General features: G+C 40.3%; 3 protein-coding genes across 3 annotated transcripts; 2 read left to right on the forward strand and 1 right to left on the reverse strand.

The window, feature by feature from the left end:
* The first annotated feature begins 12,288 nt into the window (after positions 1–12,288).
* LOC141593184 (lysine-specific demethylase JMJ13-like) lies at positions 12,289–20,409 on the forward strand. The gene is made up of 11 exons (XM_074414136.1): positions 12,289–13,087; positions 14,676–15,057; positions 15,317–15,473; positions 15,568–15,787; positions 16,422–16,475; positions 16,563–16,642; positions 16,741–17,018; positions 17,942–18,337; positions 18,431–18,828; positions 19,052–19,318; positions 19,651–20,409. Exons 1-11 carry the CDS (start codon positions 13,085–13,087, stop codon positions 19,999–20,001), a joined length of 2,586 nt encoding a protein of 861 aa, XP_074270237.1. The 5' UTR covers positions 12,289–13,084; the 3' UTR covers positions 20,002–20,409.
* A 5,799-nt stretch (positions 20,410–26,208) lies between these two features.
* On the forward strand, positions 26,209–44,312 carry LOC141644448 (putative transcription factor KAN2). Its single transcript, XM_074453960.1, has 6 exons — positions 26,209–26,795; positions 26,982–27,058; positions 28,309–28,354; positions 28,717–28,900; positions 30,920–30,992; positions 44,227–44,312. The coding sequence occupies exons 1-6, from the start codon at positions 26,315–26,317 to the stop codon at positions 44,275–44,277; spliced, it is 912 nt and encodes a 303-aa protein (XP_074310061.1). The 5' UTR covers positions 26,209–26,314; the 3' UTR covers positions 44,278–44,312.
* A 1,689-nt stretch (positions 44,313–46,001) lies between these two features.
* LOC141593200 (nicotianamine aminotransferase 1-like) lies at positions 46,002–49,930 on the reverse strand. Its single transcript, XM_074414137.1, has 7 exons — positions 49,534–49,930; positions 48,342–48,681; positions 47,560–47,778; positions 47,392–47,451; positions 47,059–47,214; positions 46,844–46,937; positions 46,002–46,322 (listed from the first exon to the last, which is right to left on the reverse strand). The coding sequence occupies exons 1-7, from the start codon at positions 49,857–49,859 to the stop codon at positions 46,195–46,197; spliced, it is 1,323 nt and encodes a 440-aa protein (XP_074270238.1). The 5' UTR covers positions 49,860–49,930; the 3' UTR covers positions 46,002–46,194.
* Positions 49,931–72,089: the final 22,159 nt, after the last annotated feature.

The raw sequence follows: 72,089 nt of genomic DNA on the forward strand, positions 1-72,089 counted from the left end.
AAACCTAAAATCTGTTTAAGAGAGAAAGCAACTAGTCTTCTTCCTAATCGCGTTCTTGACAATTCCCGGAGTTCAGACGGTCAGTTCGTATCGTAGTGCGCGTCGTTGGATTCCCTGCGTCGAGGGTAAGCTTTTAATATAATTTATATAATGTTTTGTTAAGATTGATGAAACCCTAATTTAGGAATTGGGGGTTTTTATGAGTAGTATTTGAATGGTAGCATCTATGTGTTGTATGGTAGGAGGAGAATTCGTAGAGGAGCCGTTTTGATACAAAAATTGTAGATACCGTCTGCGTGTTGTGCTTTCCAGGTAGGATTTCCTACTCAGTATTAGTCCCATAATGGGATATTGGTGATGTGGTGTAGTTAGTTGTTTGATATGATGATTGTGATTGTGATTGTGATTGTGCTTGGTTGTCTATGGCTCTCGAGATGTGTTCTCGGCTGAGTGGGGTCACTTGCGGGAGTGACTTCACGCCCTAGTTTCGCCCTTCGTGGAACCCGCCACGGAAGGGATGTGCACATTAATGGACGAGTTATCGCTCGTACGATGAGCGGGGCTTAGGTGGAACAGGCTGCGGTCCCCATCGCGCGGTAGTCCAAAGTGGACGGTCATATTGAGATGATGGGAGTTGGTGTGTGTGTGAGTGTGATTCAAATTGTCTGTGTATCTTGTTATTCTTTGTCTATATTGTTTGTGTGATTAGTACTTGACCCGGTGTTGTTTTGTAAACTGCGGTGATCCATTCGGGGATGGTGAGCGATATTGAACAAGTATAGAGATGAGTACGGGGATAGGCCGGGATGGCCACGACATGACGATAGAGTCTTCCGTTGTAGTTTAGCATTTATTTACATTTCAGTTGAGAACAGATAGTTTGGAATAATGTATTGTACTTTCGGTTTGGTTTCGAGGATTGTATTTATTCATTAAACTACTTATATTAAATGTTGTTTCGTTTTGTCTATTTGATTATCATACCTCGGCGCGAGATGGTGATGTCCTCATACCCGAGTGGTCCTGGTAAGGCACTTGGAGTATGGGGGTGTTACAAATGGTATCAGAGCGACGATCCTGAAACCTGTAACCAATGAACTTAATGAACATAGGGAGTCAATTAAAATGAACCCGGGGTAGAAGTTGTAGGAGCTAGTGCAAAGGCTTGGGAGACGTCCTAAAGTCGCGGGGTCGCCCTACAACTTTGAACCGGTCACATGGGGGAAATGTGTGTTGAGTCATGTGTGTGCTAAGTAACTTACGTAACAATGTGATGGAATGTGTTGATGGTTGGATGTTCGAATTGGAAGTTGATGAGATAAAAGAAAAGTGATGTTATATATATATAGACATTGTTGATGAAATGATAGCATGATGGAATGTTTTACAACGTGGCAATTAATAGCATGATTGTTATGATATAATGTGATTTATACGATTAGCATGTTAGTATATGACATAATATGCGGGTAGTCATTACGTATGGGTGGTACTTGATCGAGTGAAGTCGACTCGATCGGGTAGGTTTTTGACGATTTTGAGTCCGAATCGCGTTTTGGGGCACTCGATCGAGTAACTAGGGGTACTCGATCGAGTAGAAAATCACTCGATCGAGTAGCCTAGATACTCGATCGAGTGGGTTAGAGATCAAAAGGTCTGTTTGGTTCTGGAGTTTGGGTACTCGATCGAGTACATGGGGCCACTCGATCGAGTAGCCCGTTACTCGATCGAGTGGGTTTGGATACTCGATCGAGTAGGTTCTGGGCAGCGCGTTTTCGTGTTTTGAGGTTTAGTACGTGTGTTTATGTTTACCCTTTCTTATATAGCTTCAAGATGCCGCCCAAGAGAAATGCTTTGTATGCGAGAGCTGAGCTTATGACTACGGACGACATCGTCAAGATGTTAGAGCACCAGGATGCTCTTACCGAGACCCGAAGAGAGTGAATGAGGACAAGGATAAGAGTAAGGAGAAGGAGGTTGACCATGCTAAAGTCAGCCTCTATATTGCGAGGTTTAACCCGAAGGAGTACAAGGGAGTTGAGGAGCCTAACCTTCTTGATAGTTGGTGAGGAGATGGAGAACATACTAGATTTAGTTCGCTTGTCCCGATGAGATGAGAGTGGATCAGGCCGCATTCTATCCGAGGGAGGCACTGGCAAGTGGTGGGATTCAGTGAAAGTGAGTGCCAAGGAGATATATACCAACCAAGGGTTACCTCGCTATACCTTGGGAGGAGTTTCGTAGGGGTCGTGAGGAAGGAGTTCGTACCCGAACATGTGAGGAGTAAGTTGAGAGAGGAGTTCGACAAGTTTAAGATGACTTCCGAGATGTCTGTGGCCGAGTACTACAGCGAGTTCAATGAGAAATCTAGATATCTTTGAGGATATGGGTTTGAGTGAGGAGAATCTGGCTTTGAGGTTTGAGAGAGGGCTAACCACGAAAATTATGGATAAGTTACCCGTGGGAGTCCTTACTGATGTAAAGGAAGCATATGAGAGGGCTGGGAGAGCTGAGAGACTAGTGGAGATGGCTCAGGAGAGGTCAGGTGGAGAGAAGAGGAAGTCTGAGAGCGAGGGTGGTGGCCAATCTAATTTCAAGAAAGGCAACCACAATCAATCTAAGGGGTTTTCTTCTGGGTCTGGGTTTAGTGCTGGGACTTCCTTTGGGCGTGGCCGTGGGAGTGCGAGCAATAGTTGGGGAGTGACCTGCTTTGGTTGTGGTGGCGTAGGCCACAAGAGACATGAGTGCACAAGTACACCGGGATCTTTCCGGACCCTGCGCAGCTTCATGAGCAACAGACCGGCGGGATCATGGCCAAACCGGGGAGGTCAGAGCTACCAGAGTGGAGGCAACCGCAACGGCGGTAATTCTTATCAGAAGACACCGATGAACAACAACAATAACAATCAAGGGTCGGGTGCTAAGCCGACTGCATCAGCCAGTACTGTCCAGGGAGGTGGGCAGAAGACCAGTGGCAAGTTGTTCATGATGGACAAGAAGACAGCTGAGGAAGATGCGCACGTTATCACCGGTACATTTCTTGTTAATGGTGTTCCTACGTTTGTTTTGTTTGATTCGGGGGCTTCTCAGTCGTTTGTGTCTTCGAGTCATGTAAAACAGTTGGGTTTGAGAGTATATGAGTCTGTTAGGGAGCAAGTTTTCATACCTTCGGGTGAGTCTGTATCGTGTGGGAGGTTGTTTAGAGATGTATCTTTGATAGTTGGGCAAGTCGATTTCCCTGTAGATTTGCTGGAGTTTCCTTTTAATGGTTTTGAGATGATAGTTGGGATGGATTGGTTAGGAAAGTATAAAGCTAAGATAGACTGTCATCAAAAGAAAGTGTCCCTAAGAGGTCCTAAGGGTGTTAGTGTGTCTTACCGTGGGTTCCTAGTCAAACCCAAAGTTAAGTTGATTGCAGCTGTCACCTTGAAGTCGTATCTGAGGAAGGGATGTCCTCTGATTTTGTGCCATGTGAGAGATGACCGGATAGAGAGCCCTACAGATTGACGAGATACCGGTGGTGGGAGAGTTTGCGATGTTTTTCCGAGAGAGATTCCGGGTTGCCACCGAAGAGGGAGATAGATTTCACCGTTGAGTTGAAGCCAGGGACGGGGCCAATCTCTAAGGCACCGTACCGTATGGGTCCTAAGGAGATGGAGGAACTTAGGAAGCAGTTGGATGATTTGATAGAGAAGGGATACATTAGACCAAGTGTATCGCCTTGGGTGCACCCGATTCTTTTTCGTGAAGAAGAAAGATGGGAGGTTGAGGCGTGTGCATCGATTACACGGAGTCGAACCGTGTGACGATAAAGAACAAGTATCCTTTGCCAAGGATAGATGACCTGTTTGATCAGTTGAGCGGTGCAACGGTCTTTTCTAAGATTGATTTGAGGTCGGGGTACCATCAGGTGAAGATTAGAGATGTGGACATACCGAAGACAGCTTTCACGTCGAGGTATGGCCATTATGAGTATGTGGTGATGCCATTTGGGTTGTCTAATGCGCCGCAATGTTTATGGATTTGATGAATAGGATCTTGAGACGCTTCTTGGACCGATTCGTGGTGGTGTTTATCGATGACATCTTAGTCTACTCTAAGACTAAGGAGGAGCATGAGGAGCATCCGAGGATCGTGTTGCAGACTTTGAGGATCATGAGTTGTATGCTAAGCTGTCCAAGTGTGAGTTCTAGTTAGAGAAAGTTGCCTTTCCTGGGCATGTAATCTCTAAAGATGGGGTAGCGTGGATCCGGCGAAGATTGAGGCGAGGACAAAGTGGGAAGCACCAAGAATGTTCTTGAGGTGAGAAGTTTCTTGGGTTTAGCTGGATACTACAGACGGTTCATGAAAAGATTTCTCCAAGATAGCTAGACCGATGACAAAGATTGATGAGGAAAGAGAACAGGTTTCGTTGGGATGAGAGTTGTGAGACGGCGTTCCAAACATTAAAGGAGCGTTTGACCACGGCTCCCTGTCCTCGCATTGCTGAAGGGAGCGAGAATTTTGAGGTTTATACGATGCCTCGAAGAATGGGTCAAGGGTTGTGTGTTGATGCAGAATGGCAAGGTGATTGCCTATGCTTCTAGGCAATTGAAGCCTTATGAGGAGAACTACCCTACTCATGATCTGGAGTTGGGTGCAGTGGTGTTTGCTCTCAAGATTTGGAGACATTACCTTTACGGAGCAATCTTTAAGGTATTTTCTGACCACAAGAGTCTTAAGTACATCTTCACGCAGAAGGAGTTGAACATGAGACAGAGGAGGTGGATGGAGTTGATTGGCGATTATGACATGGAAATCATCTACCATGAAGGAAGGCCAATGTTGTTCTTGACGCTTTGAGTAGAAAAAGTGTACATTCTCTCCTCCGTGTACTCTATCTTTGATGAGGTGAGGATGAGGTAGCGAGCTTTGGGATACATATGATGCGAAAAGGAGATGCCATGGGTGATATGACAAGACATATGGAGTTTTATGATGACATTCGGGATAAGCGAGGCTTTGGATCCTAAGATAGTGGAGTGGAGAGTGGAGTAGAAAAGGGACAAAGGTGTCCCGGTTTTCCATTCATACAGATGGTAGCTTGAGGTTTGATGGTAGGTGGTGTGTTCCTAACGATGAGGAGTTGAAAAAGACGATCATGACAAGCGCGCATTGCACACCATATTCAGTTCATCCCGGTGGAGACAAGCTATACAAAGATTTGAAGAAAACGTTTTGGTGGCCTGGGATGAAGAAAGAGACAGCTGAGTTCGTGTCCCGTTGTTTGACATGCCAAAGAGTTAAAGGGGAACAGAGAAGACCACAAGGTAACATTCAGTCTTTAGAGGTGCCTGAGTGGAAGTGGGAATCCATTTCCATGGATTTCATTGTGGGTTTGCCGAAGAGTCAACAAGGTAACAACATGATCTGGGTGATAGTGGATCGTCTGACCAAGTCAGCTCACTTTGTTCCAATGAAAGATACGTGGACTAAGGCACAATTGGCTATGGTCTATCGAAAAAACGTGCTTAAGTTACATGGAATCCCTAAGGACATAGTGTCTGACAGAGATGCGAGGTTTATATCGAGGTTTTGGAAGGAGTTGCAGGAATCGTTGGGAACGACTTTGAAGATGAGTACAGACATTTCATCCTGCGACGGATGGGCAGACGAGAGAGAACAATCAAGACTCTTGAGGATATGTTGCGAGCTTGTGTGATGGATTTTGGTGGTAGGGGAGCGAGAGGTTGGACTTGATAGAGTTTTCTTACAACAACAGCTATCACACCGGTATTGGTATGGCACCGTTTGAGGCTTTGTATGGGAGGAGATGTAGGAGTCCAATCTGTTGAGACGATAGTCTTGAGGCAGATGGTTTTAGGACCAGAGATGGTGCATGAGATGGTGGAAATGCATTAAGATGATCGAAAACGGATGAGAGCGACCCAGATCGAAGAAGAGTTATGCAGATCTACATCGTCGGGACATAGAGTTTCAGGTTGGGGACAAGGTTCTTCTGAAAGTGTCTCCAATGCGTGGAGTTATGAGGTTTGGGAAGAAAGGCAAGCTAAGTCAGAAGTTTATAGGGCCTTATGAGATCTTAGAGCGAGTTGGGGAAGTTGCTTATCGTCTGGCATTACCAGCTGCATTAGAAAGAGTGCATAATGTGTTTCATGTATCGCAGCTGCGGAAGTATGTGAGTGACCCGTCACATGTGTTGGAGGCAGAGAGCTTAGAGCTGGATGAGTCTTTATCATATCTGGAGGTGCCTAAGCAGATCCTAGACCGAAAGGTTAGAAAGACCAGGAGTGGTGAGACAGTTTTGCTTAAGATCCTTTGGTCTAACCACGAGACTGAGGAAGCTACATGGGAGGCAGAGGATATCATGAAAGAGCGTTACCCCTTCCTTTTTGATCAGGTATGTATGGTTACGGGGACGTAACCTTGTTTCTTTTAGGAGGGTAGGAGATGATCGCGAGCAGTTTTTAAGAGTTTTACACACCTTTTATAGGTTGTGTCGGTATGTTTGTCGGGATAGGTTGGGGTTAGTATCATGTTTTACGTTGTGTTTTGTTTGACCTTCGAGTCGGGAGGCTTATGGGAGTACCTTTGTTTAGTGGTGGTTTGAACTTCGAGGACGAAGTTCCTTTTAAGGAGGGAAGACTGTAATACTCCGTATTTATATGTCTTGGGGTACTCTATCGAGTAGCCCTTACTCTGTCGAGTAAGGGCAAGTTGTGGAATAAAATAGTTTCTGACCTGTTGGGTACTCGATCGAGTAGCTGGGGCACTCGATCGAGTAGGGGGGTACTCGATCGAGTACCTTGGGTACTCGATCGAGTGTCCGGTTTTACGTGGGAGTTTTCTCGGGTTTTGTTAATTACGCGATTAAGGTATTTAAACATATTCGCAATTGTTTTAAATCACTTTTTACAAAACCTAAAACCTGTTTAAGAGAGAAAGCAACTAGTCTTCTTCCTAATCGCGTTCTTGACAATTCCCGGAGTTCAGACGGTCAGTTCGTATCGTAGTGCGCGTCGTTGGATTCTCTGCGTCGAGGGTAAGCTTTTAATATAATTTATATAATGTTTTGTTAAGATTGATGAAACCCTAATTTAGGAATTGGGGGTTTTTATGAGTAGTATTTGAATGGTAGCATCTATGTGTTGTATGGTAGGAGGAGAATTCGTAGAGGAGCCGTTTGATACAAATTTGTAGATACCGTCTGCGTGTTGTGCTTTCCAGGTAGGATTTCCTACTCAGTATTAGTCCCATAATGGGATATTGGTGATGTGCTGTAGTTAGTTGTTTGATATGATGATTGTGATTGTGATTGTGATTGTGCTTGGTTGTCTATGGCTCTCGAGATGCGTTCTCGGCTGAGTGGGGTCACTTGCGGGAGTGACTTCACGCCCTAGTTTCGCCCTTCGTGGAACCCGCCACGGAAGGGGATGTGCACATTAATGGACAGGGTTATCGCTCGTACGATGAGCGGGGCTTAGGTGGGAACGGCTGTGGTCCCCCACTGGCGGGTACGTCCATGGACGATCGGTATTGAGATGATGGGAGTTGGTGTGTGTGTGAGTGTGACGATTCGGTATGTGTATCTTGTTATTCTTGTCTATATTGTTTGTGTGATTAGTACGACCCCTGGTGTTGTTTTGTAAACCTGCGGTGATCCATTCGGGGATGGTGAGCGGATATTGAACAGTATAGAGATGAGTACGGGGATAGGCGGGGATGGCCACGACATGACGATAGAGTCTTCCGCTGTAGTTTAGCATTTATTTACATTTCAGTTGAGAACAGATAGTTTGGAATAATGTATTGTACTTTCAGTTTGGTTTCGAGGATTGTATTTATTCATTAAACTACTTATATTAAATGTTGTTTCTGTTTTGTCTATTTGATTATCATACCTCGGGCGACCGAGATGGTGATGTCCTCATACCTGAGTGGTCCTGGTAAGGCACTTGGAGTATGGGGGTGTTACATCTACAACTCAATTTAAGCTAAACTAACAACCTCTTCAATTACTCATGTCGATATCTTTTTTCACAAAAAGCTGTAGAGGTATAGTGTCCCTCACACAAAATGAGAGTGGATAATGTCCGTCTACAATGAAACAGATTGTATCTTTTTATCTATTTTTCCTTTTTTTAACAACAGTAAAGATATTGCAGCTTACACAATACTTACCCGACTCCGATAATCGGGTAATATCATCAACTCATACTAAACAAAATTAGAATAGAATGTGTTGGAAGAACAAAGAAAGTGAAAGTCAATAGACGTTCAAAATGTTCATACTAGCTGTTACAATTCACGTTTCATTTGACATTTTCCATGTCTTTCTTAGTTTCTGGAACCGTGGAAAGAAGATTGACTGCCGCAACGTGATACAAATAATAAATACAAAAAGGTCACCTTCATATATAAAGGAGAACAACGTCAAGCTTAACATTTTGGCTAGTGTCAATATTTGGGGCTTAGACAACTTCTATGGTTGTCAACTTGTCACCCAGTATTAAGTACTTTCGTACATCAATTCTTAATTCTTATTAACCCGTTTTAAATATAAAAACGGTTGAGTATGAATGTATGATATGTAGAAATTGGACAAAGCAAAAATAATGTCTCATTTATATTAAATAAAGTGTTATTTGACTTGATTAATCTTAAAATTAAAATTTAATTTAGAATGCGCGGTATTATAAAGTTTTTATTTTTGTATTACTTAATCATGCTAAATTAACACTTCATTAATTTTTCATATTTCGCGTCATTATATTTTGATATGAGGAAAAAAATTGAACTGTAAAATAATAGTATATCTCATTAATTGTTCAATTTTCTCGTTATTTTATTTTGTTTCAAGCAAAAAATAAATTAAAACTAAAAATTAATCCAAGAGAATTGAGTAATGTGCTGAAATGTATTTTTTTTTTTTAAAAAAAAAATTATATCACAAAGCTAATGATTCCAATTTATAAATTATCGCAACTATTTTTGTTATGAAAGTAATTAAAACCATTTATAGTTTTATTTATACATAGTATGAATAGTATGAGTCACGTCATTCTCAAATAATAATATCAATAAAAGATTTAATAGTCTTTTATTATTTATATACTTTAATTAAAATATTATAATTTAGTTTTTAGTGAAAACTATGTAATTTGATGATAAGATTAATTTTAATGAAAAGAATTATATAATAAAATACATTATAATTATTATTAATTTTCTTATTTAGTGAATACAACTAAATTATCAATAACTTCCTTATTTAAAAAGATGTTTTTTGGGGGAGAAATTTCAAATTTGTAAGTTCACCTATTTTTTTTAGTAGAGGTAGATAGGGGATGGATGTAACCGACTTGAGACTTGAGAGAATCCACACGTTCAAAGCTTGTTTTAGGCGCTGTTTGGTAAACGGCATATTGGCCAATTTTTAGCATATTCAAGGGTTTTAGCATCTTTGATCAATCAATATGCTAATTTTAGTGTTTGGTAAATAACATATTAAAACAGAATATTTGGGGTCAATATACTGTTTACCCTATCATATTGGTTAACATATTGTAAAATACTATAATTTTTTTCTCAATTTTACAAAAAAAACTAATAATCTTCTAATCGTAATCTGCCAATTACCAAACACTCAAATTAATTCTGCTAATTATAATATGTTAGTCAAACCTTCTGATAAAATCTGTCATTTATAATCTGCTTTTGCTGAAATTAATCCACTGTTTACCAAACAGGTTGGTTTTAAGTACGAAGTACTATATTAAGAAGACCCCATATCATTTATGGACTAACTCTCTCGTGTTGTTGTAAGTAGGGGGTAGATTCTAGCCTATTTAAGCCTGAGCTCGGGTGAGCTTGAAATCGGCTCGAAAACTTGTGCTTGAGCTCGGAACAACGGCTTGTATTAGGCTCGAGCTTGGTTAAATCATTACTTCGTATTTTTTTTACCTTTTTTAGCTTCTAAATTAAATTAAAAATAAATATATTTTTAGAAAAATGCAAATATAAGATACTTACCAAATATAATAAAAATATAATCATTAAATGGTAAAATAATTTTTTATTCAAAATCGTCTCAAATTTGGTCTACCTCAGCTCGGATCAGTTTTGACCGATTTCGAGATGAGCTTTTACTTAGCTGGTTCAGAGGGATCTATGAGGCGGCTTAAATCATTTACAGTCCCGTTTGTAAGTATAATTTTAAATTCCAGTTTACATACTTTTGATTCCTGAACTCGCCCTAATTCCAGAACTAATTTGGACGGATGACGAATGGAGAATATTTGAACTAGACTCAACACACATTATTTTAACATAAATTCTCATTTTATACGGTTATTTTCGCTTGAGATTCAGATGAGTCATATGTGACTATGTGAGTATGTGACCATTTTATTTTGAACATAAAGTGGTCACATATAGCCCGTGTGAATGCTTTAGACGAAAATAATTGTCTGAAATGAGACCTGTTGTTATTTTAAGCTTTTGTACAATAATTTTAATAAATTGAAATCTATAAAATCTAACAATGTACTCCATATTTAGCTTAAATTTGGTTTTTCTTTATGTCAGGAATTTATTGAAACACGTCCTCCTGATGAATGTAATTAATAGGAGCAGAAGTTCGAGATAGGAGTACGAGTAGAAAGTAGATTTTTACTACTGTAATTAATATTTCAAAGTACTAGTAGTACGAAATAAGTGTGACTGTTTGAGAGTGTGTTTGCAAAATTGTACAGAAATAGTGAAAAGTAAAGATACCAAGTACTCACATTATGACACGTTCATCTTTGACAGATGACAGTCCCTCTATTTCTGGTTCGTAGGTGGTACGTATTCGGCGTTGCACTCTTCCGAAATAGTCGCATGCTAAATATTTGCTGCAATTCTTGTACTACTAAATAGTGCTCACTTGGTCAATCACCATTTTCGAATAATTACTTCACACCTGCTAAAGGAGGTTCATGGATCGGGTTATTCGGGTGGGGTCAAGTCGAGTTTAGATTTTAGATTGTTCAGATTTGTAAGAATTCGGATTATTTCGGTTTTCGGTTATTTCAGGTGAATTGATTTAATTTCAAGTTATATGAGGATAATGATTAGTATACAATAATAAACAATCGGGCTGGGTTGAATAGGATCTGTCACTTCGGATTTCGAGCTATATCTGGGTCCTCAATTCAGGTGCGGGGCGGTTCAGTTTTGCCAGGTCAATTACTCGGTGATGGATGATTGAGTTGGATTAGGTTGCGAGACGGGTTATTACAACCTCATGATCTTGCAAGATCGAGTTAGGTTTAACTGCCCTGCATCATGTTCACAGTTCACTACATCTTTAATCTATTGGAGAAGGATTTGAGATTTGACATATATTCGATTTTTGAGCTAATTATGATTTTCGCTTGATACATATTGTGTTGTCTAAATGACAAGTTGTTTTCTCAATTAATGTACATTGATCGTATATCTCATCAATTTTGGTTCTTTAATTTTGGTGTGTCGTTGAATGAAGATCAATAAACACGTCAATATATCCAGCTCTTTTGCAGAAGTTAAGTTGAGTGTCGCTTGATCGAGTACACAACATGTAAGCCCGAATCATTGCAGTTCGTCAGGTAGAGATTTGGTGTAGCACAACTAGATCTAACCCTGCTACATTGTATTAGTTATGTTATTTGTACATAAAACTAATAAGTCTAAAGACCTGAGTGATCGGATCTGAATCCGAACAAACTCAATTTGACAAAACCAAGAACGTTGCAAACTGAAGTCGATCTGACCAGATCCATTGATGACCCGTAAGGCCGTACCCCCAATACCCAATGATCAATGATCCGAACCTGAAATCAACCCACCCCACCCCAACCCAACTCGAACCCAACATTTGATATTACCCCAAACCCAATTGTCACTAGATTGACTTACATACAATTCGTCTCCTCAACTATAAATTACCTCAATCGCAGGTATTTAAAAACAAACAGAAAAATTGTTCTTCATTTATAATTAACCTACATTGTTTTTCACCCAATAACTTATTTTCCACTCTTTTAAACAACGTAATTAAAAATATGAGTCGGTTTTATTGAAGAATACCCAAAAACCATAGAAAACAATGGTAAACAAAACGCGTAGACATGTAATACCAACATTTGAGTTGTGAGATGATCCACCTAACAACAACCCACCTTTTTTCCCATTCACACAATCTGCCAAATCCCCATTTTATATTCTTCCCTTTATCTACTCTAATATCTTTCCTTCCACATACTTAGCACCCTTTAACCCCATACTTTATGTAACTAATCCCACATAAAACACCTTCTAATCTTCTATTACCCATTTTCCTCCTAATTATACCAAAATTCTTAACCAAAAATATACTTAAAATATACTCGTAAGTCGTAACCGTTGGTAAAATCGTTATTAACCGTAAATATCTTATACAGTTTTACCGTTTTACCATAATAATATTACGTAAAACCGTTTTTCTCAGGAATTTGTGCCAATATAAACCACTTCTAATACAAGTTCTACATTAACACGTATGTAAAACCGTTCTTAACCAAAACATACAAAAATACTCAATATCTCCGTATATCTTTAGACTTTAGGTAAAGAGGTTCAAGTTCGAACACCTGCCTAAAACCGTCTTACCCGATAATTTATGCCATTATAAAACCACACCCACTTCCCTCGCCTCTCTTTTTTTTCTTCTTCCTCTTTTCCTCTTTCTCCCTCACTTTCTCTCTCCTCAACAACCAAACCAACTTTTCTTCGTCGGCGTTTGCTTTTTCGCCGACGCCGGCGACTCACCGGAAAATTCCTCTCTCTTTAAAAACCGTTTCGTTTTTTTCGCAAATCTCCTCTCTCTTCAATCACGAAACGTTTCGGATTGTTGCGAATTTTCGAGTGATTTCGTCGAATTTGGTGATAATTCAGTAGAATGTGGGTGATGTTAATGTCGATCGTGATCTAGGGTTTCGTAATTTTCGCCTAATTGTTTGATTTTGTAGTTCAAATTTTTTTTTTCGTCTAACCGAATTTGGTGAAGAATCTTCGGAATGAGATGGTAATTATTTTCCCTATTTTTTTACTGCAATTGATTTTTTTAATTTCATACATTGTTACTGTTGTTTATGAGTAATCGAGGTATTTGAATGCATGTTATATTCTGTTAATTTCAGCTTAAATCAATGAAATTGACGATAATTTGTGTGATTGAATCTGTAGTTTACTTTATTTTCCATGGAGTATATAGTTAATTAAGTATGATTTCGCAAATTCTTATGTAAGACGGTTTTATCACGTATTCAGGTCTTAACGGGACGATTTTACGATTATTTTGTGTAAAACCGTCTTACACAAGACTACTTCGGGAGCATTACGCTTTTTCTATATCGTTCCGCTTTAATGTGAGAGTAGTAAAAAAGGTGGGCTTGGACTTGACTTTTTTTAGCATGGCTATGCTAGAAGTACTATTACAGTATACAAGTTGTTTTTTCTAATTTAGGGATTTTGGAGCTTTTTCTACTGTCGTCAATTTTGGTCGTTGATTGATTTTTTTGACTTATTTTGACTTTTTTCTTTTTAAGAATTTAAGAATAGGTGAATTAATATTGTTGAACAGTGTTTAATTTGGTAAATTACTGTTGTTTTATCATTTAGGCTGATGTCATTTGTAAATCAAATTGATATGACGACATATATGGACAATGATCATATTTTTGGCGATAATAAATACGGAATACGGAGAAATTAAAATTGGTTGAATTTTGAACTAGTGTAATTTTTGTTGATTATGCAATCGTTTTGTGGGTCGATTTGACAGAACATTATTTCTTGCTTGACATTGCATAGCTGAATGTGGCACATTATGAACAGTAGTATTGTGATTTGGTACCTTGGCAACATGTTAAGGAGGACTTGATGGACTCCCTTATCGATTTGTACCTATGTCTCAACTGATTCGTTATGTTTGATAAAAATACTTCTCAGAAATGAAAAAATGTGAAGAACAAGATGAGACCGAGGGAGTATTTGTGAACTATGTTCTTAGGTAAAAGGGAGGCATTAGGGGCAATATCTTTTCACTCCGAGTCATGTTATTTGTTCTTTGGAGTAAGAAACTCAGAATTGATTGATTGAAACAATATGATAGTATTATTGTCTTGGGATATGTCTTGACTTAATGTTGAGTTTTTAAACATTCTGGATCCTTAAAGAGGCTGTCAGTTGGGGTGGGACTAGTTTATGAATTTCGAGCATGTAGTGACATTATCGTTAGTTGCAGGGAGGAGATAAATTTTGATTTTTTGGGCTGCATGTGTTATGTAACATTAGTTGCACTATGTTTTAATGGTATCATTGATTTTGATTGCCGTTGAGAAAGTGTCGTTTACTTGGACAATGTTATATATGCCATCCATATAGTTGGGTTCCCTACATTTGCTTTTGTACAAAGTTTTGGGAAATATAAAATGTGAGAGAGTAATGGGAGCGACAATACGACACTCACATATGGATGTTTTTTTTGGTTATATAGCCGGTCTATAGTTCCAATGGAGCCAAAGACTCAATTACTCTTTGGTTGTGGGTTATGATGGAATAAATCATGTCTGTTTGTTGTATGCATGTTGACACCATCTCTGATCTGGCAGGTGGAAGGGAGGATTGGTGTGTCGAAAGAGGCTAAAAACAGCTGTCTAGAGTTTCTGAGGCAGAAAAGGCTTCAGAGGATGAATCCAGAAACAAGAGCACAGGGTGCCAGGGGAAGCGATATGCTTCCTAGAAGAGGTGATGATGTAAGAGGTTCTGTGTCATTTAGCTCTGAGCTATGTGGTGATGCAACGTCAGTTTCTTTCTCTGATATTGCTTCAAGTGGAAGGAATTCTCTAAAGAGCAATGCAGAGAAATTTAAATTGACTGATTTAGATTGGATAGACAAAATTCCAGAATGTCCTGTTTATTGTCCAACCAAAGAAGAGTTCGAAGATCCCTTGGTTTATTTGCAAACGATAGCCCCAGAAGCCTCAAAATATGGTGAGCATTTCCATTTTGATCAATATTTCTTTGCAAAAGATAGACCCAGAAGTGTAGGGGGAAGACTGTGTATATCTGAGTCCCCCTACCCTCCTCTAGCTGGAGTTCATCAGGCACTTGACGAAATACTTGATATTCTACGTACTCTGTATCTAGTGTAGGTTTGGTTGATTTAAAAAGATTGTCAATGCATTTATGTAGATCGATCACATATATTTGCTATTGATATGGTATCTATCATTTCTCTACAATTTTATAGGTATTTGCAAGATTATTTCCCCTATGAAGGCCTCTGTGCCTGCTGGTGTTGTATTGATGAAGGAACAAGCGGGTTTTAAGTTTACAACTAGGGTGCAGCCACTTCGGCTTGCTGAATGGGACACTGATGACAAGGTTACCTTCTTTATGAGTGGCAGGTGAAATTTTAAACTAGACCAATTGATGATGATTGTGATTATGGTAGCTTTTCATTACATTCCTAAGTTTCTGATTGGTACTTCAATTTTCCAGAAATTACACTTTCTCTGATTTTGAGAAAATGGCAAACAAGGCATTTTCGCGCAGATACTGTAGCACGGCAGGGCTCCCTGCTTCGTTTTTGGAAAGGGAATTTTGGCAAGAAATTGCTCGTGGGAAGATGGATTCTGTTGAGTATGCATGCGATGTTGATGGGAGTGCGTTTTCATCTTCTCCCAGTGATCAACTTGGTAGAAGCAAATGGAATTTGAAGGTGTTGCCTTGAGCATCTTTTATTGGAAGCTTTCTATTGTTATTAGCTTGTCACATTTTTTATTATTCTCCACAGTTCTTGCTTTACGTGGCAGTGAAATGGCAACGTTGGTGTATCGAATTCCGAAAGGCTAAACTTCTATTTTGCAATGTTTATCCTCTTTTTGTACTTTTTTTTTTATCCTACGAAGTCAAGGGCCAAATTATATTTGTATTACTATGTACTCCGTATAAACTAGTGGTCAGTCCTTCCATCTAAGTTTGCTGAAAAATATTACTCCTAAATCATTATTTTGAACTTTAAAATTTAAGCTGACCTTGCAAACGTGCCTATACGTGCTTACCTAGTCCTGTATTATTTTGAGGATCAGTCATGGCATACATGAACCAAAACACCTGCTGGTTACTTGGTTTAGTTATCATTTCTCTTTACGTAAACATCCCCTGTGTGACTGTGTCTTTTAGGCTACCTTTCACATTTAGTCGTCTTTCCCTATTGGCATAACATTTACAGAACTTGCCTTTTCAGTTATTTTGTGTGGTTATTATGTTCATATATCCGTGCATTTGCCTCTGTCTGATGATTTATTTTGCTGTTCTCGCTAATTTATGTTTTTACAAATTTGTGGTTGTAGGGTCTCTCCCGGCTCTCCAAATCTGTCTTGCGGCTATTGGAAACGGAAATCCCGGTATGGCCAGTAGTTCACTGCTGAATTTTACTATCTTTTCTATTGCTCTATATGCTGAGCTTTTTATATGCCGGTTCCTTTTTACAGGGGGTGACAGATCCTATGCTTTACATAGGCATGCTGTTTAGTATGTTTGCCTGGCATGTTGAAGATCATTATCTGTTCAGGTATAATTTAGTTGTCTATCTGAAATAACAATTCCATCTAAAGGCTTATTAGAGTTTATTTTCATTTTTTTTGTGTCTTTCCTTCTTTTTTTTTGCAGTATTAATTACCATCATTGTGGTGCTCCAAAAACATGGTATGGCATACCTGGAGGTGAAGCTTTGCAATTTGAAAAGGTTGCGCGAGAGCATGTGTATAACAAAGACATTTTATCAAGTGATGGTGAGGATGGAGCTTTTGATGTACTGCTAGGAAAAACAACTATATTTCCTCCTAGTATTCTTATAGATCACGGTGTTCCTGTCTTTAAGGCTGTGCAAAAGCCCGGGGAATTTGTTATCACCTTTCCCCGTGCTTATCATGCTGGTTTCAGCCATGGTAAGATGGATTTCTAATTGGCAGGATGTTTTTAATAAATTTGTTTGCACCAGTTTTTAGTTAATTATTCTTTAAAGAATGTATTTTTTTGTTGATTTTAGCATATTTTATAACAAAAGATGGCAAAAGGTTTACACTATTCTTTTGCTTTGGAGTATGACAGAATTAACCAAAATGATTTGTTATATGGAGTAACTTTTAATGCTTCGGTCAATACTGAATATAAGTAGATCAACACAAAATTTGTCGCAATTTTCTTTACTTCTCTTCCAGAAACAACCTTCTGTCGGGGAAGATTTGAGTAAAGGTTACCTCTTTCTTTGTTCTAGGCGGGAGCGCCTCTGAGTCAACTGTTAGTGTTGTTGTTTTTTGGCTTCTCTCCCAAAAGGAAACATTTAACTCGTCAAACATTAAGTTTAGTGTAGCCTATATTGTTATCATGTTTTGGCGTTTTGCTTTGTTGCTTATACATCTTGTGAGCAGTGACTGTTGTCACTCGTGAACTTATGGCTCATCATCAGCCGTGATTATTTATGTTTGGGCTGTTGATTAATATGGCTTTGTTTGGGTTTAGGTTCCAAATGTAGGCACCGTGATGGATTGGTGAATTAATTCACATTGGATAGTTCAGTTGATGTCTATGTTAATGGCGGTGAAGCTTAGCAATTTGAAGTGCTAAGAGTGTTATTGACTTTCGTATATATTTGTGCCATTATATGAGGCGTGGTTACAAGTGCTCTCTGAAGTTCAGTAATTTTGGTTTATATTTGTAGTCATTGACTCATTGTGCTGAAGATCTATGTATTCTATATTTTCTATCTGCTGTGGACAGACTTTGTTTTCATGGCATATGTATTACTGTTTCCTTTACCTCTAACATCACTTACATCGGTATACTTATACAGTTATACTCTCATCTTCAGGTTTTAATTGTGGTGAAGCTGTAAATTTCGCAACTGGAGATTGGTTTCCATTGGGGGCAGTTGCAAGTCGACGTTATGCATTTCTTAATAGGATTCCTCTGCTTCCTCACGAGGAACTTCTTTGCAAGGAAGCAAAAATATTGTGCAGAAGCTCAGAATCTATGGATCCCGATAATTCATTGCCTGATTTAATTTGCCAACGTTCAGTTAAAGTTTCTTTTGTTCAACTTATGAGATTTCAGCACCGCGCTCGTTGGTGTTTACTGAAATCAAGGATCTGCTCATCTGTTTCAATGGAGGCATATGGTACAATTTTATGCAGTCAGTGCAAACGCGATTGTTATATTGCTTATGTCAGTTGCAGTTGTTTGTTCCATCCTGTTTGCCTTCGTCACGGTATACTATTTATTTGTTGGTATTACTCTTAGTATTTATCATTGACGTGATTTAATTTATCGATTTTCTGATTCTGATTTTGCATCATTGTAGATATGAATTCAGTTGTTTTCCCCTGTGGAGGTAGCTGTACCCTAGTGGTGAGGGATGATCTTGCAGACCTTGAAGCTGTGGCAAAGAAGTTTGAGAAAGATGACAGAATTACTGAGGATCTCAGGCAGTTTACCAGAAATGAAGATGCACGGTTGCTGTCTACGTTATTCCCTAGCAAGAACGATGGATATTTTTCATATTGCGATATAAATTTGGAGCTATATAATGATGTTGACAACACCATAGACCCGTCACGTTCTGAGGACCTTTCAATTTCAGCTCTCAGTACAAAAGATGCCAGGGGTGCACAATTTCCTACCAGCATGTCAGACACTTCACTCTCTAGTGCTGCTTCAACCATATGTTCTTTCAGAGTTGATGATTCTTCACATACCAACGTAAGTAATCATGATCACTCACGAAACTGGTGTGGTTTTTTTTTTTGTTGGTTTTTGAAGTAGCATACAAAGCAATTTTTTGCACAATTTTCATCGTGGTTCATCCCGAAACACTGTTTTTACATACCAGGTCATGTGCCGAGCCCTTGAGGCGCGAGGGTTTTGGTGTGGTTTAAGCAAGCATAACTTTCAACTTAGTCGTTTATTTGCTATTTGCTTGCAGGTGCTGGACCTCACTAACTCGAATTTTGTAAATCATGGTGAAAATATATCTCACAGTACATGCCAGTCTTCTTTAACCTCTTTGCCATATGATAAATACTTAAGTTCCAACCAACGAAATCAGCATCAATCAGGATTCTTTCCTAGCGTGGATCACTGTAGTGATGATTCTGATTCAGAAATATTCAGGGTTAAACGTCGACCTTCTCACAAAGTAGAGAGAAGAATTGTTGTTAGTGGCCTAAAGTTGAATCATGTTCAAGATAAGGTATTTTAAATCTTCTTCGATCTTTTAGCTCTTTTATGTCTTCTTAATCCTGCCATAACCCTATAACTTATGAGACGCTCTCATAGAATGAAATATGTCCAAAACGAGTGCAGCTTGAACAGATATCCAGTGAAAACGTAAAATTGCATGTTACGGAGTACAATGAATCTGATAGTTAGAGCTTATTCTTAGTTAGAGCTTATTCTTAGTATACTGGCCTTGCCAATAAGACTGGTACAACAATTGGTGATCGACTGATCGTGTATACTTGGCCTTGCCAATAAGACTGGTACAACAATTTGAGACCGTGTATACTGGCTTTTGTATAACAGGGGCTTAAACGGTCAAAGGAGATGCAAACAGGAGGAAGATATGAGCAGAGAGTACCTGCTGATTATTACGAATCCAATTATTCAAGAACTGGTTTACCACCCATCAAGGATACCAACGTAAGTACTCCTTATGCTAAGGATAGGCCATCCAATGTTTCTGTAACCATCAAGTTCAAAAGAACGCAAAATGATTCAAGATCGAAAGACGGAGAAACTTCTCTAAATGGCCGATTCCAGCAGGACATCGGGATGAACACAAGAGAACCAGCCCCCATAGAGATTGCCCCTAAACGTCTAAAAGTAAAAGGCCCTTCATTTCTAGGGTCAGGAAGTAGGACGGTTAATTCTTAATGATGATCCGGCTTCTGGAAATTTATCGGGAGGTCTGACATACTAACTTCGTTTTTTGCAAATGGTGGTTTTAACGTGACTGAAAATACAGAAATCTGATCTCGGAAGCAGCTGAGGAATTAACCATTACTAGAGGAGTTAACCATTCTTTGTGCACCGGAGAACCTTGGTGCATTTGGGGAAGGTAGAAATTGTGTTAGTCAATTTTTTAATTTTTTTTTTTCTCTTTTTAGCCAATGAAGGTCGGGGCATATATCCTCGATCTTCATAGTTTAGTTGCTCAAATTAGCCTGCTGCTTCCTTTGGTATTGGGGTTGTCATTCTTTTTGTAGCTACAGGTGATTTGTAAGTTTTTTGTTTACATAAATAAACCGCAGAGAGTAGTCAATCAATTGAATTTCTGTTTGTTTCGGGCTCATGTGAACTGATGTGATAACATATCGCAACACCAATCTTACTGGCTTATATTTATACACAAATTCTCATTGAAGACATGACATATCCGTCACAAGCTGAAGACGGATACCATTTTACCTCACAATGTACCCACTTTTTCTCTCTCTGCAACACTATTCATGTGGTCCCCTTTCTCCACTAACCCATTTTATTACCATTTTATCTCACAAAATATCCGTCACAAATGGTAACCCGTCACAAGCAAGACCAATTGATATTTATAAGGGTTAGAACTAGAACTGGTTCAAGACATCGGTTTAATCTTTCCTGGGTTCGTCTTAGAACATGTGCTAATATATCCATCATTGTATTTGTACCCTTTGACTTTAATTGTTGATTTGGGCCGATCATTGTGTCTAGTCGACCGAGCTTCTTTGCAGGTGCTATTGAGTTGGGCTAGCAAGTAATCGATGTATTTTGCAGATTCTAATCAGTCTTATTGGTTTTCAGTTGCAAAATAAAAAAAATAAAAAAAAAATAATCAGTGTTCTTGAGTAAATTTTAAGTCAAAGGGTACAAATACAATCATTCAAATTCATCAATCTCATGCAAATAATCCACTTAAAACCATCCATTTTATATTTTACCGAATCACCGGACCTGCCAAACTTTTTTTATTAGCATATTATTTTGACGTAAGAAATACGCCCTTTGTCCTAGTCATTTATTTACTCTTTTTATTCTTCGTGAGTAGTATTATAATTAAAGGCTAACAAATGATTGAGACGAAAAATTACATTAATTTAATTATAATTTTACACTATTTTGTTGATGTAAAATTGAGGCCAACTCACGTGACCACAGTTCTCAATAACACCACAAAACGCATAATGTATGCAATTGTCTTGTTGTAAAAGTCAATATTCTTGTAAGCACAATACTAATATCATTGGAAGAAATATATGGAACAATTTCTTCAAGGTTCCCTAATGTCGGGGGAAAAGTCTTTGCTTAGACTCTACTTTGGTATAATAAGTAGAAATTAAGTTACTACTTTCTTATTTTGGAACAATTGTACAAATTTGTTTTTTTATTGCAATTTTAATTTCTTAATTTTCTTTTTTTGGTGTTGACCTTGAGTATTCCCTAATGAGTAATGACATCTGAAGTAATTTTTTTCGGAGTACTGAAAGCAATTTAATGGAGATACCCCTTCCAAATTTGCCTTTTTCATTCACAAAAGTCAATAATCGAAGCTCGGACTACTTGTTTTAGAGATGAGAGCTCTTAACAGCGCAGACCAACCAACTTTGGCACTTTAATCCCTTAATGAGATGCTTAAAATGCTATCTACTCCGACAAAAGAGAGAGATTCATTTCGACTGTTCAATATTCTCTTTAAGTACCTACCTATAAATTGCAGGATTAACGTTTCGAACTTACATGGCCTTTTTAAAAAAAAATAAAAAAAAAATGTTAGCAGTTACTAGCATTTAAAAAAACATGGCCTTTTTAAAAAAATAAAATAAAAGGAGCTGAAAAAGGCTCTATCTTAATTTTGACGGAATTTGAATCTTGATCATAAACAACCTGCTTGTTTGTGACCTTATCATCTATGATGCACGTTAGAAAATGCGATTCAAAAATAATAAGCCATGCATGAGAATAAAACAAATTAAAAGGTTGGGAGTACAAGTTTAGGTAAATCGGAGTATTAATGGGAGATTCCATATCACAAAACTCGAAATATTTAGCGTTGATTATTATGTAACAAATCCTACCTTATTCCTTGAGAAATTAACTACTCTTTTGTACCCACAAAATTTGGGATGCTTCTACCACGGATCATCTCTTTGGAACACTACAAATCTACCGTATAATATGCAACATTTATTACCATTATTCCTCACACATTTTGAGCTATGCTATTTTTCTTATACCGAGGAGTAGTTGACCTTCACAAATTTTATATTTTTTATACTCTTTTAATTACGGAGTAAGACGGTCTCATATCATTGGATAATCTTTTTTTTTATATAAAAACACTCAATTTTTAATAGTAATAAATAAATGATTTTCTTATACAAAAGGACTATCTTATGTATGAGGTTGCCTCATTTTAAACTTTGTGATTTTTATATAATGAGAGTATTAGGAGAATTCCCTTTGATTTGTGTCAAGTAATTAGTAACATTATCAAAGATTTATTTTGCCATAATTCAAAACTCGAACGGGATGATCATTGTTTTTTTTCTAATTTAAATGAAAATTCAACGATAAATATTACATTCCTGCAGAATGAAAATCGATTAATTATTTCATTTTTCCTAATGTTTGTTACTTCATTCATTTCATAATATAAGGTTATTTATAATAAATACAAGAAATAAGGATATTAACCAAGTGGTGTTAGTCCAGTGGTAGCTGGGTTAAACCTTGAAGTTTGCAGAAATGCAGGAGTTGAGAGGTCCCAGGTTCGACTACCAGCTGTGGCGATGATCACTTGGCCACTGCAGCCCCCGAAGGGGGTGACTTACATGGTCCATGTGGTGGTGCGGGAATGCATGGGCCCGGGGGGACTCAACCCCCTCGTCATCAAAAAAAAAGAAATAAGGATATTAGTTGATGCCAATTAATTTTTCGTAATAAAATAAAATAAATATATTTGACTACTTATTGGAAGATCAGTTTTTCGTACCATTTTATTTGTATTTCGTACACTTTTGTTTTTTTATTAGGTAATAAAACTAAATTGATCCTCTAAGGTAGGACCAACCTATCTCATCCTTTCGAATGATAGAGGTAAGTTGAAGCCACCGGCTTTCAAACTCCCTCGAAAGAGTTGAACATGAATGTCCAATCGAAGCTATAAAGTCGGCAACTTTGTTGGCTTCACGAAAGCAATGGTTAATTATCACTTCATCAAAGAACTGAATATCTAATTTTACATCCTTGATAATATTAGATATTAGATATTAGAAATTTCCCAAGTATTACGGATTGAGTTGATAACACATAAATTATCAACTTCTACAATTAACTTCGAGATTCCTAAGAATTTAGCTCCTAAAATGCCTTCTTTTAAAGCGAGAGCTTCAGCAACAAGAATACTATTAGATCCGCACTTTTTTTCTCCTAGAAAAACGACTTTACCATTCTGATCTCTTATAGAAATATAGAATATCCTAGAGCAGCTTTATTACCATCTATTTTTGATCCGTCAAAATTTAACTTTAGAAACTCCGTTTTAGGTTTCTCCCACCAAATTTCTTTCTTACTAGTAGTATTTCTAACTGACACGTCTTTATCAGGATTGTTAAGATCCTTATATCTAGTCTTATTTCAAATCTTGATGCTATTATTACATCAAAGGATAAGTTTACTGATATTAAAATGAACATCATTAAAAATAATGTCATTTCTATGGAACCATGCATTCCACCAAATAAACACAATCTTAATGAAATCGGCTTTTGAAATTAAAATTTTAAGTTGATTAAGTTTCTCTATAAAGCTCTGACTCGCATAATTATCGTATATTGCCAAAAAATTGTTAAAGCTAATGTACACCTTTTGTTGTTGATTGTGAGATAGTAATTTCGTACTTATTTACATAATAATTAATATACCCATTTTATCTTTAATCATGATTTGTACCTATTTTATTACCTTTAATACCACTTTTTTTTTTTAAATTGTAAAACTGTCTCTCAATAAGTTTATTAAGAGACAGTCTCTCAGGAGACCTACTCACCTAAATGATATTGTGGAATGGAGGCAGTTGCAAACTAGTAAGTTTATTATTATAAATACAGGATATTTCGTAATATTTATTGATCATCTTAACACTAGGCTAAGATACTTTCGGTCCCATAATAATTGATTTGAGTTTTATAGTGCCTAAGGACAGAAATTGTCAGTATCTTCTATTTGTGCTCCGTGTTGAACGCTGCACACAAACCCTTGTCAGCTTGTGTTTTAATTTCGTCGTCGCATTTGCGTGATTAGAGGTTTATTTAAACAACAATTCTCTTATAGAACGATAAAGGTCGTGCTTTTTTACATACGAATTTTACTCTTTCACATACGCATTTTACAATTATACCCTTATCATTTTTTCCTCCCTCACCCAATTGATGTTTTTTCATCTCCTTTCCTTTCACCTCCCTCCGACAACCCAATCCGTCCAATCATACTCCGGTCGACGCCGTGCTCCACCCGACCATGATCCGACGTAAGTGTAAGAGTGCAAGATTTAACAACCCATTTACTGCCCCACTTATGATATGCGACTGATATTACTTCTTGTATTATTGCCCCACTAATCAATCTTCACTACTAACCAATCCTCACTGGATCATTTGGCCACTCATATTTTGTCAAATAAATCGGCAATCGTCAGGGTTCGCACTAATTAAAACTCTATAACCTTTACTTCTTGGTTTTTTCCAACTATAAACCCTAATTGATAAACTATCCATTAATTTTAGGAATTGATAATCCTAATAATTTCAACAAAACAAATTAATAATCGCTAAACAACTAAATTATTTCACTCATTGGAGAATTATAATCCACTTTTAAGTTTTTAGAGCAATTAAATTCGATTCTAGGGGAAAATGTACATATAAAACACTTAATTTGTTTAGGTTAGAAAAAAGGGTATGGTATGGAAAGTTAATGAAAAAATGTATGTGAAAGAGTAAAATTCGTATGTGAAAAAATAATTCCGTATAGGGACCAGTTTTGAGTGAATAGTAACCAATTTTTCATTCCTGGTTATAAAAAGTGGTCACTATTTACCTAAAAGTAATACTTGTTTATCAAAAAGTGATATTTTTTTCTTTGTACCACAACTTTACCGAAGAATTTGTGTAATTTAAAACTTAATCAAGAACATGCACGCATTTACGAGCAAAAATGCTTCTCGTTTCTTTTGAGGGTAAAAATGCTTCTCTTTTCTCTTTGTTTTTAGGGTAGACCGTCCGGTTTACTTTGTATTTGAACCGACCGGTAGGTAGGGTTACTAAAATGGTAAAATTCTTCCTCATGTAATTTAACATTGCTGCATTCACAGACACAATATATCTTGTTGAAATAGAATTAACCCGTAACAATTAATCTAAGTGCTCATATAGATGATAATCAAACTATTTATAAATTTGGAATATTACGATCAATTAAGCTTAAAATTACTACTCTCAACCCGACTTAATTAGAAATATATTAAACACACATTCATAAAATTACTCTAATAGGAGTCACTCAAAAAATATATACTTCATATAAATCATGTAAAATAGTTTGACTTGTAGAATTAATGGACCAAATGTCCAAGACACACGTACATATTCTACCTCCAAAAACAAAAAGAAAGACCTTAAAGCATAAAGAAAAAAGATATGGTAAAACTTAAAATTGGACCAAACAAAAACCTCTTTAGTCTTTATCAAACAATTTACACACAAATTCACCAACTTTTAATTATCCCATTTCTTTTATGCAAGTTACCCCCACGTCCAAAAAAGCAACCAAGTCTCATTTGAGACGGTCATATCTTAAAACAGGCTTAAATAACACCTGCTGTATAAATAAGATAATTTTTTTTTAACTCTAGTGCATTATACTTTTGTCTTATCATCTTATTTAATTTTTTTAAGTTTAAAATTGATATATCCGTTTTAAACAAGAATTTGTGTTACTTCACTCTCATTTATACCCTTTTCAACCCTCCTTCATCAAATGTCATTTTCTCACATATATACTTCACACCATTCACTTATTCCTTCAATCAAATCATTCACTCTCACTCACTCACTCACATACATCTTATAATTCTCACCATTCTTTTTTTTGGGATAATATTTTAACAAAATTGATAGATTTTGAGGAGATTTAATTAGTTGAATAATCATACATGGAGTTATTCCCAGCACAACCAGATTTATCCCTTCAAATAAGCCCACCAACCGTGAAAAAACCCGTCTCATTGGTGCCGGACATTGACACATCATTCTGGAGACGGGTATCTGAAAATGACCCGACCAAACCCCAACTACTAGAATCCACCAATTTACTTCTTTACCACCAGTTGTTGCAACGTCACCACGTTACAACAACTGGTGGTATAAATGGGCCGGACCCACAACTACAGTTTCTCCGGCCCATTAAAGGAATCCCCGTGTACCAAAACCCTCCGACATTGGTACACAGCAACGGTGTAGGAAGAGTCGCACCCAACAGTACATCCCAATATCGTCACCATCAAGGGATGGTGAGATCGCGGTTTCTTTCTAGGTTTCCGGCTAAACGAAGCATGCGGGCCCCACGTATGAGGTGGACGTCAACTCTTCATGCTCGTTTTGTTCATGCTGTTGAGCTCTTGGGTGGTCATGAAAGTACGACACTTACCTTCTATGTCTATATAAGGTTTTGATTATCCTCATATTATTCCGTCCTAATAATTTGTTTATCCGATTAAAATACTCTTACGTGGTAAACAAATGATCGGGATGGAACGACAGATGAGGTATTATTTTGATTATTTGTGTAATTAAATTAAATATATTTTTGTGTATATATAGGGGCGACACCAAAGTCGGTACTTGAGCTCATGGATGTCAAAGATCTTACTTTAGCTCATGTCAAGTCACATTTACAGGTAATTAATTTATTTAAAACCGTCAAGAAACCATCTTAATCAATAGCTTAAGCTGATGGTTGAAGAAACCATGATCAATTTTATATTCTAACGAAAATCTAATGATTTCGTTGATTCTAGGGTTTTGTTTTGTTTCGATTTTTATGTGGATCTAATAAGAAGATCGATGTTCGAAGTAGTGATGCATTTTCCCAATTCAATAATGTTTTTACAATTTCAGTCATTTGTTTACGTTTTATTTTTAAACTTGCGTTTTATTTCCCTTGGTAAAAAGAATTAAACATAAAGAATTGATCGAGGGTAGAAAGTATGGAAATAAAACGTAAACAAATGACTCACATTGTAAATTTTCTCGGGAAAATGCAACAAAAATTCATAGAGTCTCTCTCTGTCTCGTCCTAGAGATTGACAGAAGATTGATGGAATAATAGAGAGGAAGTACAGAAACACCATCATTTCTCAATCATACATTATGTTCCTTCTCGATTTTTTTTTATTACACAAATTCTGGAATACCCCGATCTATTTTTATAAAAAATTCATTCATTTATTCTTAATAAATAAATTATTTTTTTTAATAAAAATGGGACAGTCCCACAAAGTAAGATCGTCTCACACAAGAATTATTGATCTTATTTTTTCATTCTAACCTTAGGTTTGTTCTCTTAACCATAGTTACTTTTATCCACGTACACATATAATGTACCACTTTCTCGTAAGATCGTCTTATATATGTCTTGTCTGTTATTCATCACTTATCGGCTAACTTTCACTGTTTATGTTTTAGTTATGTTTGTAGGGAACGCAATGTCGCGGCTCATCGTTTAGCACGGCGGGCCATGACACTGGCTTAGGAATATTTCTTATCAGTTGCCAAAAAAAAAAAAAAAAAATCTTGTCTATTTTCCTCAAAAAACGATTATCCTACTGTGTGTGACAATCAATTTATATAAATAACATTTATGTATTGATACATAGATCTTACTCTTTATTTTGTCCTTACTGTTCTTAGTCGCTGTATTTATAATGGCGACTGAGAACAGTCGCCTTATATGATCGCCTTTGTCCTTATTTGTTGTAGTGAGAATACCTCATGGTAGTCGCACAAATTTATATTGCAACTTTCGAATATTTTGAGAATAATCGAAAACTATATCCATTGATAATCAAGTTAAAATACTGTGAAAGTATTTTTGCTCCTTTAAAAATTTAGTAAATTTGACATTTCATTTTTTTGTTATCTTTTGCAGATGTATAGAACAGTAAAGACAACCGATAGACCAACGACTTCTCTAGGTACGCGTAAGTTCCATTGTCGGTGCTATAAGAAATTAAAATGGTCTAATAATATAAGTTTAACTAACTATTAATCACATATTTAAAAATTGAAGAATATGAGATCATACTTAATTAATACTCCCTCCAGTTCACTAAAATTACAACGTTGGTTAAATATATATGAATATATGTGACTACTTAACAATGTAAAACGTTGACCGACTCTAAGGACCCATCCATAACCCACAAATACGATACGAGAATTTGAAAAACGAATTATTTTGGTTTAGATGGGAGGTAGTATGTGGCTCTGTCACTAACTATAATTATATCTATAAGCTATGATTTAAATTTTGATAAATTAATTGTTTGGTGGTCAGGGCAAGGAGATAGATATAAAAATGGCACGTCAGGGGATACATCAGACGATGTACATGCAAATGCAAGTATGCAAAGTGGTACAAGTTCGAATCTCCCATCTCCCCAGCGAGACAGATTATCTTCAAATTATGTACATCAAGATAAAGATTATTATCGTGGTGGACTTTGGAGCAATCCTTCAAGGTTAATTATCTTTACTAATTACTACTCGTATCTAAATTCTAAATCGATCAATTTATTACTAATGTTCCCTCTGAGTATATTTTTTTTTACTATATATAGTATTGTATTTAATTTCAATATACACGTTGATTTAAGGACAATAATTTCTAGACCTAGTTTAGAAACTCTACAAGAGAATGTTAATTTACCTAGCGTACTTTTGCACCCACCGATACATGTCCTCTTAATAAGTCTTAAATATATTTTGAAGAAACCCAAAATTCCACATGTGAGGGTTGTCCCACATTGATAAAAGAGGAGAAGAATTACTCCCTTTATCGCCAATTGGTTTTAGAGTGGAACCCTCTTGGGCCTACGTTGTGGACTCTTTCTCCTCCGTTTGGGTGCGGCCCAGGCCCGTAGTTGAATTTAACATATTTCGAGTCTCTCACTTAAAAGTACGAAGTAGAACCTTATAATTTCCCTAGAACAAACTCCCGTATCCAGGGGCGGTTCTTGAGGTGCGGGCGCACCCCCTCTCAAAGTCAGAAATAAATAAATTATTGTGCAATATAGTTTTAATATTGTAATTATAAAATTCTTGATAAATATGTCTATCATTATTAAAAAAATTTCCAAAAAGAATAATTTGTTTGGTATATAATCAATGTTTTTTCCGTATTCTAATTTTGCGTCAATTTGATAGTCTCGTATTAAAAAAATCCTTTAAAAAAAGACATCCTTTAAGAAAGACGTATGTGAAATGTATGAAATTTTACTATATTAATATTGATTTAGCCGCCACGTACTAAAAGTCTTTTAATTTTGTAAAATTTCCGCACCCTCTCTGTTCAATCCCTAGAGCCGCCATTGCCCGTATCATATTACATATATGTCCGTCATCAATATAAATTGATTAGTAGAAATTATTCTCCATGTAACATATATATTTGAATTATTATTACATAACACAAATGATTCTTTATTTCTTTAATGCATGCATACAACTCGATCTATCTCGATTACTTTAATGCATGCATACAACTCGATCTATCTCGATTACTTAGACATGAAGAATAATTTCAATGCTGACCGCAACACCTGAAAAACTGATATATTCTATAAATGATGGTCTAGTAATCAAAGATAATACTTTTAAAAGTATAGTGATAAATAAAGCACAATGCACTAGCTAATAAGCTTATCATGCATTCCAATGACAAAAGAATAATCCAAATAATCCAAATTATTAAACCTAAAAAACCCATTACTTACCTTATATACTCAAGAATATTGGACGATATCTCTTTCCTTTAGATTTTGTGTGCTCGAATAATATACTTCCTCCCAATGGCGGAGCCGGGATTTTAAGTTAGCGTACTTAGCGGGGGCGGAAGGTAATATTATAAGAGGACCTCGAAAAAATTCGAATTTTTTTTCGAAATTTTTAGTTCAAACGCCAAAGGGGACGAGCACCCCTGCTAGCCCCCCCTCGCTCCGCCACTGCTTCCTCCGTTCCGGTCAATTGTTTATCAGTGCCATTTGGGGTGTCTTGATCAATTGGTTACCTTTTTATTTTAGAAATCACTTTAATGGTTTGATACTCCAAACTCGATCAATTTGGTCCATTTGTCATTCAATAATTGGTCAACCCCTCTTTTTCTTGATCTTTGGTCCAAAATCAAACGTAAACAAAGGGAGTATGCCTTAATCTTCATTTTTGAAATCACGGCCTTTTTAACATTTTCTTTTAAGTCACATGTTAACATGTATAGGTCAGATGTTAGAAAAACCGTTTAAATCATAATGATTCCTAATTCTGGCCTTTCTTTTTTATATTTAATCTCAAATTTAAGTAGTTATAGGTTGCAAGTTTGAATGTCCGTCATATTTAATTAATTTGGTACATAGTAATGTGTTTAACTTTCTATGGAAATATGTAATAGAACATTTTCTTAGTTTTTCTTAATTTTGTTAGGTTTAAGTACTACTCCGTATCAGTTGTTGATAATATTACTTTTTTTTTTGTCATTTGTGTAGTAGAGAAGCATGGATGCAAGGCAAGCAAAGGGATTATGGAGAAAACAACAATCAATGTCAATCTACTCTTAAGGTGCTTATAGATCAAGTTCTTTAATTCACTAGTTTATTATTGTTTTTTCTATTTAGTTAAAAAAGTATTGAGGGAATGTGCATCCCCTTTATACTAAATGAATAGAAAAAGTTTCACATTTTCCCGCCTAAAAACATCTTTTCTATTTGATATAATTAACTCTTATTTACTTTCTATTTTTATATAATTTCCTATTTACAAGGATTTGTCATATAGAGGATTTGTTTCTAGGTTTTAATTTGTGATAAAAATTTCATTTACTTTGTAAGATAAGTTATAGCTAAAATATATGTAATCTCCCTTCCATTTTTAGTCTTCCCGTTTATTTTCTCTTAATCTCTTAGACAATATTTTGACCACTCTTTTCAATACAATACATATATAACTTCTTTTTTTGCTTGAAAATGATATTTTGTGAAAGAAAAATGATTTTGATAAATGGGAAGATATAAAAAAAATTGGAGTATAAAATAATATCACTAATTTCACATAAAAAAATTATTTTCATTAAAATACACAATTTATGCCACTACATAAATCTCTTGATTAATTTGTTTGTTTTAATTTATTTTCTCAAATCAAATAAAATAATGAGAAACGTAACAAAAGTAATGAATTGTCAATTTATAATATATAAATAATATACTAAAAACTAGAACTCTATAAATACCGTGCATGCAATGCACGGGGCGTACACTAGTTATATTATTAAAAGAAAAGGGAGATTGCCATAAAAAGAACACAAAGGTGAAAGAAAAAAAAGTTTAGGGTATGATTATTGGTAAGATTTCCCAAAGTCTTAAGATTCCGCCACATCAGTTTTCCACTAACTTTTATTATTTATTTATTGTTCAGACTCAACTCAGATTTACCTCAGATTTACCTCAGATTTTATACATTATCAGTCACCTCAGACTCTACTTTTTCACTTTATTTGAGAAAATGTGGGGTTTAGGAAAAAAAAGAACAAAAATAATATAACACTTGCCTTTCTTTCATTGAATGTGTTCTTTTAATAGTGGGGTCAAGACTCATGTAGAGTCTTAAAACTCAATTTTAAAAAATCAATAAGTGATAAAAGTATTCATAACCTAAATGAAATAATGTCATATCAGAAACCCTCAAACCCTATAAGGCTATAAGTAAGAATTAAAGTATGTGGGGAAGTTGCATGCATGATATAGCATAATATAAAGTTTTTATTTATAGATACTAAAAAGGAAGATTTTGTGAAAGAAATAAACAAAAATTTATGAAAAGTTAACAACTTTGGAGACTAATCCCTTTATCTATCTGACTTTTTCTTCATATTTGTTCTTTTATTCCTCGAGTCCAATGTCCTTGGATTCCTACCTCGTTAAGTCTCCAATCACATCTTTTATATTATGGGATTGCACGTAGCTCGTCAAGTCACTAACCTTTCTACTTTTCTAGCACAATTTTCGAATCAATTAGTCTCATTATAGACGGATATACTCTTTAAAGTGAAAGATGGGTCAAATATGCTTAAAGTGGTGAAATTTTTTGGCACTACCATGTAACTTGTTGCTTGTCTTATGCTTAAAGTGGGTGGATATTTGGCCCGTCTATAACTATAGACGAATATCTTCCGTCTATAATGAGAATTTGTGTTTTTGAATAAGGCCGTTATAACACCGTCTCATACAATAGTTATTGTATAATTAATTTATAATAATTTATCTTTTTTTTTTGTTTATCAACGTCGTTAAATGAAGTATATTATAAGCTACTATGAGATCGTTATTTGTAGTATAAAGGTATTGAAAAGGATAACTGATTTCTTAATGATATTCTTTTGCAATAATTGTTATGTAAAACCGTTATATATACAATTGATAGCACATTATATAACATATAACGAATTTATAATAATTTAGCTTTTTTGTTTATCGATGTCATTATATGAAATATATATAAGCTAACTATTATGCTATATATTATTGTTCCGGGTGTAAATCCAGAGCAGATGTTTGATACCACTCGTAGCTGGTAGAATGATGTCCTTGCTAGAATCCTTCCTGCGGTCTCCTGAAACGATGAACAAACTGAGGGCTCGGCTTTGGCCGAGCGTACTCACTCCGACGCTCAAGTCAGTAAACTTAGAGAGGTAAGTCGTTGTTACTTGGCTAAGAGTGTATCGTAGAGAGATAAGGAAGATATTACCAGATGAATAGTGGTTATTAGGTCAATTTGTGGATCCTTTCCTCAATGAAGGTTGAGGAGTATTTATAGGCATTCACCTTTTGTCACGTAGTGGCCAAGTGGCCAAGTGGCTCATTAGGTGGAAAGACCGTTTTACCCTCGGCCGATGGACCTGAGGAGGCTAGCCGAGGGTCTTGGATATGAGTACGCGGATATGCGTCCCGGTGCTAGTTGTTTGCCGAGACCCAGGTGACAGGTAGATGGATTGTGTCGGCTAAATTTGTCTAAGTCGTTGACTTTGCTATGGATACCCTTGACCTTGCTCGATATGTTGACTTGGTCGTGGTCTGCGAATATGCCCCATCAATTTGCCCCCAGCGTAGTCTATGCCGTGGCATGGGCTCCGATGTATGTCGAGCGTATATTCTGCGCAAGTATTTTGCAAAAATTTTTGCGTCGGCTTCTTCTGATGCATCGGCTTGATCATTCGTAGGCCTACTATATCCCCCCTCCATATGGATGCGTAAAGGGTATCCGATGTGGGAAAGAATGATGATGCTACGGCCGAGACCAGGGTTGAGTGCTTGGTTATTTCGATTGCCCCCGGCCGTGCTTCATGGCTTGGTCGATCGTGTGGCGGCGGAGAGCGGGAACTTAGGAATTTTACGAGGAGATGAACAGTCGGAGAGATGTGAATGGGCGTGTTGAATACGCTTGTAATCGTAGTATTGATTGACATTCAACTGTTGCAACGATTGACATTCCATGGTTGCATGTCCGACACGTGTTTGCTCGGCCGGTTGGTTGACGCTTCATGGGCTGTGCCCTGATTGGTCCTTCTTCATGGGCTTTTTCCTATAAATAGGGCAGTTATTCCGTGATTTTGGCCATTACTTTCATTTCCTCAAATTTTCGAAAATTTTCTCCCAAAATCTTCATCTCTCTAAACTTTCAGGGGCTTTCTTTTCTTCAAATTCTCGATCTTCGATCCGGCGAGTGTTTTTCTCTGAGGTAAACAAACAAATTTTCTTTTATTTCGTTAGTAATTTGTTGTGAACATGTCTTCTGATCTTTGGGACCCGATGCTTCGCGCCGGGGTTCTCGCGCGTTTTGAGGAGGAGGGGATACTAGATGCCGTCCCGTTAAGACACTGGGCCCCTAGGTCCCCTTCTCCCGTAGCTGATTTGCCCCTCGTGGAGGAGTTGGAGGATGAGGATGATGTTGATGTTGTTAATGATGACGGTGATGAGAGGGCTCCTGTTGGTGGTGGAAGGACGACCATCTCGGATCATGGCGAGGCTTGCACGACTGGCCTCGACCGTGTGTTTACAAATAAATTCGCAAGCAGCTCCGGAGAGACTCTTTTCGGAGATCATTTCTTCTTCGGTGAGGGGTATAAAATTGTTATCCCTATGGAGGGTCAGGCGGTCTCTTTGTCCTCCCCGGGTCATATCGGCGTACATATTAGGCATCTGGAGTTTGGGCTCCGGTTCCCTTTGAATGAACACGTCATGGCCATTGTCAAAGCTATGAACGTCGCCGTGGCCCAACTGCATCCGTTGGCCATGAGGACGATAGTCAGCTTTGTATGGACCTGTCTGTTTCGGGGAGGTTCCATCGTTAACTTGTTTCGTCGCCTCCATAGCCTTCGGTATCAAAAAATGGCAAAGTGGGGTGGTACAGGCGTACGAGACGGAACCAGGCTATGTCACCGTGAACAAGCTTACCTCTTGCAAGGACCGGCGGGGCGATGGGTGTACGTCCGGTGCCGGAGGACTACCCATTGCCTCGGTCTTTCCAGAACCCCGTTTACTTACGGTGTGAGACCCGGGAGGAGTACGAGAGACACGTCACCCAGGGTAGCAAGGTTAAGATGGACGCTTCATTCGTCCCTCTTACCTCGGATGAGGAGCGGGCAATGCGGCTATTTGATGCTGAGGAGGGTTGGCTGCCCCCGACTCAGATTATTCTTCAGGATGAGCTGCTATGCCGCGTCGGCCTCATACCGGCCCTCAGCTGGGGTGAGTGGGGTCGGTGTGAGGCCCACCTTTGCTTGTTGTGCCTCTTTCTTCAGAGCTTTGTTTTCTTTCCTTTATGTAACCCTTGTTTTGATTTCTTGCGGATCGGTTTGGGGCGGGATCATGCGAGAAGGACTTGAAGAGGCTAGGGCTTGATAAAGACGGGAAGGTTGTTACCCGGCATCCTACGGCTGATTCGAAAGATCGCAGGCTAGCTCCCAACGAAATCATGGAGAAACAGACGAGGGGGTTAGATCGGGAGACGGCCGAGTCACGGGTTCTTGGGGCGTGCGAAGAGATCGAAGAAGGCGGCGTCAAATCGGCGGCGGTATCAACGCCAACTCCTCTTCTACCCGGTGGTCCAAAAGGATCATGTGGAGGTGATCAACATTACCGAGGAGGAGGCGACCGTTGCTAAGGTCCCTTCTCCGAAGAAGAGGAAAGACCCACCGTCTGCCTCCACCGCTGCCGGGGAGAAACCTGCCTCCACCAGCCCTCCAAAAAAGAGGGTCCAAACTGGTACGGATCTAACCTGCGGTTCGGATTTAGCCGGTTCATTGGACGTTCCTGATGACAGACTTTCTGATGTGTCCATGCACGGTGACATGGATGCTCTGTGTAAATTTTTTGTAGATCCATCATCGGCAGCCGGCGTTCTCACTGAACGTCAAGCAGGGAAGCAGCCTGAGAAGGCGACTGAGAAGGCGGGTGACAGGAATGTCACCGTTGACTCCACACCCCAGAAGGCTACTCCCTCCGAACTCGTGGCGGAGGGTGAGAGAATATACAAGAGTTTGGGGAAATGGAGCCGTCCGTAGCCGCCTCCCTCATCATGGAGCGAGGAAAAAGCCGCGGAGCAATCTGGGCCACCGATTGCAAAGCTCAAGCTTGATATCTCTGTGCGAAAGGGGAAGCGGGAAGGCTAAGCGCGATCTCGGTCTTTGCCGAGAAGCGTGTGGAGGAGGTTGAGAGGGCTGCTGAAGGCCGAGAAGGCCAAAGTTGAGGAGGCTGATGGTGCCACGGCCAAGATGATGGCGGAGCGGGATAGGTATAAGGAAACCTACGACGTTGTGGTTGCCAAGAGGGATGAGTGGGAGGATCTGTTCCGGAAGCAGGCGGAGGTGCTCAGGGACACACAGGCTATCCTTGCTCAAAAGGAGAAGGATATTGACATGCTTCAAGGTGATCTCCTCCCTAAAATGTGCGCCCAATTCCGGGACCGGGCCGAGGAGGCGGCCAAGGAGGCAATAAGAAAGCTCGTGGAGGCGGGCTCTATCACGATGGCTTCCCGTGGGATAAGTATGACCAGCTCCTCGATGAGATGGCTGAGGCTGCGAAACAGCGGCCGCCGAGAAGGAGGAGTGGCGAAGGCTCGGATAAGCGTCGGCTAAGGCGGCCTGTGAGGTAAAGGAGGCCGAGAAGGAGACTGAGAATGTCGGGCCCTCCTTTGGGCCGGTCACCGTAGACGCTGCTGCCTCTGATGGAGGGCAGCATGAGGCATAGGGAGACGGGCGGTCGTCACCAGACTCACCCGGCGTCTCGGATAGCCTTAGGCTGTTGGGCCAACTATTGAGCCTTTCCTCCCTGCCATCTTTTGGCGCTTCAATTGATATGCTTGTAATCTTTTGCTTTTCTTTTTCCTTGTTTGTAAACAAAACAACTTTCTTGGTAGGTTGTGTTTAGGCTTGCCCTTATGGGGACTGCCGTCGTCTGTATTCTTCTCTTAACCTTTTTTTTTTTTTTTTTTTTGTTTTTAACAAAGTTTATCCTTTCGGCCTCTGGCTTGGCCGAGGCATTGATCTACCACCTTTGTTTGTCCTTTTGCGTTTATTAATTGAGTGCCTTCGTTTTTGCCCTTGGTATGGCCGAGGCGGTTTGAATGCACATCTCAACTGAGTAACGTCTTTTATGTCTTGACCGATCGTCCTTGTCGCCTTGACCAATTGCCAAGGTAACGGGGTTATGGCTCGGCAAAGAATTCTTCTAGCGTAACGGTCATTGTGTCCCCGTCGCTCTCGGCCAATTGCCAAGGTAACGGGGTTATGGCTCGGCAAAGAATTCTTCTAGCGTACCGGTCATTGTGTCCCCGTCGCTCTCGGCCAATTGCCAAGGTAACGGGGTTATGGCTCGGCAGCAATTCTTCTAGCGTACCGGTCATTGTGTCCCCGTCGCTCTCGGCCAATTGCCAAGGTAACGGTGTTATGGCTCGCGCAGCAATTCTTCTAGCGTAACGGTCATTGTGTCCCCGTCGCTCTCGGCCAATTGCCAAGGTAACGGGGTTATGGCTCGGCAGCAATTCTTCTAGCGTCCGGTCATTGTGTCCCGTCGCTCTCGGCCAATTGCCAAGGTAACGGGGTTATGGCTCGGCAGCAATTCTTCTAGCGTACCGGTCATTGTGTCCCCGTCGCTCTCGGCCAATTGCCAAGGTAACGGGGTTATGGCTCGGCAGCAATTCTTCTATTTGGGTGGCAAACTACGGAGGGGACAAGCAGTTGGATGGAAAAACTTGGTTGTTTCTTTATTTAAGATCACGCGTTGGGGTGTCCACATTGGGTTTTGACACCTCCGCCGCTACACAAAGTACTTTCTCAAGTTGTCGGTGTTCCAATGGCTCATCAAAGGCACACCCTCCATATCTCGTCAGCGGTATGTACCCGGCCTCATTTCTTCAACCACCTTGTAGGGACCCTCCCGATTGGCCGTCGGTTTTGCGTGAATATTTCCTTTGTTGGTGGCGGCCGACTTTCTTAGGACTAGGTCTCCTACTTTTAAGTCCCTTTTGTGGACTCTTCGGTTGTAGGCTCTTCTCATACGATTTTGGTATACTGCCAAATTGAGGCGTGCTGTATCTCGGCTTTCTTCGACCAGATCTAGGGAGGCTTTAAGGCCTTCCTCATTTTCGACCGGGTTAAAGGTAGCCGTTCTGAATGTTGGCACCGTCGCCTCAATTGGTAGGACTGCTTCGGATCCATAGACTAAGTGGAAAGGGGAGTACCCCGTTGCTTCTTTCTCCGTGGTTCGTAGGGACCATAGGACGCCGGGTAGTTCGTCGGCCCACCTTCCTTTAAGGTCTTCCACTGTCTTCTTCAAACCGTTGAGGATCGTTTTATTAGGCTTCCTCACTTTGCCCAGTCCGTTGCTCGTGGGTGGCAGACGGAGGAGTATGCGTACTTGATGCCAAGCTCTTCTAACCAGTTCATTATCAGGTCACTCCAAAATTCTCGGCCGTGGTCGAACACCATGACTTGGGGCAATCCGAAACGGGTTATAACATTTTCCCAGATTACCTTTCTGACGGCCGCTGTGGTCTTCGCCGGTACCGCTACAGCTTCAACCCATTTGGTGAAGTAATCAACGGCGACGATCAAGAACTTCCTTCCTCCGGAGGCCGTTGGAAATGGCCCTAGCATGTCCATCCCCCATTGTGCGAAAGGGAGGGGCTAAGCACCGGTTGCGGTCTCGGGAAGGAGCGTGTATTACGGGCGTGCATCCGGCGGTTGCGCATTTCTTGGTCTTCGTTCGAGTCCCGAAGCATGGTGGGCCGAGAGTAGCCGGCTCGGAGAGCTTTGTGGGCTAGCGTTCTTGCCCCCATGTGGTGTCCGCAAATGCCCTCATGAATCTCTCGAAGTATTAGCTCTGCGTCGGTTGGACCGACACATTTCAAGAGTGGTCTTATTACGGACCTTCATACAGTTCCCCTTCGAATACCAAGTACCTGGCGGCGATCCTTTTGAGCTTAGCCGTGAGATTGCGGTTATCCCAAGAACTCACTTGTGAGCTTGTATTTCATTATCGGAGTCATCCACGTTGTCTCGGTTTCTACGTTGCCCATCATGCCGACGTCCTCGATGATACTCTTCGTATTCACGATATCTACCCGACGCACGGTTCGGTGATGTTCTTGATGGTTGGTGGCAAGTTTGGAGAGAGCGTCGGCCGGTTGTTCTCGGACCTGGGGATGCACTGAATTTTGAAAAACTTCAATTTTGCTGTGTCGGCTTTTACCCTTTCCAGGTATCTTACCATCCCATCGTCTCGCGCCTCGAACTCTCCTCTGATTTGGTTGGTAACCAATAGTGAGTCTGTCTTTAACACAATGTGTTCCTCCGTGACCCCGGCTAGTTCCACCCCCGTTTATTCTTTAGCCGTATTCGGATTCGTTGTTTGAGGCCGGAAGGTGAACTTCAAAGCGTACTCAAACTCGTCCCCGTTTGGGCTGATGATAAGGATGCCGGCGCCTGCGCTGTTGGTTGTGGAGGACCCGTCGGTGAATACCTCCCATACACCGGGGTGTATCTCCTCTTGATATGTGCACTCGGCCAGGAAATCTGCAAGTGCTTGCCCCTTTATCGAAGGCCTTGGTTTGTATTCAATGCCGAAGCCGGATAGCTCCACCGCCCACTTGACGAGTCTGCCGGATTGTTCGAATTTTTCCAGTGCTTTCTCTAATGGCTGGTCGGTTAGGACCGTCACGGGATGGGCATCGAAGTAGGGTTTTAACTTTCTTGCGGCAATGACGACGGCGAAAGCCGCTTTTTCAATCAGCGGGTAATTCCTTTCGTGGCAACACAGTGTGTGGTGACAAAGTAGATTGGATGTTGCTGTTTGTCTTCTTCCCTGATGATCACGGCGCTGACCGTGGCCGAGGTAACTGCTATGTAAAGGTATAGCGTCTCCCCTAGCATCGGCCTGGACAGGGTCGGGAGGGTCTGAAGATGAGCTTTTAGTTGTTTGAAAGCTGTGCTCTGTTCTTCCCCCCAGCTGAAGTCTTTATTCCCTTTTAACACTTTGAAGAATGGGGTGCTCTTGTCGGCTGATCGAGAGATGAAACGGGCGAGAGCCGCCATTCTCCCGGTCAGTACCATAACCTCTTTTCGGTTCCTTGGTTCCGGCAGTTTTAAGATTGCTTGGATTTTATCTGGGTTGGCATCAATGCCTCTGGCACTGACGAGTACACCGAGGAATTTACCTGCTCGGACACCGAAGTTGCACTTCATTGGGTTAAGCTTCATCCTGTACTTCCTTAGTGAACTGAATGTTTCCCGTAAGTCGGCCAAGTGCTCGCTGTCGGACTTGCTTTTCACAATAGCGTCGTCGACGTAAGCCTCGATGTTTCGCCCTTTTTGACTTTGGAAAACTTTGTCCACCAGTCTGGTGTACGTTGCACCGGCGTTTTTCAAACCAAACGGCATCATTTTGTACATGTATGTGCCGTTCGCGGTAATGAACGCGCATTTAGGCATGTCCTCCTCATCCATGAATACCTGGTGATATCCCGAGAAGGCGTCTAGCAGGCTCAGCATGGTGTAGCCTGCCGTGGCGTCGATTAAGCTATCTATCCGAGGCAAAGGGTAACAATCCTTGGGGCATGCTTTATTAAGGTTGGTAAAATCTACGCACATTCTCCATGCCCCCGATGACTTCTTTACCATTACGACGTTGGCTAACCACTCAGGGTAAGTACAAGGCGTGATGAAGCCCGCTTCTAGTAATTTATCTACCTCGGCCTTGATGGCGTCATCTTTCTCGGCTGAGGAGTTTCTCATCCTTTGCTTGACAGGGCGAGCGGTGGGGAGCACGTTTAGCTTGTGGATGATTACCTCCCGGCTCACGCCTGGCATCTCGGCCGCTGAGTAGGCGAAGACGTCTTTGTTCTCCCTCAGCAGATCTAGGAGAGCGGCTCTGAATTTTGGTTCCAGGTCGACGCCGATAGTCACGGTGCGGCCTGGATCAATCTCTACCTCCTCGGTCTCCGCTCCCTCTACCATGCCGACGGTGGTATCAATGGGTTTGCCATCCTGTCGCAAGGATGGGCTTTTCCCCTTTTCTGATTTCTTCGCCGTTTTGAAGGATTGCAGTCGCACCCCTCGGCGGATGCCTGGATATTTACCACCTCGTCGTTCTCGTTCTTCGAGGTGAGTTTATGCGCTTCCCCGGTCCGAGACATACATCAATGTCGAGCTCGGATGGACATCACGGCGTCGGCCCGCACTCGGTGTCTCGGCCTATGAGGACGTTGTAGGCGGATGAGCCGTCAATGACCACGAATTCCGACATAACGTTCTTGGCCGCACCTCGCTCTCCGAACATCACCGGCGATCGATTGACCCCCGGGGTACCATGCCGCCCCGAGAAGCCGTACAATGGGCTGGTGCGGGGGTCAAGTCTTCAACCTTCGCACCGAGGCTAAGAAAGCATTCTCCGTACATAATATTTGTGTAAGCGCCTGTGTCAATTAGGCACCTCTTCACCAAGTGGTTGGCTATGTCTAGGTGGATTTGTAAGTGGGTCGTTTGTGAGGAGCGACGACTCCTTCGTAGTCCTTCTTTCCGATGGTCATATCGGGGATGTTGGAAGCGGGGGTTGCTAGGTTGGGCACAAAATTGATGGCCTGATATAGCTCATTCAGGTGCCGCTTGTACCCACGAGTGGACTCGCCGTTCACGTTGCCCCCGATGACGACATTAATTACTCCTTTCCGTTCTAAAACGGGTTTCCTATTCGATCCGCCGGCATCCGTTCTTCGGCCTCCCGGCGATATATCTGCCTAGGCTCCCCTTTCGGATCGGTTCCTCAATGGCATCTTTCAGATGTCGACAATCGTTTGTTAAGTGGCCGGTGGAGCCGTGGTACGCGCAATATTGGCTGGTGTCGCCGTCGCCCCTTGGCTTAGGGGGCCTTTCCCACTTCTGACCTTCGCTCCTGCTCAGGGCGAAGACTTCTGCGGCGGATACAACCAGGGGGGTGTGATCATTGTACTGCTTTCGGTAGTATGGTGCTGAACTCCCCCCGGCGCCCGTCAAGTTCTGTTTCCTGGTGGGTTTATCGGACCGTGACCTATTGTCGCCACGGTGCCTTTCTTCCGGGCTGTCCTCCCGGCGGCTTTTCTTTTCTGAGGGCTCAGTCTCGCTGGGGCCTACCCAGGTTTTGTGGTAGTCTTCTACTTTGATGGCCTGATCGGTCATTTTCCTGACGGCACTCAGCCCCAAACCTCCGTGTTTGATGAGCTCGTCTTTTAAGTTTCCCTTCGGGAGGCCTTTCATCAGTGCGAAAGCCGCTAGTTCGGGGTTGATCTCCCGAATCTGTTGAACCTTGCCGTCGAACCTCTTCACGTAGCTTCGTAGAGACTCGCCCTCCTCCTGTTTGATAGTCAGGAGGTCCGACGTCTCCACGACCGTCCTTTTGTTGCAAGAATACTGGGCTAAGAAGGCGTCCTTTAGGTCGGCGAAACAATATATCGAGCCGTCGGGGAGCCCCTTGTACCAACTCTGAGCCATCCCATGCAGAGTCGTTGGGAAGACCCGGCACCAGACTTCATCGGGCTGCTCCCATACCGACATGTGAGACTCAAAGGCCTCGGCGTGGTCGGTTGGGTCACTATCTCCTTTGTATGTGAGCGCCGGCAACTTCAGCTTGGGTGGCACGGCGATGTCTAGGACATAGTCGCTTAGGGGCTGCTTGACCACGTGTCGGATGACACGCGGCGACCGACTCCTCGCATTTCTCGTCCGGCTCCTCTCCTCGTAGCGAGAAGGACTCCTTCTTTGATTTGGACTTCCTCTCCGACTCTCATGAGTCGGACTTCGCTGGTTCCCCCGGGGTGTGCCTCGTCGGTGTTGCGGCGACGCTGTCCCCTCCCGAGTGCGAGATGGACTTATGTTTACCACGACCACCTTGGGCTCCTCCGGCGTCTTGATATGGTCTGCTTCTCCCAGTGCTCCGTTCAAGTTTCTTGGAGTCACGTTAAGGCCCCGTTCTCCCGGACGGCCGCCGCTTGTGTTGGCGTACTGTGTGAGTGGTGTACTCCCAATCGCCCTAGGAGTGTCTTCAGTTTCGCTATGTCAACCACCTGTCCCATGATGGTGACCTGGTTGATGGGCGGTGTGTGTCCGGTAATGTCGACATTCCGAATTCCGGTTGGATTATTCCGCCGGTGGAGGTTTGCACTACTCCAGAATGGTGAAATGTATCATCTTGGTGTAGCTCGGTTTCGTCGGTCACGACTACTTGTTGCTGACATCTCGACTTTTGGGGTGGGTTTTTCTTGTGTTTTTGTTTTTGTTGTTTTGGGAATGAATGTGACTAGCTTTTAGTGTCGTGCTCCCCACGTAGGGCGCCAATTGTTCCTGTGTAAATCCAGAGCAGATGTTTGATACCACTCGTAGCTGGTAGAATGATGTCCTTGCTAGAATCCTTCCTGCGGTCTCCAAACGATGAACAAGCGAGGGCTCGGCTTTGGCCGGCGTACTCACTCCGACGCTCAAGTCGATAAACTTAGAGAGGTAAGTCGTTGTTACTTGGCTAAGAGTGTATCGTAGAGAGATAAGGAAGATATTACCAGATGAATAGTGGTTATTAGGTCAATTTGTGGATCCTTTCCTCAATGAAGGTTGAGGAGTATTTATAGGCATTCACCTTTTGTCACGTAGTGGCCAAGTGGCCAAGTGGCTCATTAGGTGGAAAGACCGTTTTACCCTCGGCCGATGGACCTGAGGAGGCTAGCCGAGGGTCTTGGATATGAGTACGCGGATATGCGTCCCGGCTGGCTAGTTGTCTGGCCGAGACCCAGGTGACAGGCCGATGGATTGTGTCGGCTAGGCTGTCTAAGTCGTTGACTTTGCTATGGATACCCTTGACCTTGCTCGATATGTTGACTTGGTCAGCGGTGCAGAATATGCCCCATCAATTATAAAATGTCAACTAATTTCCTTACATTATTCTTTTGCAGTAATTGTTATCTAAGACGGTTATATACAGTTGTTCTACATTTATAAGACTTTGTGAAACTAGCAATTTGATTATTTGTTTCAAATCCTTCAATAAATATTTTTTTTTCTTTTTTGGTATATCTTAATTATAATGGTAATGATACTAAATTACTTCCCAAAATGGAATTAAATTAGGAATTTATGACACAATTACGCGTAAATTGATGTCATTAATGATTAATTTAAGTTTTTCTTTCCTTTTTAGTTACCTTAAATGCAGCCCAGCCCTTAGGACTGTATGTATCATTTTCCTAATTATAATTCACTTCATGTCTCATTTTTCAGACAACCCCAACAAAGCCAAATCTTGAGTTTACCTTAGGACGAACACTATGATAACGACGACAACGACGAGTCGACAACGATAATCATGCCTTATTAACTAGACTAAGGAAGTAAGGAACATATGTGCTAATGTGCATGCATAGTACTACATTATACTCATTTAAAAATGATTGTAGTACATGCATGATGCATGGGATGGAACATGGAACTGGGGGTGATTGAGAATCAGGTACCAACTGTTGAAATTCAGACTCAAAAGGAAAAGGAACACAAAGAGAAGATAAAGGAAAAGGCTACTGGAAAAAAGGGCTAAAGAAAGACAAGAGACAAAAAAGACAAGAAAGCAACAAAAGAAGAATGAATTGAAGGAAGGAAAGGAAAAGAAAAAAATGAGGATAATTGAGTGGAAAAAAAGAAGAAAGAAAAAGAATATCATGTCAACCTAAGATCTACATTAATCATAATGTATTGAGGATGTCTGAGTTAAGTGGTTAGGATGACAGTGTAGTTCTATAATGGATATATATTAGGTCTTAGATTCGAATCACACAATTTTATAATGCGTATTGGATCATCTGACATCAAAAGAAAAGAAAACATTAGCCATAATATATTCTTTGTGTTTTTTTTACAATCTGATTTAGATCTACATTAATCATAAATTCATAATGTATTGAGGATGTCTGAGTTCAGTGGTTAGGATGTCGGTGTAGTTCTATAATAGATATTATTAGGTCTTAATTAGATTCGAATTTCACATTTTTGTAACGCGTATTGGATCCTCTGACGTCAAAAGAAAAGAAAACATTAGTCATAATATATTCTTTGTGTATTTTTTTACAATCTGGCTTAGCCCGAAATTCGAAGTGGATAACAAGAACGATAAAAATTTATTTTGTGAAAATCTAACTTAAAATCTCTTTATCACTTAATCTATATGATTTCGAATATTGTTATTCCTATATAAAAAAAAAAGGTACTATGCTAATTGATTTTGTAGGTCATATGTTAGATTAGTTGTTATGGAGTAAGAAGAAAGTTAGAGATTTGAAATGTCATGAGCATCAAAGTATCTTTTCTATTGTTTTTGTAAAGTGATCCTTGGTAATTGTAATTGATCTCTCCTTCAATTTTGAAGGACATAAATGAAATGGAGAAAGGGGAATAATTATTTTTACTTCATTTTTGACAAATTAGGAGCTATAGTTTTCAACAAAATCAAATCTCTTTTTAGCAATTTCACATGCTCTATACCATTTAACAACATATATAGGAACATGAATGGAGAAAGGAGAATATAACAAGGTCATTAAACACAATTAGCATAATCAACTTATGCACTTCACTGTTACTGCATGAAACAATTTTACACGGTAAAACGGTCTTATTACACAAAAAGAATTCATTTATTAGCATTTAATGAATAAACATTTTTTATAAAAGTAAATCGCCTTTTTTTTTTTTTTTAGTGGTAGCCGGGTTAAACCTTGAAACTTGCAGAAATGCAGGGGTTGAGAGGTCCCGGGTTCGACTACCAGTTGGGGCGATGATCACTTGGCCACTGCAGCCCCCGAATGAAAGGGGTGACTTACATGGTCAATGTGGTGGTGCGGGAATGCATGGGCCCGGGGGATTCAACCCCCTCGTCATCAAAAAAAATAAAAAATTAATCGTCTTATTTTATAATTTGTGATGCTCTTCAGTTGTTCTAACATATGATGATATTTTTTAAAAAAAATATCATCTCATACATGAGTGACTTATAATAAAAGGCATTAGACAAAAAATAACCATCTCATACATCTTCATTTTATCAAAAGTAAAATAAACACTAAGAACAAAGTTACATTTTTCAACTTTTTTTCTTAGTTTAGACCCGTTGTACGATTAGACGGTCTTACAAGAGAGTTGTCGTTACATTATCGTTTGCACAATTCAAACCGGACTACAAATGGGCTTGTAACAATGTCAATTCAAACATGGGCTTATAGCATGCCTTGTACAAAATGCTTTCAGTCTTTCAAGTCCTTCCTCCAAAGCTGATGGCTCCAAAGCAAATGTAATTCTTAGCCAATTTCTAAAGCCCACAGTCACACCTACTCAAAATATGAAAAATGTCGGGCACACGTTAGAAAATCCAATCTCTCTATATACTAAGAGAATAAAAACTATGAAAAATTTTCCCTCCAAATGCACTTACTCAAATAAAATATAGTTTGAAAATTAGAAAATAAAATAATTAAAATACACATTTCATGATATTACCTAATTCTTTCGATTAGTTTTGCCGATCAATTTTTTTTTTCGGAAATCAACATGCAATGAGGTGATATGAAATTATCAATTTAATTTCTATCAAATAACGTTATTGAAAGACCTCTCACATGACGAGGGAAAAGAGTTATTTAATTTCTATTTTTTGCATATTATGTCTTCCATGGTCTCTCAATACCTTTTCATATATTCTCCATGTTATTAAAATGTCTCAGAAAAACGTCTGTATAAATGATACTGTAAAGGTAAAAACATTTCATATACCGCGCATTGCGCAGGAAATAGGCTAGTTTAAATAAATCGAATAAAAGGGTTGATTTAGTAGAAGATTGTTGTGTTTTACCTGGTAAAATAATCATGTTCTCTTCTTTAGCAAGCTTAATGCAGAAATCCATGTCGTCCTCGATACCTTCTAGTAGAGACATTTCAAGTTTTACCTGCAAAACACTAGATTTCAATACGGCACTAATCCTAAGGAATACATATACATTTCAGGTCAATTTGGGTCACTCATAAGACGGTATTATAAAAGACTTGGTGCCTAATTTCGCATCTTACCATCATAAACATCGCACCATCGGCTTTGTATGGGCAACTTAGAGCTGGAATCTCCTTTATTTTTTCATAGCAGATGTTGGCATCACACCGTAATATATCGATGATTTTCGTGAAGAAATTCTCGTCTGTCCGCTTAAGTATTTTTGGAAGCGCTGCCTGCAAATAACCACAAATTATTTTATGAGACAGTCTCATATAATTTTTTTTTTTTTATTTGACAACGATAAACTGGTATTAAAATAAAAGAAGTCAGTTACATATAATAATTATATCACAAGACGTAAATGTATATATATATATATATATATATATATATACTCCGTATATGCTAACCTGAATGAAGCTAACAGGGTCCGGAGATTTGTTCATAATTTGTTCAATGCGTTCAACAACCTGATATAATGATCGACAATATTATCGTTTTATCAATTGATTTTCTCGATTCGAAATCGAAAAGTGGGGATATTATAATAAGTAATGAGAAAAAAAAAAAAAAAATACCCCGGATTTAAGCAAGATGCCTTGAGTATCATTGACAACAAGCCAACCAAGACGCCAACCAGGAACAATCCATCGCTTAGATAAAGAGCCAAGGGTGATCACGGGAACTATGGACGCAAACTCGCCCATTGGCACAAAGGGATTATTTCCGAATGTAAGTTGACCATATACTTCGTCACTTATTATCATTATCCCAAGCTTTCTTGCAATTTCTGCTACCTAATAAATCATTTAATTTCAACAATTACAACAATATTCATATTCATATCCTATAAAAAAATACTCCGTCTTAAATCATTTATTGTCATGCTAATAATCACGTATACCAAGTTAGCTACACTTAGACCTGTACTCGGGCCGGGGTCTCCTGGCCAGACCCGGGCCAGGCCAGGATGGGGGCTTGGCCGGACTGACGGGCCTCACCAATTTTTTTTCATATTTTTGCTAAAAAGGAGGATCGGGCTGAAATTTTAGGACCCGGCAAGGCCAGAGCCATCGGCGGGCCAGGGTCGGGCCAGGCTCGTTCAGGCCATGTTGCATAAAATAACTAGCCAAGGTGGGTCGGGCCGGTCCAGTCCGTGCTGATGGCCAGCTCTAGCTACACTTTTAATACTGTGACGCATGTTCTAATTCACAAATGTCTCAAATCGGGCCAATTATTTCAAATTTAACATATAAATGCACTAAAAACATGGTCAAAGTATCGCATTGAAAACCATGCAGTCAAACGGGAAGAAAACAGAAAAATGGATGGAGTAAATAGCAGTCGATACGATACGTACCTTTTGCAAATGGTTGTAAGTGAAAACATTACCACAAGGATTTCCAGGATTAATAAGAACCATAGCAACAGTATTTGAATCAGCTTGAGCTTCAACTGAATTAAGATCAACTTCCCATCCATTTTCAGGAACAAGATCAAAATGTCTAGCTTCGAGTCCAATATAAGCCGACCGAATTTCGTAGTATGGGTAACCGGGTCTAGGTAGCAATATGTTAGCCCCGGGTCGAGACAGCATTGAAAGTGTTACATCTATTGCTTGTGTGCAACCAACTGTTAGGAATACTCCGCTTGCGGATAGCGTATATGGAAGATCGTACGATAAATACTCTGCTACGGCCCTGTTCAGTATCTTAACGTGAGTCGGTCTCTTGAAAGATTTACAGTCGTAAATGTGATAAAGGCTAATTGGAACTAAATTAACATGTGATTAATTTTTTCAAACAGGTTATTCTGTTAAATAATTAAGACGGAGGTATTATAGACGATAAATATCATATTCAATTCACGTATCATTGAATTTGAATAAGCAATAATATAATTATTAGTAGTAACTTACGTATAAAGTTTCCAATTATACACCTATGATATTCGTCGATTCGCGTAATTACGGCTAAATTAAGTTAATCATTCCGTTGAGAAACCAACCATATATCACGCATAGTTTCGTAGTCGAATATCGATACCGAGCACATAGTTTATACGGAAGATATAGTTTTGCATAGGTAACGCCTGAATAACATAGGTTGACAGTTGTATTACTTGTATACTAAGCCGTCATTAAATAAAATATCTTAGGATATTTATCTACAGATGAATTAATCTAAATAGTCTTATAAGAGAAATAGGTAAATAAATGACCGGAACGGAGGGAGCAGTTTATAGACAATTTCATCAAGCAACACTAACGAATTCATCAACAAATAATTCATAATACGTGTTATATTAGGAAATAAAAGTCGTCACATGTTGACATCCATTGGTAAAAGTAAATTTCTGTATAACCTTCTCATATTCACCAAATTTCGATATTTATACTCGGTATATAAATGGCTAATAATTAATGGAAAATCACATTTTATCAAAAATTCAAGTAACTATTAAAATCCACGAAACACACAAAAAATACAATTTAGTGACATTAAATGAAAAAGATTTAAAAAAAAATAAAAATAAAAGAGAGATGAATATACTTTCTAGCGGGGAGAAGACCGGTGGCGGTGGCATAAGAGTTGAAGTTACCGGACTGGATAGCTTCAACGACCGCATCTTCGGCATTACGACAAGTTCGAAAACACGGGAAAATGGAAGGATCACCATGGCCAAGTGCAAGCATTGACCTCTTATCATTAGGGTTCATCGTCACCATTATCATTGTTCTCGCTTCTCGTACCGTATAACTTTTTGTATTATTATTATTAGTAGTAGTAATATTCTTATTACTATTATTATTGTTATTTACATCTTCCTTGCTTACGAAATTCCATTTAATTATCTCTTTTGTTTCTCCCTTTGCCATGTTTTTTTTGTTTAAATTTTATTGGTCTAAGGAGTTTGTATGTAGCTAGTCTTCTTAGGCTTGTATATATAGAGAAATAAACGTAGTATGGGTTTTAAAACGTGGTTGGAATTAGTTAATTGATTAGTAAAAGGGTTTTCTAAACTATGCCCACTAGACACACATAGGATAAAAAAAAAAAAAAAAAAAAAAAAAAATTGATGTTTTTATGGGAAATTGAAATATCCTATTACTTTTATTTTTCTTTACAATAAATACATTTAATTATTTCCTTTTTTTTTCTTATCCTATGACTAATGGGCATATGCCTAATGGGCATAAGTTAGAAAAACACTAAAATAATAAAGGGTAATGAAAATACACGAATCCTAACTCCTAATAAATATTACCTCCATCTCACTTACGTTGTTTCCTTTTAATTTCAATTATTATCAAAAATTAAAATCTTTTATGTTGAAAAACATTTAAGTATATATAGGAATATATTGTAATCGTAATTGTAATTGTAATAATATTATAATTATTATGATTGATACGAGTGATTCCTACAGTTGCCTATTTAGAAGATTCATAGTGATTCCTACAGTTGCCTATTTAGAAGATTCTAAGTCTAGCCGTCTAGGTTTAGGGGTATGTCGAATACTGTATAAATCGTCTCTTGTCGTAATCTTGATAGAAAGAATGATTCAAGGATATCATAGTCCACGGTCGTCAAAAAAGACCGGCCATGAAAAAAAAAGGGCCTAATAAGAAATTACAGTCGGGGAGGTTTAGTCTGTAAATACACGATGCTTATTATCTATATCTATTTTTATATTTCGGTTTGAAGCAAACAAGTTCATGGTTACTGTATATTATGAAAAAACAGCCGTCAAATTTAACTAATTAATTAAATTAAATTATGGGATAATAAAGACACGGTGGAGTAAATAGCAATGTTAATTTGCTAGCCTGTTTTTATGGTTTTTCATTTGTTGGAACTTGGAAGTAACCATCAGCTTAGCTAATACGATATATAGGCCTAATGCTTGCCACTTCTTAGGACGTGAATCCATGCCAGCCAATTTCATGCCATACCGTAGTCTACGTCGCATTTAGACTTTATCCTAATATCAAATAATTTATTCCCACTAATAAATTTCTGTTATTTTATTGAAAATGTCTTAACTTAGTGATAAAACAGAGGTATTGTGATAATAGATTACAGGTTCGAATTCTCTTCCCCCTATATTATACTGTCACAGTAGATTTTCTGAGAGATCGTCTCTCACTACATTAATCAGTAACATTTCTTTGAGTTTAACCGATATTGTTATTACTCAGCTCATTTAACCTCAACAATTATTTTATATTTAAATACAACAAAAATCCTAATTCCGCCATAGACTTTAACTAATACGGTATTACGGTATAATCATTGACTGGCAATTAGTTCAGACCGCATTAATATTAAATTTTCGGTTGATATTGTTTACTCTACACCAAAAAAAATGGTCATCAAGTTGTAGAAAAATAAAATATAGACGGATGTACCATTTTGACATATTACGCTATAATCATTGACCGATAATTAGTTCAGACCGCATTAATATTAAATTTTCAGTTGATATTGTTTACTCTACACCAAAAAAAAAAAATGATCATCAAGTTGTAGAAAAATAAAATATAGACGGATGTACCATTTTGACATAGGTTTGGTCAAGGTAAGTAGAACATTCAATTCGCATGTATGTCCTCATCAATTGGGTTGTCTTTTAATTTTGATGGTGAACTAGTAGAAAAATCTTACAATAGAATGATGTAATTAATTAGTATATGTGTCGATATTAAGTGTAATTAAACATATGTATGTGTCGAATATTACATGCTATAATTGTTCATGTAATATTACAAAACGAGTTGAGTCGATCATGGCCATAAAAAGGAACGAGAAAGAGTTCATTTTTTATAAACGCCTTAAAATCCTTTATCTCAAATAAATTGATGATGAAACTAACTCAATGTATGTTAAAATATAAAATCATTCATCGAGACTCTAATGATAAGTGATAACATCATGAATCAACTATTTGAGCTGAAAATTGAGACTTCGTCAATAATTTCATACCTAAATATACTATGCCAATACGGCAATACGAGTATGTTATAGTAAAACGTAAATAATATCGAAACAAATGTTATTTTCACAATCCTATATACTTAAGGAATATACTCCCTAAAATTTATGTATGTATGTCGTTAGAATGAGCACATAGTTGTACAAATTAATGTAACATTATGGTTGATTCTTTAGATTCGTTGGTACCACCGGTCAATTTTCTTGAAATGGGTTGTTGACTCATGGATAAGGAGTGTAGCATGCACTACTTTTAGTTAGGTTTGCTTGGAAGTATGTTATTTACTTGGTATTGAGTAGCGGCCAATTTAGAGGGTTAGTAGGAGTGTCTATACCCATTAAAAAATGAAAATGTAGTAAGTTTTAGTTAAATTTTCAAAAAAAAACTCAAATTTATCTTATGACATTACTTGTTTATCCTTGTCAGAATTTTTCGTCCGCCTTAATTGCAAATCCTGCTTCCGCCACTGGTACGGAGTATCAATCAAGTCATGGTGGATTCGGGGAATGTCGTTTTCAAGTTGAGATAAACTCTTCCACTTAACACATTACACTTCCAATAAAAAAAATGGTAACTATATATACCAAAGTGATTATGTGTCATTAAAAAAATGGAACATATAAGATGGGACACAAAATGGGATTGGAGACTCGCACTGGTCATTTTCGACTTTGCGAGAATTAGAAACAGATTGAGTTAAGTCGAATCTATGTTGAATTCGATCTCGGGTCTGTTATTATCAAGTTGTTTAGGTAAATGATCAATTTGCAATAATAAACATTCAGGTTAAGTCATATTGGTCCGTGATATGGATCAATTATATATATCAGAGTGTTTATTTCTCATTAGGAGAAGCAATGAGACATAAAATAAAACATAAAATGGGATAACAGATTTGCACTGGTCATTTTCGATTTTGCAAGAATTAAGGGGCCGTTTGGTTCAAAGAGTTGGAATGGATTGGAATGGAATGAAATACCATGAGGGGATGGATTTAGAACCCCATACCTATTATTTATTGTTTGGTTCAATCTAAAATCATATAGAGGGGGAATGGAGTTAGAAACCTAAGTGGGAAGGTGGGTATGAGATTCCAAATTTCCAAGGGGTTGGGGTGGAATTAAAATCCATCAGGATTCTAACTCCATTCCAAAATGCCCCAACCAAACACTAGAATCACTCAAATCCATTCCATTCCATTCTAACACCCCCAACCAAACACCCCCTAAGGTTTATAAGTAGAGACGTGGAGTTATATAGGTCTCATCAATAAACTAGTGTAAGCATGATAAAGGACGTTATGAAGTTGTTAACAAACAAATGCTTTCGGTTTTTTCCGGTATATACTCCCTCCAATTTCCTTTTATCTTCCCTTTTCTTTTGGGCACAAAAATTAAGAAAGGGGAAGAAAGAAGGAATAAAGTAGAATAAAGTATTGTAAATTGTGTAGTTTATAGAGGAGAGAAAATAATAAAGAATGAATAATGAATAAAGAATAGATAAAGTAATGAGAGTTGTTGATTTTTTAGGAGAGAGAAATTAATAAAAGATGAATCCAGCTTACCAAAAAAGGAAAGAGGAAAGATAATCAAACTTGTATGAAAAAGGAAAGAGGGAAGATAATAGAAAATTGGAGGGAGTATTAATTAGTGACTCCAACGCAAAAGTTTAATCGCAACACATAAAAGTTAACTAAGGGCTAACAAACGATGTTGAGAATGATTGAATACATTGAAAGATGCAGTAAATTTCAAAAAAACGTAAACATCTAAAGGTTGCGGATTCTTCAGAATTAGGTTAGGAAATGGCTACTCCCTCTGTCCCGGTTATTTATTGTTCTTTTTTATTTTTGGGTGTCTCAGTTAATTGTTGTCATTTTTATTTTAAGAATTAATTTGATGAACAATTTGATCATTCACACCCAATTTGTTCCACTTATCATCTGTTAATTGGCCACTTTCTTTTTCCTTAATTTTTGAGCCAAAATTAAATGACAACAATTGATCAGGACGGAGAGAGTACTTCTTACGAGTAGTTACATGAGATCAAATACAAGTTATACAAGTGAAGTGATATGTGTCATTGTTGATTTGGTTTTTGCGTTGAAGTTCCTTGACTCTTGGATTATATATATAGCTTTAGATTTATATCAATCATATATTATATTAAAGCTGAAACCATCAGCCTAATAATATGCCACGTGTCATCAGCCTATCTATGTGCCATGTGTCATAACTTCAATTATTTAGTAATATTTTATTTAACATATAAGTGTTAGCAATTACCTAATTTGAAACAATCACCCAAAACACAAAATCAATTTAGAAATTCAAATTTTTAAAACTTCCCTATAATAACTGTTGAAATTTTGGCAAAATTAATTAATCTATTAATCAGTTTGGTCAAATTTGTCAACTTTTGAAAATTATTACAAAATATGAAAGGTATCTGAAAAAACTAACCATGCGCATACTCCATAATTAGACCTAACGTCAATTATTTAGTACTAATACTAGACTATGTATTATCTTCTGTCATTTTTTTATCACTAATTCCCAGTTTTTCATTTGATATCTCCATTAATATCAATATTAGTATTATGTTCATGAATTTCGCTATTACCTTCGACATTGGTTATCATTAGAAGAGGACTTAATGTAAGTACATAGTGATATAACTTTTGTAAATTTTTCATGAATTCTCTGTAACCGAAATTCGAATCTTGCAGCGAAATTCTACCGCATGTTTAGTTTTAGGATAGATTAGAATGTAATCTTTTTAAAAACGGCATATAAAAACTTCAGAAGGAAAGTTGATAATTTTAAGTTGATTTGGGCGCAATTTTAGGATAGAATTTTTGTACAATATTATTCTTTTACCCGTTCAAAATATCAATCTCGCACCGAAATTCTACTGCAATTTTAGGTTTAGGATAGATTAAAATGTACAACATATAAAAACTTCAGAAGGAAAGTTTCTAATTTTAAGTTGATTTGGGCACATTTTAATTTATACAATATTTTTTGATTGATTTAATTAAGAAAGGCATAGTTAGAGATTTAGAGATGTGGTCAGTTTTTATGCAATCAAATCAAAAGATTCAAAAATCAACGTTAACCTGGTCTAATTAAGGTTAGTAGATATGCTTTGTTTTCATTTATCCGAAAATCTAGCCCACAATTAAGTAACTAATTCATTTTTTTGGTGAGATTATATTAAAGGCTATATCCTTGCCTAAATTAACACGAGTGAGTATAGGAAACAATCTTATCTTTTCTTATATATTCCTACTAATTTTGTGATATCGGTTATATCGATTTATAAGAATGATAATGATTATTCCAGAAAAAACATATGAAAAAAGATGCACAGTTGGTTTACGTAAAACAAATGAACATCTAAAATGCTCAATGTAAATGTTACAAGAATAGGTACCCTAGATTTTTGGAACAAATTATCATCATGAACTTCCCTGCTAATTGCTTATTCTATACATATATGATTGTTAATGAAGTAGATTATTTTCATGTGTTCACGTTTTTGTGTTTGTTTATTGTGCTTTGTTTTTCTTTTTAATGCAGGGAACATAAGAAATAAGATCCAGAAGCATGACTAACATCTATACACGATTACATGTATATATTTTTTTAATTTTTTTTTTTTGCGTAATTAACCACCTTGAATTTCTATTTACAGGAGTCCGTCCCTTCGAATTTTTATTCTATTTTGTTAGATTCATCATCCTATTTAAGAACTACTCACCAATAAAACGGATAATTGATTTAGAGGCGGGAAGTGGCAATGAAGCCCCATACATCATCTACCTCTTTGATTTTATTTGGTTATGTTCATCATTTAATTCCAGAACTACACCAAAAAAAAAAAAGTCGAGCGGGATTCCACTAACAAAGATGAGTATGTTCATTAATTAATTGTTCCAAGTTCAAAAGGCATTTACATGACGTTTACGATTAATGCTCAACAAATAATGGTCCTATGAGAGGATAAAATCTACATATTCATACATTGAAAGAAACAGTCCGATACAATGCAAACGTGTTCATGGTATGAGAAGGATAAATTACATGTTACGATGATTAGAACCAGATACGGCCTACTTTGTTTGTCAAGTCGGCTCTGTATAACATATTAGGAAATGATTTTTCTTTTGCCGGATCGTCATGTAAATTTGTATTAAGACGTTTACAAGAAAAAATCATTGTCATTCTTGGCATTAAAATATTTTTAGAGCTCACAAATAGTATGCAACACATACACGCACAAGTTCAAACGGCTCCATTTTTTCATACTCAAGCTTCGACAGTGTCTATTTATTTCTCCCTATATTTTGGTCGTTTGTTTAACTAAAGATGGTGGCAAAGAGGAAGATGCAATAAGCTATCAACTTTCTCATTCTCATGATTTTGAACGTATTTTCTTGGGTATATATATTTTCATATTTGGCCCAACTTTTAAGACAGTTTTTCTACTTAATATGCACAAACTAGACCAAATAATTAATTTTAAGAAAGTTCACTACAATAATGTTGCTATGCACATTATAAAAAATAATAACATAATAATAATGCAACTAAATACTCCCTCCGATCCAGACCAAAGGTAACATTGACTTTTTCACACTTGTCGAGACACGTTTTGCAACGTAAATATCTTTAGTTACACATTATTAAAAATTATAAAAATTTGATATTCTTATAGCATTCATGACGATGAATCAAACAAGATCTCACATGAATATATTTTGTCTTAGAGATTAAGAATAATATCGAAGATTACCTACGACCATGAATAGTGGCAAAAAGTCAATGTTACCTTTGGTCTGGATCGGAGGGAGTATCATTTAATTTGTACAAGCACAAACGTTGCGGGGGAATTTACTGGATATAATAAAGTTCAATTAATGAAGAATAAGGGTGCAAAGTTGATACCATCAAGTTAACTGATATTGAGTAAGTTTGTATATGAACCCAATTGCAAAGTGATCGATATCATCTTCATTTTATCCTTATTCTTTGCATAGTAAGTGTCCTATCGGTCATTATTTTGTGAATAAATATGTTCAATCTCCTATTTTAGATTATCTCAAGTTAACTGTGTTGCATGATAAAATGAATTACATTATTCAGAGGCAAGTGTCATCATGACATAATAAAAAAAACAAAAGAAATAAAAAAAATAGTATCTGGCGACTTAAAAGGCGAATGAATACCGTTGATGGTGGGATGAAGGTCGTGATAAGGAAGGGGCCGCTATGGGTTGGTGATCGATGATGGGGGTGGGGAGTTGCATAATGTTACGAGAAGGGTTAGGGATCATGCATGGGGTAAGCTGTGATAGTGGTTATACTGGAGGTATGGTGGGGGACGTATGAGAGAGTGGAGGCAGAGGGGGGTAGGGGCGTTGGCGGATGTAGGATATGAATTGTAGGGTGGTGGTTGTTTGTGGGGGTTTACTGAGATATGGGTTGAGAAGGGCATCATGGTCCGAGGTGTTGGTTGTGGTGACCACTGCGGTGGATGGTCTATTGGTGGGTCATGAGGTTGTCGATTAGTGATGGCGAACGTTGCTTCTAGACGTCCAGGTGCTGGTGGGTGGGAGAGGAAATGAGAAAGAAGGTAGGGAATTGATAGGAGGACAAACAAAAGAGGTATTATGGGAAAAAAACATACAACAATGAGTAAATTTAAATGTATATTGCCTAAATAAACAGGTTATGGAATCTAAAATAATTTTTTTTCACTTTTCAGATTTCACCTTTTATACGTGAAAAACTCGAGGAAAAAAAAAGGCATAGTACTTCGAATAAAATTAAGCAACATAAAATTATCAAAAGTGGAGGTAGATAAAGCAAAATTTTCTAAAATTTAGTAATTTACTAAATCCAAAAATTACGTAAGTTTTTACTTTTAAAAATACTTTATATTATCACCCGTGCAGTGCACGGGTTCAAAAACTAGTTATGATTTATTATGACGAGGTTAGTCTTCTATAAGACAATTTTACACTAATACAGATATAAAACGGATCCAAATATAGTCATGTTAGTGAGTAAAAGTAGTGTTACTATACACAAAATCTCATTGAAGACGGCACGTATCCGTCACTTTGGAGTAGACCTGTCAAAACTCGACCCGACCCGACCCGACCCGACCCGTTTTCTTAGGGTTACAAACCCGGTTTTTTTGACCCGCGACCCGTTTGACCCGAACCCGAAATGACCCGTTATTTTAGGGTCGAGACCCGACCCGAACGGGTCGACCCGTTGGGTCAAGGGAAAATCATGAATTTTATTAAAAATATTATTATTTATATATTATATTTGAAAATATAGTTAAAAAATTATTTTTTTATTACTTAAAATTAAAAATTCAACTAAAAAGTCAATTTTATATAACTTTTATAATATTTAATAATAAAATAATTATTAAAAAAACTTTATTTTAATAATTATATCAATATAATTATTGTATATGATGAATATGACTAAAATAATAATTTTAAACATATTTTAATTTTTAAAAATATATTTTTTAAATTAAAAAAATCGTTTAAAAAAGGCGTTTAAAATTATTTCTTGACCCATATTCTGACCCTAACCCGACCCGTGAGCCGTATGACCCGACCCGTATCTGACTCGACCCGTATTTGACCCGACCCGTATTCTGACACGACCCGTATGACCCGACCCGGGACCCGACCCGTTTGACAGGTCTACTTTGGAGTGACGGATACCATTTCCTCTCACAAATGATTCAAATAGAGGAGAGAGGGAAGCACATGGCGGTGCCCTCATCTTGTCCCCCTATCCGTTTTATGAGTGACATTACCCGTTACTTGCTCCGACCCGTCTTCAGCAAGACTAACTGGTTACTATAATGTTCCCTTTTACAATAAATTCTAAAACTACTTAACAAAACGGATTGAAAAATCAGACTGGAGTAAAAAACTCGAAGTCCAACCAAAAAGCCCAATAAAGTATCTAGTTGGTAGTTGGTTCATGACTCGAATGGACAGACTCTAATAAAAGCCTAATATCCCTAATCATTTGGCCCAATTTTTCTTCACAATTTGGTTTTGTAAGAAGACACAGCTGTTAGAATTATATACTCCCTCTGTCCAGGTTATTTGTTGTCATTTTTTATTTTTGGGTATCTCAGTTATTTGTTGTCCTTTCTATTTTAGGAATGAATTTGATGAGTAATTTGATCATTTACATTCAATTTATTCCACATGTCATTTAGTAATTGACCTCTTCCCTCTTTCCTTGGTCTTTATGCCAAAACCAAAGGACAACAAATGACCGAGACGGAGGAAGTATAAGTTGGAAAAGATCGTTCAAATCGTCGATAATTTTAGCGAATTACCCAGATTACCCTTCCCATCCAAAAATAATTTATAGCATGTTTGCCTTAAATTATTAAAATTAAGTTTTTACTTCTTAGGCTTAATTTTTCAATAGTGCTTTTCAAAGTTAGAAATACCTACCCAATTGATGCTTTTATTTTTAAGGGGAAAAATTAAGGTAGTTGGGCTTTTAAAAAGTTATTTTTAGCTTTTGAATAATTTTATATTTGGGCAATTTGAGTTGAAAAAACTTGCCGAAACACCCCTCAAATAAACTTCGGTAGCATGTGAATACTCAGTAGTCCAACTTCTGTTACTTTGCAAAGTTTGATTGTGATCAACGAAGAAATAAGTCCATCTAGACTGTTTTTTTGATTTTTAAGTGGCTGAGGAACCGAATGAGTTGAGTGAAATTAATCAATCGAATGGAGCTTTGAATGAATCGAATGCCCAGATCGAATCAATGGAGCCAGAATCGAATCGAATAGAAAAATTTGAAATCGAATCGAAATGATTGGAGCTTAATTGAACTGAAGTAATATTAATATTATTATTAATATTAATACTAAATATAATAATAATAATTAAAATTATTATTATTTTATTATTTTGTTATTATTATTACTATTTGTATTTTTTTTATAAAAACGCAGATTATTATTATTATTATTATTATTATTATTATTATTATTATTATTATTATTATTATTATTATTATTATTTGTTCCGGGTGTAATTCCAGAGCAGTTATTTGATACCACCCGTGCTTGTAGAATGACGTCCTTGGTTGAATCCTCCTTTCGGTCTCCTGAAACAACGAACAAACTGAGGGCTCGGCTTTGGACCGAGCGAACTCACTCCGACGCTCAAGTCAGTAAACTTAGAGAGAAGTTGTATGTTACTTGGCGAAGAATATATTGTAGAGAGATAAGTAAGATATTACCAGATGAATAGTGATTCTTAGGTTAAATTGTGTATTATTCGGATCCTTTCCTCAATGAGAGTTGAGGAGTATTTATAGACTCTCACCTTTTGTCACGTAGTGGCCAAGTGGCCAAGTGGCTAGCAGGTGGAAAGACTGATCTACCCTCGGCCGAGGGACCCATGGCAGGCCGGCGGGCCCCGTTGACTCGCCGCCGAGGGGGCTTGGATATGAGTTCGCGGATGTGTGCCCCGTGCTAGTTGCTGGCCGAGACCCAAGTGACAGCCGACGGGCTGCGCATCGGCCAGGTCCCAAGTGTGTTGACTTGCTGTGGATATCTTTGACCTTGCTCAATATGTTGACTTCGTCAGCGGGTGCAGAATATGCCCCATCAATTTGCCCCCAGCGTAGTCTATGTCGTGGTATGGGCTCCGATGTGTGTCGAGCGTATATTCTGCGCAAAAAAAATTTTTTACATCGGCTTCTTCTAACTCGGCTTGGTTCTGCTTAGGCCGTACCATATCCCCCCTCCACATGGATGTGTAAAGGGCATCCGATGTGGAAAAGAAAGTGACGCTTGCCGAGACCTGGGTTGAGAGTGTCAGTCGTTTTTGATTGCCCCCGGCCGGTGCTTCGTAGCTTGGTTGATCATGTGGCCGGCGGAGAACAGATGCTTTAGGAATTTGTTGAGGAAGATGAATAGGCAGAGAGGTATGAAGTGGCGTGTTGAAGACGCTTGGTCACTGTTGCATTGATTGACGTTCAACTGTTGCAACGATTGATATTCCGTGGTTGCATGTCTGACACGTGTCTGTTCGCTGATTGGCTGACGTTTCATGGGCTGTGCCCTGATTGGTCCTTCTTCATGGGCTTTCCCCTATAAATAGGGCAGTTAGTCCCTGAAATTGGCCACCAATTTCATTTTCTCTAAAATTTTCTTCTCTCTAAACTTTCAAGGGCTTCTCTCTCTTCTAATCTTCAGAGTCGTTACTTCGGCTGGTGCTTTTCTTCAAGGTAAACAAACAAATTTTCTCAACTTTTTAACTTGTAAGTTTTGTTGTAAACATGTCTTCTGCTGGTGCCGGACCTAGTAAACCTGCGCCGGGGGGTTCCCCGTTGCGCCTTGATGAGGAGGAGATACTGGACGCCGTCCCGATAAGGTCCGGGGCCCTAGGTTTCCTTCTCCCGAAGTTGACCCAAAAATTTTGGAGGATTGGGAGGATGATGACGAAGCCGATGAAGACTTTGATGATGACGGTGAGGAAAGGATTCCTTCTGGTAGTGAGAGGTCTCATATCCCGGATCACGGCGAGGCCTGCATGACTGGTCCTGACCGTGCCTGGACCACTAAATTCGCCAGTTGCTCCGGTGGGACTCTTTTCGAGGGTCATTTCTCCTTCGGTGAGGGGTACAAAATTGTTATCCCTGAGAAGGGTCAGGCGGTCTGTTGCCCTCCCCCGGGTCATATCGGCGTATATATCAGGCACCTGGAGTATGGGCTCCGGTTTCCTTTGAACGGATACGTCATGACCATCATCAAAGCTATGAACGTCGCTGTGGCTCAACTGCATCCGTTGGCCATTAGGACGATAGTTGGCTTCGTGTGGCTCTGTCTTTTTAAGGGGGAGATCCCTACAGTTAATTTATTCCGCCGGCTTCATCATCTTCGGCCATCAACCTCGGGTAAAATGGGGTGGTACAGCGTGCAGATGGAGCCGGGCTACGTCTCTGTTGATAAGCTCTCTTCCTGCAAGGACTGGAAGGGGCGGTGGGTGTATGTCAAAGTACCGGATGACTATCCGCTGCCCCAGTCCTTCCAGCACCAAGTTAATTTGCGGTGCGAGAGTAAGGCAGAGCATGACCAATGGGTCACCCGGGGTAAGCTGAAGATGGACGCTTCGAAGGTCTGTCTTAATGCGGATGAGAAGCGGGCGATGCAGCTGTTTGACGCTGAGAAGGGATGGGTGCCCCCGACTCAGATTATTCTTCAGGATGAGCTGCTTTGCCGCGTCGGCCTCATACCGGCCCTCAACCAGGGTGAGTAGGGTCGGTGTGAGGCCCATCTTTGCCTGCTATGCTCCTGCTTTTAAAGCTTTGTTTTACTTCTTTTATGTAACTCTTGTTTGGTTTCTTGCAGACCGGTTTGGCCAGGATTTGTCTGAGAGGACCTTAAAGAGGTTAGGGCTTGATAAGGACGGTAAGGTCGTTCAGCGGCATCCTACGGCTGACGCGCGTGATCGTAGACTGGCTCCCAACGAACTCATGGACAAGCAGCTGAAGGCGCTGGATCCAGCGGTGGCTCAAGCGCGGGTTCTCGGAGGCTTGTCGAAGAGAAAACCAAAGGCCGTGTCCAGGTCGGTGGCGGCGTCGACCCCAACTCCCTCTTCAACCCCAATGGTCCAGAAGGAGCATGTGGAGGTCGTTGATATCACCGAGGAGGCGGTGACCGTTGCGAAGGGCCCTCCTCCTCCGAAGAAGAGAAAAGAGCCACTGTCGGCCTCTACCGTTGTCGGGGAAAAGAACGATTCACCCGGTCCTCCATCTAAGAAAGTTCAGAGTGGTACGGACCTAACCTGTGGTTCAGACTTAGCTGGTTCATTATGCATTCCCGATGACAGACTCTCTGATGTGTCAATGAATGTTGACATGGATGCGCTGTGTGAATTTTTTGTAGATCCGCCGTCGGCAGCCGCCGTTCTCACTGAGCGGCAATTAGAGAAGCAGCCTGAGAAGGCGGGTGATAGAAATGTCACCGTTGACTCCGTACTCCAGAAGGTTCCCCCCGCCGAGCTTGTGGCAGAGGGTACAAGAATATACAAGAGGCTGGCGAAGTAGACTCAACTGGCCGGCTCCCACATTATGGAGCAAGAACAGGCCATGGCCTAGGCTGGGCCACTGATCCAACGGCTTAAGCTTGATCTTTCCGCTGCAAAGGGGGAAGCCGGGAAGGCTAAGCTGGACCTCCTTGCTGCACGAAAGCGTGTGGAGGAAGTTGAGAAACTGCTATTGGCCGAGAGGGCCAAAGTTGAGGATGCTGACGCCACCGCTGCCAAGCTGCTGGAGGAGCGGGACAGGTATAAGGGCGGTTACGACGCCGTTATTGCCAAGAGGGAGGAATGGAAGGAACTGTATTTATCTCAGTCGGAGGCACATAGGGACACAAGGGATATCCTTGCCCAAAAGAAGAAAGATATTGAGATGCTTCAGACTGAGATCATCCCTACCATGTGCGCCCAATTCCGGGACCAGGCCGAGGAGGCGACCAGGGAGGCAATCAAGAAGCTCATTCCTGATGGCTCCTTCCCATGGTAACAATTTGAGCAGCTTCTGGATGAGATGGCTGACGCCGCGGAAAAAGCGGCTGCGAAGAAGGCGGAGGAGGCGAAGGCGGCTCAGATAGCTGAGGCCAAGGCGGCCTATGACGCGAAGGTGAAGGAGGCCGAAAAGGAGGCTGAGAGGCTAAAAGCACGTGAAAATGATGAGCTTTCCTCTGGGCCGGTCACCGAAGATGATGCTGCTGCTGCCGATGGAGGGCAGCAACAAGCATAGGGAGACGGGCGGTCGTCACCAGACTCACCTGGCATCTCGGACAGCTTTAGCTGTTCGGGGGCCAACTATTGAGCCTTTCCTCCCTGCCATCTTTTGGCGCTTCCAATGTCATGTCTGTAACCTTTTGCTTTTCTTTTCCTTGTTTTGTAAAACATTTGGTAGGTTGCGTTTTGGTTCATCCCTACGGGGACGCCCGTCGTCTGTATTCTCCTCACTTGTAACCCGTTATCATTTTTAATAGGAGTTTGCTTACTTTGCCTCTGGCTTGGCCGAGGTCTTTTCCTGTCTTCTTGCGTTATTAATTGAGCGCTTTTTCATGTTTAACTTCGGCCTGGCCGAGGCAGTTAGAATGCGTATCTCAACTGTGTTTAACGTCTTTTTAAACATGTTGGCATGTTGGTCGCTTCCTCTTTCACTCTCGGTCTTGGCCGAGGCGTCAGATTTGCGATTCCCAACTGCTGTTGTGAACATGTTAGCGTATCGGTCGTTGTGTCCCCGTCGCTCCCGGCTTTGGCCGAGGTAATCAAGGTTACGGCGCGACAGCGTTTGTATCTGTAGACATATTGATCGCTTCTTCTGCCAGGCCTTCGGTTGGCCGAGGCGGCTAGAATTGCGTCTCAACTGTGCTGAGTATACGTTTCTTCTAGCGTATCGACCGTTGTGTCCCCGTCGCTCCCGGCTTTGGCCGAGGTAATCGAGGTTACGGCGCGACGACGTTCGATCTGTAGACATATTGATCGCTTCTTCTCGCGGTGCGGCTAGAATTGCGTCTCAACCGCATCGAGTATACGTTTCTTCTAGCGTATCGACCGTTGTGTCCCCGTCGCTCCCGGCTTTGGCCGAGGTAATCGAGGTTACGGCGCGACAGCGTTCGTATCTGTAGACATATTGATCGCTTCTTCTGCCAGGCGGCTAGAATTGCGTCTCAACTGTACTGAGTATACGTTTCTTTTAGCGTATCGACCGTTGTGTCCCCGTCGCTCCCGGCTTTGGCCGAGGTAATCGAGGTTACGGCGCGATAGCGTTCGTATCTGTAGACATATTGATCGCTTCTTCTGCCAGGCCTTCGGTTGGCCGAGGCGGCTAGAATTGCGTCTCAACTGTACTGAGTATACGTTTCTTCTAGCGTATCGACCGTTGTGTCCCCGTCGCTCCCGGCTTTGGCCGAGGTAATCGAGGTTACGGCGCGACAGCGTTCGTATCTGTAGACATATTGATCGCTTCTTCTGCCAGGCGGCTAGAATTGCGTCTCAACTGTACTGAGTATACGTTTCTTTTTCTTGGGGTGACTGCCCGGTGGCAACCGTCGGCGTCTACCTCGTAACGATTATGGAGAGGACAAGCACTTTGATGGAAAACTTGGGCGATTCTTCATTTGATATAAGCATGCGTTGGGGTGCCCAACAATGGGCTTGGACACCTCCGCCGCTAGACAAAGTACTTTCTTAGGTTGTCGGTGTTCCAATGGCTCATCAAAGGCATACCTCCCATGTCTGTCAGCCAGTATGTACCCGGCCTCATCTCTTCAACCACTTTGTAGGGACCCTCCCAGTTGGCCGTCAATTTACCGTGAATGTTTCCTTTGTTGGTGGCGGCCGACTTTCTCAGGACTAGATCTCCTACTTTTAAGTCCCTTTTGTGGACTCTTCGGTTGTAGGCTCTTCTCATCCGGTTTTGGTATACTGCCAAGTTGAGGCGTGCTGTATCTCGGCTTTCTTCGACCAGGTCTAGGGAGACTTTCAGGCCTTCCTCATTTTCATCTGGGTTAAAGGTAGCCGTTCTGAATGTTGGCACCGTCGCTTCAATTGGCAGTACCGCTTCGGACCCGTAGACTAAGTGGAATGGACTGTATCCCGTTGCTTCTTTCTCCGTGGTTCGCAGGGACCACAGGACGCCGGGTAGTTCATCGACCCATCTTCCCTTTAGGTCTTCAACTGTCTTTTTCAAACCGTTGAGGATTGTTTTATTGGCTGCCTCCGCCTGTCCGTTGCTCTGTGGGTGGCAGACGGAGGAGTATGCAAACTTGATGCCAAGCTCTTCTAACCAGTTCATTATCAGGTCACTCCAAAATTCTCGGCCGTGGTCAAATATCATGACTTGAGGTAACCCAAAACGAGTTATTACATTTTCCCAGATTACCTTTCTTACGGCCGCTGTGGTCTTCGCTGGTACCGCTACGGCTTCAACCCATTTGGTGAAGTAGTCGACGGCGACGATGAGGAACTTTCTTCCTCCGGAGGCCGTTGGAAATGGCCCTAGTAGATCCATCCCCCACTGTGCGAAAGGAAGGGGACTAAGTACTGGTTGCAGGTCTCGGAAAGGAGCATGTATCACCGGAGCATGCATCTGACAGTTTGTGCACTTCTTGGTTTTTGTTCTGGAATCTTCAAGCATGGTGGGCCCGAAGTAGCCGGCTCGGAGAGCTTTGTGGGCTAGCGTTATTGCCCCCATGTGGTGTCCACAGATGCCTTCGTGGATCTCTGTCAGTATCAGCTCCGCGTCGGCTGGCCGACACATTTCAAGAGTGGCCTTATCACGGACCTCCTGTATAATTCTCCTTCAAACACCAAGTACCTTGCTGCGATCCTTTTTATCTTCTGCGAGAGGCTGCGATCCTCCGGTAACTCATTTGTCAATTTGTATTTCATTATCGGAGTCATCCACGTTGTCTCGGTCTCTATGTTGCCCACCATACCGACGGCCTCAGTGATGCTCTTGGCATTCCTGATGTCCGCCAGCACGGTTCGGCTGACATTCTTGATGGTCGAGCTGGCAAGCTTTGAGAGGGCGTCGGCTCGGTTGTTCTCAGACCTGGGAATGCATTGTATCTAAAAAGATTTCAACTTAGAGGTGTCAGCTTTTACCCTTTCAAGGTATCTTACCATCCCGTCGTCCCGAGTCTCGAACTCTCCTCTGATTTGATTAGCCACTAAGAGTGAATCTGTTTTCAAAATGATGTGCTCCGCCCCGGCAGCCCTAGCTAGCTCGACTCCGGTTATCACCGCCTCGTATTCGGATTCGTTGTTTGAGGCCGAGAAGGTAAATTTCAAGGCATACTCAAACTCGTCCCCGTTTGGGCTGATGATAAGGATGCTGGCTCTGAGTGTTTTGCGTGGAGGACCCGTCGGTGTATACTTCCCATACCCCGGGGTGTGATTCTTCTTGATAAGTGCACTCGGCAAGGAAATCTGCAAGTGCCTGCCCCTTTATCGAGGGCCTCGGCTTATATTGAATGCCGAAGCCGGATAGCTCTACTGCCCATTTGATGAGCCTGCCGGATTGCTCAAATTTTTCCAGTGCTTTCTCCAATGGCTGGTCGGTTAAGACCGTCACGGGATGCGCGTCGAAGTAGGGTTTTAGTTTCCTTGCGGCGACGACGACAGCAAAGGCTGCTTTCTCGATCAGCGGGTAATTTCTCTCTGCGGGCAACAGCGTGTGGCTGACAAACTAGATTGGGTGTTGCTGTTTGTCTTCTTCTCTGACGATCACGATACTGAGGTAACTGCTATGTATAGATATAGCGTCTCCCCCAGCATCGGCCTGGACAGGGTTGGGAGAGTCTGAAGATGAGCTTTCAGTTGCCTGAAAGCTGTGCTCTGTTCCTCCCCCCAGCTGAAGTCTTTATTCCCCTTCAACACTTTGAAGAATGGGGTGCTCTTGTCGGCTGACCGAGAGATGAAACGGGCTAGAGCCGCCATCCTTCCGGTCAGCATCATAACCTCTTTTCGATTCCTTGGCTCCGGCAGGTCTAGGATTGCTCGGACTTTGTCTGGATTGGCATCAATTCCCCTGGCGCTGACAAGCACGCCGAGGAACTTACCTGCCCGGACACCGAAGTTGCATTTCATTGGGTTGAGCTTCATCTTGTATTTCCTTAGTGAACAAAATGTCTCGTGTAAATCGGCTAAGTGCTCGCTGTCAGACTTGCTTTTTACAATAGCATCGTCGACGTAAGCCTCAATGTTTCGCCCTTTTTTTTATTTTGGAACACTTTGTCAACCAGTCTTGTGTAAGTTGCAGCGGCGTTCTTCAAACCAAACGGCATCATTTTGTACATGTATGTGCCGTTAGCAGTGATGAATGCGCATTTAGGCATGTCTTCCTCGGCCATGAACACCTGATGATACCCTGAGAAGGCGTCTAGCAGGCTCAGCATAGTGTAGCCTGCCGTCGCGTCGATTAAACTATCTATTCGAGGCAAGGGATAGCAATCTTTGGGGCATGCTTTATTAAGATTGGTAAAATCTACACACATCCTTCATGCTCCCGATGATTTCCTCACCATTACAACATTAGCTAACCACTCAGGATAGGTACAAGGCATGATAAATCCCGCCGCTAGTAATTTATCTACCTCGGCTTTGATGGCCTCATCCTTCTCGGCTGAGGAGTTCCTCATCCTTTGCTTGACAGGGCGAGCGGTGGGGAGTACGTTCAGCTTGTGAACAATTACCTCCCGGCTCACGCCTGGCATCTCGGCCACTGAGTAGGCAAAGACGTCTCTGTTCTTCCTCAGCAGGTCTAGGAGGGCGGCCCTGAACTTTGGCTCCAAGTTAACACCGATAGTTACGGTGCGGCCTGGGTCAATCTCCACCTCCTCGGTCTCCGCTCCTTCGACCATGCCGACAGAGGTATCCATACGTTCGCCCTCCTGTTGCAAGGATGGGCTCTTCCCCTTCTCTGATTTCTTCGCCACTTTGAAGGATTGCATGTTGCACCCTCTGGCAGATACTTGGACGTTGACCACTTCGTCCTTTTCGTTCTTTGAGACGAGCTTATGTGCTTCCCCCCGGTCCGAGACATACATCAATGTCAGGGCCCGGATGGACATTACTGCATCGGTCTCGCTCAGAGTGACTCGGCCTATGAGGACGTTGTAGGCAGACGAGACATCAATGACCACGAACTCAGACATAACATTCTTGGCCGCACTTCCCTCGCCGAACCTCACCGGCGGCTGACCGACGACCCAAGGGTACCAGGCCGGCTCTGAAAAAGTCGTAACAACGGGTTGGTGCAGGGGTTCAAGTCTTCAACCTTCAGACCGAGGTTGAGAAAGCATTCTCTGTACATAATGTTTGTATAGGCGCCTGTGTAAATCAGGCACCTCTTCACCAGGTGGTTGGCTATGTCCAAGTGGACTACAAGTGGGTCGCTGTGAGGGGCGATGACTCCCTCGTAGTCCTTCTTCCCAATAGTTATCTCGGGGATGTTGGAAGCGGGAGTCGCTGTGTTGGGCACAAAGTTGATGGCCTGATATAGTTCATTCAGGTGCCGTTTGTGCCCATGAGCGGACCCACCGTTCTCGTTGCCCCCGCTGACAACATGGATTACTCCTATCCGTTAAAAGACGGATTTCTTGTTTGAACCGCCGGCGTCAGTCCTTTGGCCTTTGGCAATATATTTGCTGAGGCTCCCCTTCCGGATCAGCTCTTCAATGGCATTCTTCAGATGCCGGCAGTCGTCAGTTAAGTGACCGGTGTGGCCGTGGTACTCACAGTACTGGCTCGTGTCACCGTCGCTCCTCGGCCTGGGGGGCCTTTCCCACTTCTGACCCTCGTTTTTGCTCAGGGCGAAGACCTCGGCGGCCGATGCGACCAGGGGGGTGTGATCATGGTACCGCTTTTGGTAGTTCGTTCCCGAACTCCCCCCGGCTCCCGCCGAGTTCTGTTTCCTGGCAGACTTGTCAGATCGTGACCTATTATTGTCACGGCGTCTTTCATCCGGGTTGTCCTTCCGGTGGCTCTTCTTCTCTGAGTTCCCAGCCTCGCTATGGCCTACCCAGGTCTTGTGATAGTCTTCCACCTTTATGGCCTGGTCGGCCATCTTCCTAGCGGCATCTAGGCCCAGGCCTCCGCACTTGATGAGCTCGTTTTTTAAGTCTCCCCTTGGGAGGCCCTTCATCAGCGCGAAGGCCGCCAGCTCGGGATTCAGCTCTCGAATCCGCTGAACCTTGGCATCGAACCTCTTCACATAGCTTCTTAGAGACTCGCCCCCTCCTATCTCATAGTTAAGAGATCCGATGTCTCCATGGCCCTCCTCTTATTGCAAGAGTACTGGGCTAAAAAGGCGTCCCTTAGGTCGACGTAACAGTATACCGAGCCGTCGGGCAGCCCCTTGTACCAACTCTGAGCCATCCCATGCAAGGTCGTTGGGAAGACACGACACCAAACCTCGTCAGGCTGCTCCCATACCGACATGTAAGACTCGAAAGCCTCGGCGTGGTCGGTTGGGTCACTTTCTCCTTTGTATGATACGGGTGGCAACTTGAGCTTAGTTGGCACCGAGACTTCTAGGACGTAGGCGCTGAGGGGCTGTCTGATCACGTGTCGAACGACACGCGGCGATCGGCTCCTCGCATCCCTAGTCCTGCTCCTCTCCCCGTGGCGGGAAGGGCTTCTTCTCCGACTCTGGTGAGTCGGGCTTTTTCTCTGACTCTGGTGAGTCGGACTCCTTCTCCGACTCTGGCGAGTCGGACTTCTTTCACTCCTCTGGGGCATGCCTCGTTGGTGCTGCGGCGACGCCGTCCTCCCGCGAGTGCGGGAAGGACTCAGGTCTACCACTAGCACTCTGGGCTTCCCCGGTGTCTTGACAGGGCCAGCTTCTTCCAGTGTTCCGTTCAAGTCCCTTGGAGTCACCTTCTGGGCCTTGGTCTCCTGGACGGGTTCCGCCGCTCTTGTCGGTGTGACAGTGTGAGCCGGCGTACTACCAATTAGGTCCAGGAGTAACTTCAGTTTTACTGCATCAACCACATGTCCCATGATGGTGACCTGGTCGGCGGGCCCGATTTCTGAGTTGTGGAATGTGTCATCTTGGTAGAATACATTTTCCACCAGCACCTTCTCTTGTTGTTTCGACATCTTCTTAGCTTTCTGGGTGGGTTTTTTTTTTGAGTTTTTTTTTTTTTTTTTTTTTTTTTTTTTTTTTTTTTTTTTTTTGGGAATGAATGTGACTAGCTTCTAGTATCTTTCCCCACAGACGGCGCCAATTGTTCCGGGTGTAATTCCAGAGCAGTTATTTGATACCACCCGTGCTTGTAGAATGACGTCCTTGGTTGAATCCTCCTTTCGGTCTCCTGAAACAACGAACAAACTGAGGGCTCGGCTTTGGACCGAGCGAACTCACTCCGACGCTCAAGTCAGTAAACTTAGAGAGAAGTTGTATGTTACTCGGCGAAGAATATATTGTAGAGAGATAAGGAAGATATTACCAGATGAATAGTGATTCTTAGGTTAAATTGTGTATTATTCGAATCCTTTCCTCAATGAGAGTTGAGGAGTATTTATAGACTTTCACCTTTTGTCACGTAGTGGCCAAGTGGCCAAGTGGCTAGCAGGTGGAAAGACTGATCTACCCTCGGCCGAGGGACCCATGGCAGGCCGGCGAGCCCCGTTGACTCGCCGCCGAGGGGTCTTGGATATGAGTTCGCGGATGTGTGCCCCGGCTGGCTAGTTGCCTGGCCGAGACCCAAGTGACAGGCCGATGGGCTGCATCGGCTAAAATTTGTCAAGTGTGTTGACTTCTGTGGATATCTTTGACCTTGCTCAATATGTTGACTTGGTCAGCGGGTGCAGAATATGCCCCATTATTATTATTATTATTATTATTATTATTATTATTATTATTATTATTATTATTATTATTATTATTATTATTATTATTATTATTATTATTATTATTATTATTATTATTATTTTATAAAGGGATGCGCGCAGCTTTCATTAAAATAAGAATAAAAGTTTACATGAAATTGGTGGGGAGCCGAGAAACAAGCTGCGCTCCCACACCCTTAGCAACAGGAAAGCTAAGTCTAGTAAAAATGTAAGCGGCCACCCGAGCCCCCGCATCCTGAGATACAGAGAATTTCTGGATCCGCTTGAGCAAGGCAACAAAGATCCGAACCCGACTCCTAAGAGAAGAGAAGGAGAAAGGAAGGAAACCATAACCCGCTATCGCGCACAAATCCCCATACTTAGCACACTTTCGCTGAGCAGCATCAGCGACAACCCGGCCCGGCACAAAATCTGCCAACCCAGTCCGAGTCAAAGGTGAAGAACTCATCGGTCGACGCACACATCACGCCCCCTGTCCCAAGAATAAAGCTATAAATCCGCAGGACGAAGAGAGCCACCATGCCCATCAACCAAACCGATATCAACCTCCTTCTTTGCAGTAATACCAGATCTATAACAGATGTCGAAAAGAGTGTCCCGGACAAGGTTATGCCGATGTTTAACGCCCACAGTACCAGTACAAGAAACAGCGTGGTCCCCAAAA

Source organism: Silene latifolia, chromosome 1 (genome assembly GCF_048544455.1).
Source record: "Silene latifolia isolate original U9 population chromosome 1, ASM4854445v1, whole genome shotgun sequence".
NCBI lineage: Eukaryota > Viridiplantae > Streptophyta > Magnoliopsida > Caryophyllales > Caryophyllaceae > Silene > Silene latifolia.

Bases quoted from the DNA above. Each gene is read 5' to 3' on its own strand.
- LOC141593184 (XM_074414136.1), top strand. The intron at 15,788-16,421 runs GTGTTGCCTTGA...TTGTGGTTGTAG, and splicing joins GAAGCAAATGGAATTTGAAG to GGTCTCTCCCGGCTCTCCAA. The intron at 17,019-17,941 runs GTAAGATGGATT...TCTCATCTTCAG, and splicing joins TCATGCTGGTTTCAGCCATG to GTTTTAATTGTGGTGAAGCT.
- LOC141644448 (XM_074453960.1), top strand. From the start codon at position 26,315: ATGGAGTTATTCCCAGCACAACCAGATTTATCCCTTCAAATAAGCCCA. The intron at 27,059-28,308 runs GTAATTAATTTA...TATCTTTTGCAG, and splicing joins ATGTCAAGTCACATTTACAG to ATGTATAGAACAGTAAAGAC. The intron at 30,993-44,226 runs GTGCTTATAGAT...CTCATTTTTCAG, and splicing joins AATGTCAATCTACTCTTAAG to ACAACCCCAACAAAGCCAAA.
- LOC141593200 (XM_074414137.1), bottom strand. From the start codon at position 49,859: ATGGCAAAGGGAGAAACAAAAGAGATAATTAAATGGAATTTCGTAAGC. The intron at 47,779-48,341 runs GTACGTATCGTA...ATGATTTATTAG, and splicing joins CTTACAACCATTTGCAAAAG to GTAGCAGAAATTGCAAGAAA. The intron at 46,323-46,843 runs GTAAAACACAAC...TATTTTGAGTAG, and splicing joins GAACATGATTATTTTACCAG to GTGTGACTGTGGGCTTTAGA.